Source organism: Echiichthys vipera (genome assembly GCF_963691815.1).
Source record: "Echiichthys vipera genome assembly, chromosome: 7".
NCBI lineage: Eukaryota > Metazoa > Chordata > Actinopteri > Perciformes > Trachinidae > Echiichthys > Echiichthys vipera.
The window spans coordinates 32,527,905-32,599,993 of NC_139832.1; the positions used below are offsets into that span (position 1 = coordinate 32,527,905).

The 72,089-nt window shown below is 35.8% G+C and overlaps 2 protein-coding genes across 3 annotated transcripts in view; both read right to left on the bottom strand.

Annotated features, from left to right (window-relative positions):
* Window positions 1–20,176: 20,176 nt before the first annotated feature.
* Window positions 20,177–58,646, bottom strand: kiaa0513 (KIAA0513). Of its 2 annotated transcripts, none has more exons than XM_083915983.1 (12): window positions 58,585–58,646; window positions 40,460–41,049; window positions 38,924–39,023; window positions 38,534–38,607; window positions 37,900–37,970; window positions 35,125–35,332; window positions 34,985–35,025; window positions 34,256–34,328; window positions 31,609–31,686; window positions 24,010–24,090; window positions 23,416–23,510; window positions 20,177–22,395 (listed from the first exon to the last, which is right to left on the bottom strand). In XM_083915983.1, the coding sequence occupies exons 2-12, from the start codon at window positions 40,861–40,863 to the stop codon at window positions 22,346–22,348; spliced, it is 1,275 nt and encodes a 424-aa protein (XP_083772109.1). In that variant the 5' UTR covers window positions 40,864–41,049; window positions 58,585–58,646; the 3' UTR covers window positions 20,177–22,345. The 2 variants fall into 2 exon arrangements, with proteins under 2 accessions (XP_083772109.1, XP_083772110.1); XM_083915984.1 differs by lacking the exon at window positions 58,585–58,646 and adding an exon at window positions 58,094–58,162.
* Window positions 58,647–62,812: 4,166 nt separating this feature from the next.
* Window positions 62,813–72,089, bottom strand: part of ces3 (carboxylesterase 3) — a gene marked incomplete at its 3' end in the record, with an annotated part of 24,283 nt that continues 15,006 nt past the window's right edge. The window contains exons 8-13 of the mRNA XM_083916966.1: window positions 72,072–72,089; window positions 71,838–71,918; window positions 65,154–65,295; window positions 64,735–64,884; window positions 64,411–64,483; window positions 62,813–62,996 (exon numbers count right to left, since the gene is read on the bottom strand). The exon at window positions 72,072–72,089 is cut by the window's right edge and continues 123 nt beyond it. Coding sequence (XP_083773092.1) covers window positions 62,813–62,996; window positions 64,411–64,483; window positions 64,735–64,884; window positions 65,154–65,295; window positions 71,838–71,918; window positions 72,072–72,089 — 648 coding nt within the window. The remainder of the gene's footprint in view (window positions 62,997–64,410; window positions 64,484–64,734; window positions 64,885–65,153; window positions 65,296–71,837; window positions 71,919–72,071) is intronic.

The following is a 72,089-nucleotide window of genomic DNA, read 5'->3' on the forward strand; positions in this document are numbered from 1 at the left end:
ACTATTACATTAGTAAAACTTTATTTTTCTGAACTGTTATATTAGTAAATCATCATTTACTGAACTGTTGTATTAGTAAATCATAGTAAATCATCATTTACTGAACTGTTATATTAGTAAATCGTCATTTTACTAAACTGTTATATTAGTAAATCATAATTTTAACTGTTATATTAGTAAATCATCATTTTACTGAACTTTTATATTAGTAAATCACTTTACTGAACTGTTATATTAGTAAATCATCATTTTACTGAACTGTTATATTAGTAAATCATCATTTTAACTGTTATATTAGTAAATCATCATTTTACTGAACTGTTATATTAGTAAATCATCATTTTACTGAAGTGTTATATTAGTAAATCATCATTTTAACTGTTATATTAGTAAATCATCATTTTACTGAACTGTTATATTACTAAATCATCATTTTAACTGTTATATTAGTAAATCATCATTTTAACTGTTATATTAGTAAATCATCATTTACTGAACTGTTATATTAGTAAATCATCATTTTAACTGTTATATTAGTAAATTATCATTTTAACTGTTATATTAGTAAATCATCATTTTAACTGTTATATTAGCAAATCATCATTTACTGAACTGTTATATTAGTAAATCATCATTTTAACTGTTATATTAGTAAATCACCATTTTAACTGTTATATTCGTAAATCATCATTTTAACTGTTATATTAGTAAATCATCATTTGAACTGTTATATTAGTAAATCATCATTTACTGAACTGTTATATTAGTAAATCGTCATTTTACTAAACTTTTATATTAGTAAATCATAATTTTAACTGTTATATTAGTAAATCATCATTTTACTGAACTGTTATTTTAGTAAAACTTTATATTACTGAACTGTTATATTAGTAAATCATCATTTTACTGAACTTTTATATTAGTAAATCACTTTACTGAACTGTTATATTAGTAAATCATCATTTTACTGAACTGTTATATTAGTAAATCATCATTTTAACTGTTATATTAGTAAATCATCATTTTACGGAACTGTTATATTAGTAAATCATCATTTTAACTGTTATATTAGTAAATCATCATTTTAACTGTTATATTAGTAAATCATCATTTACTGAACTGTTATATTAGTAAATCATCATTTTACTGAACTGTTATATTAGTAAATCATCATTTTAACTGTTATATTAGTAAATCATCATTTTAACTGTTATATTAGCAAATCATCATTTACTGAACTGTTATATTAGTAAATCACCATTTTAACTGTTATATTAGTAAATCATCATTTTAACTGTTATATTAGTAAATCATCATTTACTGAACTGTTATATTAGTAAATCATCATTTTACTGAACTGTTATATTAGTAAATCATCATTTTAACTGTTATATTAGTAAATCATCATTTTAACTGTTATATTAGTAAATCATCATTTACTGAACTGTTATATTAGTAAATCATCATTTTAAATGTTATATTAGTAAATTATCATTTTAACTGTTATATTAGTAAATCATCATTTTAACTGTTATATTAGCAAATCATCATTTACTGAACTGTTATATTAGTAAATCACCATTTTAACTGTTATATTAGTAAATCATCATTTCAACTGTTATATTCGTAAATCATCATTTTAACTGTTATATTAGTGAATTATCATTTGAACTGTTATATTATTAAATCATCATTTACTGAACTGTTATATTAGTAAATCATCATTTTACTGAACTGTTATATTAATAAATCATCATTTTACTGAACTGTTGTGTTAGTAAATCATCATTTTACTTAACTGTTATATTAGTAAATCATCTTTTTAACTGTTATATTAGTAAATCATCATTTTACTAAACTGTTATATTAGTAAATCATCATTTTAACTGTTATATTAGTAAATCATCATTTTACTGAACTGTTATATTAGTAAATCATCATTTTAACTGTTATATTATTAAATCATCATTTTACTGAACTGTTATATTAATAAATCATCTTTTTAACTGTTATATTAGTAAATCATCATTTTACTAAACTGTTATATTAGTAAATCATCATTTTACTAAACTGTTGTATTAGTAAATCATCATTTTAACTGTAATATTAATAAATCATCATTTTAACTGTTATGTTATTAAATCATCATTTTAACTGTTATATTAGTAAATCATCATTTACTGAACGGTTATATTAGTAAATCATCATTTTACTAAACTGTTATATTAGTAAATCATCATTTTACTGAACTGTTATATTAGTAAATCATCATTTACTGAACTGTTATATTAATAAATCATCATTTTACTGAACTGTTATATTAGTAAATCATCATTTTAACTATTACATTAGTAAAACTTTATTTTTCTGAACTGTTATATTAGTAAATCATCATTTACTGAACTGTTGTATTAGTAAATCATAGTAAATCATCATTTACTGAACTGTTATATTAGTAAATCGTCATTTTACTAAACTGTTATATTAGTAAATCATAATTTTAACTGTTATATTAGTAAATCATCATTTTACTGAACTTTTATATTAGTAAATCACTTTACTGAACTGTTATATTAGTAAATCATCATTTTACTGAACTGTTATATTAGTAAATCATCATTTTAACTGTTATATTAGTAAATCATCATTTTACTGAACTGTTATATTAGTAAATCATCATTTTACTGAAGTGTTATATTAGTAAATCATCATTTTAACTGTTATATTAGTAAATCATCATTTTACTGAACTGTTATATTACTAAATCATCATTTTAACTGTTATATTAGTAAATCATCATTTTAACTGTTATATTAGTAAATCATCATTTACTGAACTGTTATATTAGTAAATCATCATTTTAACTGTTATATTAGTAAATTATCATTTTAACTGTTATATTAGTAAATCATCATTTTAACTGTTATATTAGCAAATCATCATTTACTGAACTGTTATATTAGTAAATCATCATTTTAACTGTTATATTAGTAAATCACCATTTTAACTGTTATATTCGTAAATCATCATTTTAACTGTTATATTAGTAAATCATCATTTGAACTGTTATATTAGTAAATAATCATTTTACTGAACTGTTATATTAGTAAATCATCATTTTAACTGTTATATTAGTAAATCATCATTTTACTGAACTGTTATATTAGTAAATCATCATTTTACTGAACTGTTATATTAGTAAATCATCATTTTAACTGTTATATTAGTGAATCATCATTTTACTGAACAGTTGTGTTAGTAAATCATCATTTTACTTAACTGTTATATTAGTAAATCATCTTTTTAACTGTTATATTAGTAAATCATCATTTTAACTGTTATATTAATAAATCATCATTTTAACTGTTATATTAGTAAATCATCATTTTACTAAACTGTTATATTAGTAAATCATCATTTTAACTGTTATATTAGTAAATCATCATTTTAACTGTTATATTAGTAAATCATCATTTTACTGAACTGTTATATTAGTAAATCATCATTTTAACTGTTATATTAGTAAATCATCATTTTACTGAACTGTTATATTAGTAAATCATCATTTTACTGAACTGTTATATTAGTAAATCATCATTTTAACTGTTATATTAGTGAATCATCATTTTACTGAACAGTTGTGTTAGTAAATCATCATTTTACTTAACTGTTATATTAGTAAATCATCTTTTTAACTGTTATATTAGTAAATCATCATTTTAACTGTTATATTAATAAATCATCATTTTAACTGTTATATTAGTAAATCATCATTTTACTAAACTGTTATATTAGTAAATCATCATTTTAACTGTTATATTACTAAATCATCATTTTAACTGTTATATTAGTGAATCATCAATTTACTGAACTGTTATATTAGTAAATCATCATTTTAACTGTTATATTATTAAATCATCATTTTACTGAACTGTTATATTAATAAATCATCTTTTTAACTGTTATATTAGTAAATCATCATTTTACTAAACTGTTATATTAGTAAATCATCATTTTACTAAACTGTTACATTAGTAAATCATCATTTTAACTGTAATATTAATAAATCATCATTTTAACTGTTATATTAATAAATCATCATTTTAACTGTTATGTTATTAAATCATCATTTTAACTGTTATATTATTAAATCATCATTTTAACTGTTGTATTAGTAAATCATCATTTTACTAAACTGTTATATTAGTAAATCATGATTTTACTAAACTGTTACATTAGTAAATCATCATTTTAACTGTAATATTAATAAATCATGATTTTACTGAACTGTTATATTAATAAATCATCATTTTAACTGTTATATTAATAAATCATCATTTTAACTGTTATATTAATAAATCATCATTTTAACTGTTGTATTAATAAATCATCATTATACTGAACTTTTATATTAATAAATCATGATTTTACTGAACTGTTATATTAATAAATCATCATTTTAACTGTTATATTAGTAAATCATCATTTTAACTATTACATTAGTAAAACCTTATTTTTCTGAACTGTTATATTAGTAAATCATCATTTACTGAACTGTTGTATTAGTAAATCATCATTTTAACTGTTATATTAGTAAATTATCATTTTAACTGTTATATTAGTAAATCATCATTTTAACTGTTATATTAGCAAATCATCATTTACTGAACTGTTATATTAGTAAATCATCATTTTAACTGTTATATTAGTAAATCACCATTTTAACTGTTATATTCGTAAATCATCATTTTAACTGTTATATTAGTAAATCATCATTTGAACTGTTATATTAGTAAATAATCATTTTACTGAACTGTTATATTAGTAAATCATCATTTTAACTGTTATATTAGTAAATCATCATTTTACTGAACTGTTATATTAGTAAATCATCATTTTACTGAACTGTTATATTAGTAAATCATCATTTTAACTGTTATATTAGTGAATCATCATTTTACTGAACAGTTGTGTTAGTAAATCATCATTTTACTTAACTGTTATATTAGTAAATCATCTTTTTAACTGTTATATTAGTAAATCATCATTTTAACTGTTATATTAATAAATCATCATTTTAACTGTTATATTAGTAAATCATCATTTTACTAAACTGTTATATTAGTAAATCATCATTTTAACTGTTATATTAGTAAATCATCATTTTAACTGTTATATTAGTAAATCATCATTTTACTGAACTGTTATATTAGTAAATCATCATTTTAACTGTTATATTAGTAAATCATCATTTTACTGAACTGTTATATTAGTAAATCATCATTTTACTGAACTGTTATATTAGTAAATCATCATTTTAACTGTTATATTAGTGAATCATCATTTTACTGAACAGTTGTGTTAGTAAATCATCATTTTACTTAACTGTTATATTAGTAAATCATCTTTTTAACTGTTATATTAGTAAATCATCATTTTAACTGTTATATTAATAAATCATCATTTTAACTGTTATATTAGTAAATCATCATTTTACTAAACTGTTATATTAGTAAATCATCATTTTAACTGTTATATTAGTAAATCATCATTTTAACTGTTATATTAGTAAATCATCAATTTACTGAACTGCTATATTAGTAAATCATCATTTTAACTGTTATATTATTAAATCATCATTTTACTGAACTGTTATATTAATAAATCATCTTTTTAACTGTTATATTAGTAAATCATCATTTTACTAAACTGTTACATTAGTAAATCATCATTTTAACTGTAATATTAATAAATCATCATTTTAACTGTTATATTAATAAATCATCATTTTAACTGTTATGTTATTAAATCATCATTTTAACTGTTATATTATTAAATCATCATTTTAACTGTTATATTAATAAATCATCATTTTAACTGTTATGTTATTAAATCATCATTTTAACTGTTATATTATTAAATCATCATTTTAACTGTTGTATTAATAAATCATCATTATACTGAACTTTTATATTAATAAATCATGATTTTACTGAACTGTTATATTAGTAAATCATCATTTTAACTGTTATATTAGCAAATCATCATTTACTGAACTGTTATATTAGTAAATCACCATTTTAACTGTTATATTCGTAAATCATCATTTTAACTGTTATATTAGTGAATTATCATTTGAACTGTTATATTAGTAAATAATCATTTTACTGAACTGTTATATTAGTAAATCATCATTTTAACTGTTATATTAGTAAATCATCATTTACTGAACTATTATATTAGTAAATCATCATTTTACTGAACTGTTATATTAATAAATCATCATTTTACTGAACTGTTATATTAGTAAATCATCATTTTAACTGTTATATTAGTGAATCATCATTTTACTGAACAGTTGTGTTAGTAAATCATCATTTTACTTAACTGTTATATTAGTAAATCATCTTTTTAACTGTTATATTAGTAAATCATCATTTTAACTGTTATATTAATAAATCATCATTTTAACTGTTATATTAGTAAATCATCATTTTACTAAACTGTTATATTAGTAAATCATCATTTTAACTGTTATATTACTAAATCATCATTTTAACTGTTATATTAGTGAATCATCAATTTACTGAACTGTTATATTAGTAAATCATCATTTTAACTGTTATATTATTAAATCATCATTTTACTGAACTGTTATATTAATAAATCATCTTTTTAACTGTTATATTAGTAAATCATCATTTTACTAAACTGTTATATTAGTAAATCATCATTTTACTAAACTGTTACATTAGTAAATCATCATTTTAACTGTAATATTAATAAATCATCATTTTAACTGTTATATTAATAAATCATCATTTTAACTGTTATGTTATTAAATCATCATTTTAACTGTTATATTATTAAATCATCATTTTAACTGTTGTATTAGTAAATCATCATTTTACTAAACTGTTATATTAGTAAATCATGATTTTACTAAACTGTTACATTAGTAAATCATCATTTTAACTGTAATATTAATAAATCATGATTTTACTGAACTGTTATATTAATAAATCATCATTTTAACTGTTATATTAATAAATCATCATTTTAACTGTTATATTAATAAATCATCATTTTAACTGTTGTATTAATAAATCATCATTATACTGAACTTTTATATTAATAAATCATGATTTTACTGAACTGTTATATTAATAAATCATCATTTTAACTGTTATATTAGTAAATCATCATTTTAACTATTACATTAGTAAAACCTTATTTTTCTGAACTGTTATATTAGTAAATCATCATTTACTGAACTGTTGTATTAGTAAATCATAGTAAATCATCATTTACTGAACTGTTATATTAGTAAATCGTCATTTTACTAAACTTTTATATTAGTAAATCATAATTTTAACTGTTATATTAGTAAATCATCATTTTACTGAACTGTTATTTTAGTAAAACTTTATATTACTGAACTGTTATATTAGTAAATCATCATTTTACTGAACTTTTATATTAGTAAATCACTTTACTGAACTGTTATATTAGTAAATCATCATTTTAACTGTTATATTAGTAAATCATCATTTTACGGAACTGTTATATTAGTAAATCATCATTTTAACTGTTATATTAGTAAATCATCATTTTAACTGTTATATTAGTAAATCATCATTTACTGAACTGTTATATTAGTAAATCATCATTTTACTGAACTGTTATATTAGTAAATCATCATTTTAAATGTTATATTAGTAAATTATCATTTTAACTGTTATATTAGTAAATCATCATTTTAACAGTTATATTAGCAAATCATCATTTACTGAACTGTTATATTAGTAAATCACCATTTTAACTGTTATATTAGTAAATCATCATTTCAACTGTTATATTCGTAAATCATCATTTTAACTGTTATATTAGTGAATTATCATTTGAACTGTTATATTATTAAATCATCATTTACTGAACTGTTATATTAGTAAATCATCATTTTAACTGTTATATTAGTAAATCATCATTTTAACTGTTATATTATTAAATCATCATTTACTGAACTGTTATATTAGTAAATCATCATTTTACTGAACTGTTATATTAATAAATCATCATTTTACTGAACTGTTGTGTTAGTAAATCATCATTTTACTTAACTGTTATATTAGTAAATCATCTTTTTAACTGTTATATTAGTAAATCATCATTTTAACTGTTATATTAATAAATCATCATTTTAACTGTTATATTAGTAAATCATCATTTTACTAAACTGTTATATTAGTAAATCATCATTTTAACTGTTATATTAGTAAATCATCATTTTACTGAACTGTTATATTAGTAAATCATCATTTTAACTGTTATATTATTAAATCATCATTTTACTGAACTGTTATATTAATAAATCATCTTTTTAACTGTTATATTAGTAAATCATCATTTTACTAAACTGTTATATTAGTAAATCATCATTTTACTAAACTGTTATATTAGTAAATCATCATTTTAACTGTAATATTAATAAATCATCATTTTAACTGTTATGTTATTAAATCATCATTTTAACTGTTATATTAGTAAATCATCATTTACTGAACTGTTATATTAGTAAATCATCATTTTAACTGTTATATTAGTAAATCATCATTTTAACTGTTATATTAGTAAATCATCATTTTACTGAACTGTTATATTAGTAAATCATCATTTTAACTGTTATATTATTAAATCATCATTTTACTGAACTGTTATATTAATAAATCATCTTTTTAACTGTTATATTAGTAAATCATCATTTTACTAAACTGTTATATTAGTAAATCATCATTTTACTAAACTGTTATATTAGTAAATCATCATTTTAACTGTGATATTAATAAATCATCATTTTAACTGTTATGTTATTAAATCATCATTTTAACTGTTATATTAGTAAATCATCATTTACTGAACTGTTATATTAGTAAATCATCATTTTACTAAACTGTTATATTAGTAAATCATCATTTTACTGAACTGTTATATTAGTAAATCATCATTTACTGAACTGTTATATTAATAAATCATCATTTTACTGAACTGTTATATTAGTAAATCATCATTTTAACTGTTATATTAGCAAATCATCATTTACTGAACTGTTATATTAGTAAATCATCATTTTAACTGTTATATTAGTAAATCACCATTTTAACTGTTATATTCGTAAATCATCATTTTAACTGTTATATTAGTAAATCATCATTTGAACTGTTATATTAGTAAATCATCATTTACTGAACTGTTATATTAGTAAATCGTCATTTTACTAAACTTTTATATTAGTAAATCATAATTTTAACTGTTATATTAGTAAATCATCATTTTACTGAACTGTTATTTTAGTAAAACTTTATATTACTGAACTGTTATATTAGTAAATCATCATTTTACTGAACTTTTATATTAGTAAATCACTTTACTGAACTGTTATATTAGTAAATCATCATTTTACTGAACTGTTATATTAGTAAATCATCATTTTAACTGTTATATTAGTAAATCATCATTTTACGGAACTGTTATATTAGTAAATCATCATTTTAACTGTTATATTAGTAAATCATCATTTTAACTGTTATATTAGTAAATCATCATTTACTGAACTGTTATATTAGTAAATCATCATTTTACTGAACTGTTATATTAGTAAATCATCATTTTAACTGTTATATTAGTAAATCATCATTTTACTGAACTGTTATATTAGTAAATCATCATTTTACTGAACTGTTATATTAGTAAATCATCATTTTACTGAACTGTTATATTAGTAAATCATCATTTTAACTGTTATATTAGTAAATCATCTTTTTAACTGTTATATTAGTAAATCATCATTTTAACTGTTATATTAATAAATCATCATTTTAACTGTTATATTAGTAAATCATCATTTTACTAAACTGTTATATTAGTAAATCATCATTTTAACTGTTATATTAGTAAATCATCATTTTACTGAACTGTTATATTAGTAAATCATCATTTTAACTGTTATATTATTAAATCATCATTTTACTGAACTGTTATATTAATAAATCATCTTTTTAACTGTTATATTAGTAAATCATCATTTTACTAAACTGTTATATTAGTAAATCATCATTTTACTAAACTGTTATATTAGTAAATCATCATTTTAACTGTAATATTAATAAATCATCATTTTAACTGTTATGTTATTAAATCATCATTTTAACTGTTATATTAGTAAATCATCATTTTAACTGTTATATTAGTAAATCATCATTTTAACTGTTATATTAGTAAATCATCATTTTACTGAACTGTTATATTAGTAAATCATCATTTTAACTGTTATATTATTAAATCATCATTTTACTGAACTGTTATATTAATAAATCATCTTTTTAACTGTTATATTAGTAAATCATCATTTTACTAAACTGTTATATTAGTAAATCATCATTTTACTAAACTGTTATATTAGTAAATCATCATTTTAACTGTAATATTAATAAATCATCATTTTAACTGTTATGTTATTAAATCATCATTTTAACTGTTATATTAGTAAATCATCATTTACTGAACTGTTATATTAGTAAATCATCATTTTAACTGTTATATTAGTAAATTATCATTTTAACTGTTATATTAGTAAATCATCATTTTAACTGTTATATTAGCAAATCATCATTTACTGAACTGTTATATTAGTAAATCATCATTTTAACTGTTATATTAGTAAATCACCATTTTAACTGTTATATTCGTAAATCATCATTTTAACTGTTATATTAGTAAATCATCATTTTAACTGTTATATTAGTAAATCATCATTTTACTGAACTGTTATATTAGTAAATCATCATTTTAACTGTTATATTATTAATTCATCATTTTACTGAACTGTTATATTAATAAATCATCTTTTTAACTGTTATATTAGTAAATCATCATTTTACTAAACTGTTATATTAGTAAATCATCATTTTACTAAACTGTTATATTAGTAAATCATCATTTTAACTGTAATATTAATAAATCATCATTTTAACTGTTATGTTATTAAATCATCATTTTAACTGTTATATTAGTAAATCATCATTTAACTGTTATATTAGTAAATCATCATTTTAACTGTTATATTAGTAAATCATCATTTTACTGAACTGTTATATTAGTAAATCATCATTTTAACTGTTATATTATTAAATCATCATTTTACTGAACTGTTATATTAATAAATCATCTTTTTAACTGTTATATTAGTAAATCATCATTTTACTAAACTGTTATATTAGTAAATCATCATTTTACTAAACTGTTATATTAGTAAATCATCATTTTAACTGTAATATTAATAAATCATCATTTTAACTGTTATGTTATTAAATCATCATTTTAACTGTTATATTAGTAAATCATCATTTACTGAACTGTTATATTAGTAAATCATCATTTTAACTGTTATATTAGTAAATTATCATTTTAACTGTTATATTAGTAAATCATCATTTTAACTGTTATATTAGCAAATCATCATTTACTGAACTGTTATATTAGTAAATCATCATTTTAACTGTTATATTAGTAAATCACCATTTTAACTGTTATATTCGTAAATCATCATTTTAACTGTTATATTAGTAAATCATCATTTGAACTGTTATATTAGTAAATAATCATTTTACTGAACTGTTATATTAGTAAATCATCATTTTAACTGTTATATTAGTAAATCATCATTTTACTGAACTGTTATATTAGTAAATCATCATTTTACTGAACTGTTATATTAGTAAATCATCATTTTACTGAACTGTTATATTAGTAAATCATCATTTTAACTGTTATATTAGTAAATCATCTTTTTAACTGTTATATTAGTAAATCATCATTTTAACTGTTATATTAATAAATCATCATTTTAACTGTTATATTAGTAAATCATCATTTTACTAAACTGTTATATTAGTAAATCATCATTTTAACTGTTATATTAGTAAATCATCATTTTAACTGTTATATTAGTAAATCATCAATTTACTGAACTGTTATATTAGTAAATCATCATTTTAACTGTTATATTATTAAATCATCATTTACTGAACTGTTATATTAGTAAATCATCATTTTACTGAACTGTTATATTAATAAATCATCATTTTACTGAACTGTTGTGTTAGTAAATCATCATTTTACTTAACTGTTATATTAGTAAATCATCTTTTTAACTGTTATATTAGTAAATCATCATTTTAACTGTTATATTAATAAATCATCATTTTAACTGTTATATTAGTAAATCATCATTTTACTAAACTGTTATATTAGTAAATCATCATTTTAACTGTTATATTAGTAAATCATCATTTTACTGAACTGTTATATTAGTAAATCATCATTTTAACTGTTATATTATTAAATCATCATTTTACTGAACTGTTATATTAATAAATCATCTTTTTAACTGTTATATTAGTAAATCATCATTTTACTAAACTGTTATATTAGTAAATCATCATTTTACTAAACTGTTATATTAGTAAATCATCATTTTAACTGTAATATTAATAAATCATCATTTTAACTGTTATGTTATTAAATCATCATTTTAACTGTTATATTAGTAAATCATCATTTTAACTGTTATATTAGTAAATCATCATTTTAACTGTTATATTAGTAAATCATCATTTTACTGAACTGTTATATTAGTAAATCATCATTTTAACTGTTATATTATTAAATCATCATTTTACTGAACTGTTATATTAATAAATCATCTTTTTAACTGTTATATTAGTAAATCATCATTTTACTAAACTGTTATATTAGTAAATCATCATTTTACTAAACTGTTATATTAGTAAATCATCATTTTAACTGTAATATTAATAAATCATCATTTTAACTGTTATGTTATTAAATCATCATTTTAACTGTTATATTAGTAAATCATCATTTACTGAACTGTTATATTAGTAAATCATCATTTTACTAAACTGTTATATTAGTAAATCATCATTTTACTGAACTGTTATATTAGTAAATCATCATTTACTGAACTGTTATATTAATAAATCATCATTTTACTGAACTGTTATATTAGTAAATCATCATTTTAACTATGACATTAGTAAAACTTTATTTTTCTGAACTGTTATATTAGTAAATCATCATTTACTGAACTGTTGTATTAGTAAATCATAGTAAATCATCATTTACTGAACTGTTATATTAGTAAATCGTCATTTTACTAAACTGTTATATTAGTAAATCATAATTTTAACTGTTATATTAGTAAATCATCATTTTACTGAACTTTTATATTAGTAAATCACTTTACTGAACTGTTATATTACTAAATCATCATTTTACTGAACTGTTATATTAGTAAATCATCATTTTAACTGTTATATTAGTAAATCATCATTTTACTGAACTGTTATATTAGTAAATCATCATTTTACTGAAGTGTTATATTAGTAAATCATCATTTTAACTGTTATATTAGTAAATCATCATTTTAACTGTTATATTAGTAAATCATCATTTACTGAACTGTTATATTAGTAAATCATCATTTTAACTGTTATATTAGTAAATTATCATTTTAACTGTTATATTAGTAAATCATCATTTTAACTGTTATATTAGCAAATCATCATTTACTGAACTGTTATATTAGTAAATCATCATTTTAACTGTTATATTAGTAAATCACCATTTTAACTGTTATATTCGTAAATCATCATTTTAACTGTTATATTAGTAAATCATCATTTGAACTGTTATATTAGTAAATAATCATTTTACTGAACTGTTATATTAGTAAATCATCATTTTAACTGTTATATTAGTAAATCATCATTTTACTGAACTGTTATATTAGTAAATCATCATTTTACTGAACTGTTATATTAGTAAATCATCATTTTACTGAACTGTTATATTAGTAAATCATCATTTTAACTGTTATATTAGTAAATCATCTTTTTAACTGTTATATTAGTAAATCATCATTTTAACTGTTATATTAATAAATCATCATTTTAACTGTTATATTAGTAAATCATCATTTTACTAAACTGTTATATTAGTAAATCATCATTTTAACTGTTATATTAGTAAATCATCATTTTAACTGTTATATTAGTAAATCATCAATTTACTGAACTGTTATATTAGTAAATCATCATTTTAACTGTTATATTATTAAATCATCATTTTACTGAACTGTTATATTAATAAATCATCTTTTTAACTGTTATATTAGTAAATCATCATTTTACTAAACTGTTACATTAGTAAATCATCATTTTAACTGTAATATTAATAAATCATCATTTTAACTGTTATATTAATAAATCATCATTTTAACTGTTATATTAATAAATCATCATTTTAACTGTTGAATTAATAAATCATCATTATACTGAACTTTTATATTAATAAATCATGATTTTACTGAACTGTTATATTAATAAATCATCATTTTAACTGTTATATTAGTAAATCATCATTTTAACTATTACATTAGTAAAACCTTATTTTTCTGAACTGTTATATTAGTAAATCATCATTTACTGAACTGTTGTATTAGTAAATCATAGTAAATCATCATTTACTGAACTGTTATATTAGTAAATCGTCATTTTACTAAACTTTTATATTAGTAAATCATAATTTTAACTGTTATATTAGTAAATCATCATTTTACTGAACTGTTATTTTAGTAAAACTTTATATTACTGAACTGTTATATTAGTAAATCATCATTTTACTGAACTTTTATATTAGTAAATCACTTTACTGAACTGTTATATTAGTAAATCATCATTTTAACTGTTATATTAGTAAATCATCATTTTACGGAACTGTTATATTAGTAAATCATCATTTTAACTGTTATATTAGTAAATCATCATTTTAACTGTTATATTAGTAAATCATCATTTACTGAACTGTTATATTAGAAAATCATCATTTTACTGAACTGTTATATTAGTAAATCATCATTTTAAATGTTATATTAGTAAATTATCATTTTAACTGTTATATTAGTAAATCATCATTTTAACTGTTATATTAGCAAATCATCATTTACTGAACTGTTATATTAGTAAATCACCATTTTAACTGTTATATTAGTAAATCATCATTTCAACTGTTATATTCGTAAATCATCATTTTAACTGTTATATTAGTGAATTATCATTTGAACTGTTATATTATTAAATCATCATTTACTGAACTGTTATATTAGTAAATCATCATTTTAACTGTTATATTAGTAAATCATCATTTTAACTGTTATATTATTAAATCATCATTTACTGAACTGTTATATTAGTAAATCATCATTTTACTGAACTGTTATATTAATAAATCATCATTTTACTGAACTGTTGTGTTAGTAAATCATCATTTTACTTAACTGTTATATTAGTAAATCATCTTTTTAACTGTTATATTAGTAAATCATCATTTTAACTGTTATATTAATAAATCATCATTTTAACTGTTATATTAGTAAATCATCATTTTACTAAACTGTTATATTAGTAAATCATCATTTTAACTGTTATATTAGTAAATCATCATTTTACTGAACTGTTATATTAGTAAATCATCATTTTAACTGTTATATTATTAAATCATCATTTTACTGAACTGTTATATTAATAAATCATCTTTTTAACTGTTATATTAGTAAATCATCATTTTACTAAACTGTTATATTAGTAAATCATCATTTTACTAAACTGTTATATTAGTAAATCATCATTTTAACTGTAATATTAATAAATCATCATTTTAACTGTTATGTTATTAAATCATCATTTTAACTGTTATATTAGTAAATCATCATTTTAACTGTTATATTAGTAAATCATCATTTTAACTGTTATATTAGTAAATCATCATTTTACTGAACTGTTATATTAGTAAATCATCATTTTAACTGTTATATTATTAAATCATCATTTTACTGAACTGTTATATTAATAAATCATCTTTTTAACTGTTATATTAGTAAATCATCATTTTACTAAACTGTTATATTAGTAAATCATCATTTTACTAAACTGTTATATTAGTAAATCATCATTTTAACTGTAATATTAATAAATCATCATTTTAACTGTTATGTTATTAAATCATCATTTTAACTGTTATATTAGTAAATCATCATTTACTGAACTGTTATATTAGTAAATCATCATTTTAACTGTTATATTAGTAAATTATCATTTTAACTGTTATATTAGTAAATCATCATTTTAACTGTTATATTAGCAAATCATCATTTACTGAACTGTTATATTAGTAAATCATCATTTTAACTGTTATATTAGTAAATCACCATTTTAACTGTTATATTCGTAAATCATCATTTTAACTGTTATATTAGTAAATCATCATTTGAACTGTTATATTAGTAAATAATCATTTTACTGAACTGTTATATTAGTAAATCATCATTTTAACTGTTATATTAGTAAATCATCATTTTACTGAACTGTTATATTAGTAAATCATCATTTTACTGAACTGTTATATTAGTAAATCATCATTTTACTGAACTGTTATATTAGTAAATCATCATTTTAACTGTTATATTAGTAAATCATCTTTTTAACTGTTATATTAGTAAATCATCATTTTAACTGTTATATTAATAAATCATCATTTTAACTGTTATATTAGTAAATCATCATTTTACTAAACTGTTATATTAGTAAATCATCATTTTAACTGTTATATTAGTAAATCATCATTTTAACTGTTATATTAGTAAATCATCAATTTACTGAACTGTTATATTAGTAAATCATCATTTTAACTGTTATATTATTAAATCATCATTTACTGAACTGTTATATTAGTAAATCATCATTTTACTGAACTGTTATATTAATAAATCATCATTTTACTGAACTGTTGTGTTAGTAAATCATCATTTTACTTAACTGTTATATTAGTAAATCATCTTTTTAACTGTTATATTAGTAAATCATCATTTTAACTGTTATATTAATAAATCATCATTTTAACTGTTATATTAGTAAATCATCATTTTACTAAACTGTTATATTAGTAAATCATCATTTTAACTGTTATATTAGTAAATCATCATTTTACTGAACTGTTATATTAGTAAATCATCATTTTAACTGTTATATTATTAAATCATCATTTTACTGAACTGTTATATTAATAAATCATCTTTTTAACTGTTATATTAGTAAATCATCATTTTACTAAACTGTTATATTAGTAAATCATCATTTTACTAAACTGTTATATTAGTAAATCATCATTTTAACTGTAATATTAATAAATCATCATTTTAACTGTTATGTTATTAAATCATCATTTTAACTGTTATATTAGTAAATCATCATTTTAACTGTTATATTAGTAAATCATCATTTTAACTGTTATATTAGTAAATCATCATTTTACTGAACTGTTATATTAGTAAATCATCATTTTAACTGTTATATTATTAAATCATCATTTTACTGAACTGTTATATTAATAAATCATCTTTTTAACTGTTATATTAGTAAATCATCATTTTACTAAACTGTTATATTAGTAAATCATCATTTTACTAAACTGTTATATTAGTAAATCATCATTTTAACTGTAATATTAATAAATCATCATTTTAACTGTTATGTTATTAAATCATCATTTTAACTGTTATATTAGTAAATCATCATTTACTGAACTGTTATATTAGTAAATCATCATTTTACTAAACTGTTATATTAGTAAATCATCATTTTACTGAACTGTTATATTAGTAAATCATCATTTACTGAACTGTTATATTAATAAATCATCATTTTACTGAACTGTTATATTAGTAAATCATCATTTTAACTATGACATTAGTAAAACTTTATTTTTCTGAACTGTTATATTAGTAAATCATCATTTACTGAACTGTTGTATTAGTAAATCATAGTAAATCATCATTTACTGAACTGTTATATTAGTAAATCGTCATTTTACTAAACTGTTATATTAGTAAATCATAATTTTAACTGTTATATTAGTAAATCATCATTTTACTGAACTTTTATATTAGTAAATCACTTTACTGAACTGTTATATTACTAAATCATCATTTTACTGAACTGTTATATTAGTAAATCATCATTTTAACTGTTATATTAGTAAATCATCATTTTACTGAACTGTTATATTAGTAAATCATCATTTTACTGAAGTGTTATATTAGTAAATCATCATTTTAACTGTTATATTAGTAAATCATCATTTTAACTGTTATATTAGTAAATCATCATTTACTGAACTGTTATATTAGTAAATCATCATTTTAACTGTTATATTAGTAAATTATCATTTTAACTGTTATATTAGTAAATCATCATTTTAACTGTTATATTAGCAAATCATCATTTACTGAACTGTTATATTAGTAAATCATCATTTTAACTGTTATATTAGTAAATCACCATTTTAACTGTTATATTCGTAAATCATCATTTTAACTGTTATATTAGTAAATCATCATTTGAACTGTTATATTAGTAAATAATCATTTTACTGAACTGTTATATTAGTAAATCATCATTTTAACTGTTATATTAGTAAATCATCATTTTACTGAACTGTTATATTAGTAAATCATCATTTTACTGAACTGTTATATTAGTAAATCATCATTTTACTGAACTGTTATATTAGTAAATCATCATTTTAACTGTTATATTAGTAAATCATCTTTTTAACTGTTATATTAGTAAATCATCATTTTAACTGTTATATTAATAAATCATCATTTTAACTGTTATATTAGTAAATCATCATTTTACTAAACTGTTATATTAGTAAATCATCATTTTAACTGTTATATTAGTAAATCATCATTTTAACTGTTATATTAGTAAATCATCAATTTACTGAACTGTTATATTAGTAAATCATCATTTTAACTGTTATATTATTAAATCATCATTTTACTGAACTGTTATATTAATAAATCATCTTTTTAACTGTTATATTAGTAAATCATCATTTTACTAAACTGTTACATTAGTAAATCATCATTTTAACTGTAATATTAATAAATCATCATTTTAACTGTTATATTAATAAATCATCATTTTAACTGTTATGTTATTAAATCATCATTTTAACTGTTATATTATTAAATCATCATTTTAACTGTTATATTAATAAATCATCATTTTAACTGTTATATTATTAAATCATCATTTTAACTGTTGTATTAATAAATCATCATTATACTGAACTTTTATATTAATAAATCATGATTTTACTGAACTGTTATATTAATAAATCATCATTTTAACTGTTATATTAATAAATCATCATTTTAACTGTTATATTAATAAATCATCATTTTAACTGTTATATTAGTAAATCATCATTTACTGAACTGTTTTATTAGTAAATCATCATTTTTATGGTCTTTAATGTGAAGTCTCCTCAGCCCCAGTTTTTCTCTCCATCTTCCTTTTCTCCCAGTGTAGGGGACTACTTTATGCATGATTCATTAATATGGATGAGTATGAAAATATGAAGCTGTAACCAAGTTGTGTAAACTAATTTTTCTACATTGCCAGTTATGCTGGTAAACAGATAAAAAAAAACTCAGTTCTAAGAGCACAATAAACAACACAATTATCTGTTCCACCATTTCTCCTTTCCTTAATTTTGTCCTTCAACTGTCTGTTCTTCTACAACACACTTGTAAGTTTTGTTTATTGTACTGCTTCTACTTTGAAAATTTCTGGTACGATGCTATCACTGAATGCTATGCTAAAACTCATCAGCAACTGGGGACAGATAACTTTGGAGACCACATTCACACCGACACAAGCTAATTTAAATACAATACCATCCAAACTGAATGTACGCGGGCTACTACTTTAATGACAAATTTCACTTGATACTTGAGGCAGAGTCAATACAGGTCAAATGGTCTTTCCATCCAGACTTAAAAAGTCAAACTACCATCAACATTTAACAACAGATATGCTCAAGAGAGAGCCATGCACAACAAATATAAAAAGGCATCAATGTCATATCAGAAGACATATATATATACAGTATATATATATATATATATATATATATATATATATATATATATATATATATATATATATATATATATATATTAGAGGGTGGAGATCAAATGTAGTGCAAATGGATCATGCTGAGCTAACAAGTAAAATATATAGGTCAATACTTCAGCTCAGGCAGAAGGGTAGGCTATACAAAATGGTTGAAGGTCACAGCAGGAAAAAACACAATGTCTAAGAACATGTTCAATGGACTTAGAGCACATGCAAAGGGACACCTGAGAGAATCAAGAGAGTCGATAAGAACAGTGTAAAGCAGACAGAGGTTTGCAAGGCTTCTCTATGATTTGTCTTGTGTATGATTCTACTGCACGTAGATCAAAACATGTCACTCTGCTATGAAGATTAACATTTACATTGGAAATGATTGCACAACACTAATGCAAATACTTTAAATGAGCACGTCAAACAGAGGTGGGATGTATAGGGGCACTTCAGGGTCACAACTACAGTTGGACATTTATGTTTCTCATGGACCCAGTGCACAAGTACATCTATTGTTTAAAGGCATACAAGTCACAAACAGCAGCACATGATCAATTCTTACAACATACAGAGAAATATGTACAGTATTTACAAAATTACTTCATCAACAAAATAGATTAGCATTATCCATCTGAAATGGGATTCAATCCGTCAGAAAGTGCATCATCCTTCAAATGTGGGTATCCATATTCATTCCATAGTTCAAAACACACTTTGATATATTTTATTAGTATTTGAATGATGAGACAATGCTACCCCGCTGTGGTAGGTTGAAGTAATACAATTAGGAAATGTCACAACACAGATCAGTCACTCCTTTTACATTTGCTCGATGTGGTTTACACATGCTCTATAGATGTACTGATACAGAGCAGGATAGAGAAGAATGTGGGGCAGATAGCAATACAATGAATTTGATTTGCTTTTATTACTTTTGATCTGTCAGGGAATGATTACTGGTGATCATTGCAGGCTCTGCATTAGGCTTACTGTTTGGTTTGGCAATCAAGGATAGCATCAGAAGATAACATTAACTTTCATGGAAGGCACTTTGGATAGAGTAGTCTCTAATGTTCTCAAGGATATAATCAAGTTTATAATTAAAAAAAGCAAACAATTTATGTCACTAGACTGTGTACCAGAGTAATTGTGGCAGAAATGGGATAGAAATGGTATTATAATTTTTCTGAGTGAGTATTCAGAAGGAAGACTTTGCTGCTTTTTCTTTTTTTTGATACCACGCCCTAAGATTAGCATATAGACTGGAAGCGGGGGAAAACAGTTAGCCTGTCTGAGGCCTGAGGTCAAATGTCGCCTACGGGCACCTCTGAAGCTCACTAGGCTACTCAATACGAGGTACCCATTGGTCGGACCAGTCTAGCGGTTAACCCTTTTCCAGGCTTTATCCTAAGCTAACTGTCTCCTTGCTGTAGGTTCATAGTTAGCATATAGACATACGATTGGCAACATTGTCTCTGCAAGAAAGTGAATACAGTAGGTGTATTTCTTAAAAGAGAAGGCATGGAGGAATATTGTTTCTGCCATTCTGCATGCCACCGATAAGCTGGTCTTACTGCATGTCACTGCACATATACGTATGTTAAAGCTGTAGCCTTTAATTGCTAACTAGAATACTACAGTGTTTAAGGAAGTACAGACAGGTATTTAACTTAAGTGGGCTTGTTATTGAAAAGCGAAAGCACATTAAAACACTATGAGTTATTATTGGTGTTTGGACCCTAGAGACATGAATGCAAAATGTAATGAGACAGGATGATACTTAGAAGACTGCAATGTTTCACCAGATGCTGTTAGATGTGTTACACTAACATTTAATAAATGTGGTTACCAGGGAAACACAGAATACACAGCGTCAAGAATATATAACTTACACATCGTGTGTATAAAGTATTAATCCAGAGTATCTGGCAGAGGCTAAGAGGCTGTTTAGGTTTTATACTGGCTGGTTTCACTTTATGCTTCTATAGTATTTATCAAGCAGGTCACAGACAGAAGATGTTAAAGTACGCACCAGCTGATGATATTGTATTATTGCTGATACAGGACAGAGCACAGGAGCCTTTCTACAACTATGGCACAGTTCAGTACAGTAGGTTATGTTGTTTTTCAGCGGTGTACCACACAAATGCATCGACAGTCATAACGGAGAGTTGGTCACTGTGACAATGATGTGTGTGCTGTCAGTCTGTTCTGTGGATACGTCCTCAAACTCACTCTGCCGCCATTTTCTCTATGTGGTCACTCAGCAACTTGTACTGTTCTGCAAAGGGGAAACACGTACGCACACACACACACACGCGCACACACACAGACACACACATTTTTTTTTTGCATAACAGGATTAATATTTTCACTGTGTATCTGAAATACAATCTGTGTCTGGATGCAGTGGGATCCACTCTCAATATAAATTAGGTAGATGAAGCACAGTGCACCTCAAGTCAAGGGATGTAATGTGAAAGACTCCGTTCCATTCTCAAACTCCACTCTACATCTCAAAGACTTAAAGTGAAGTTACAGTGTAAAATCATCCCATGGTCTTTTTTGGCAAATACACTCATTAAATAAGCCATCAAGACAGTTTCATGTTACAACTATTAACGGAGAAATCCAGTTAAGTCGCTCACAGCTCGGGGCAGTACGGTGAAGGCATTCAAACGTCTTTTTTAACCACTAATACTGTTCAAAATGACAGCAAACCTCTGCAGCAGCATGAGAAGAGTCCCTACACAGCAAACAAAGCACCAATGGGCTCCTTCCTTTGGGATTGACTTTGGTAATCCACTTGAATGGACTTTACTATGAGAGGAGCAGGTACAGGGGTCAGTAGGTAAGTCTTTAAGGGCGCACTCACACTGTCCTTCCGCACCGCGACCCGGGCTTTAGGGTACTAGTCCCCCCTCCCTCTCCCCCCGCGCCCCAGCCCCGTTTGTACTCACACTGCCTGGGCCTCGGCCAATACTTCTTGCTGTCCATACGCCATCACGCCGTAACACGTCACACGCATTGATGCGTGTGTGTGGCTTTGTTTACAAATCTTTCCACAGACCTCTGAGTTTTTGTGCGTCTTGTCGACTGTTTTCGAATATTTTCATCCGACCAAATCTGCAGTAAACACTCCACCTCCGCATCACACCAACGTGAACCTTTCACCGCCATTGTTGTTGTTGTTAAATGTGGAGATGAGGTCCCAGAGGCTCACCTGCAGTTACATCTTACCGCCAAAACAGCCGCTAGAAACAGATTTGGAAACTTATTGTGTATTCCTTTAATGCTTTACCTTCATTCAGGTTTCCAATGACTGCCTGCTTCTTTAGGAAGTCATTGCAGAGCTTCTTACTCAGCCCAAATGCCAGCATGTTATGAGTGAATGTCCTGAAATTACACACAGTACCAAACTCATATCAATACAAATGGAAACTATCGCAAACACAAGTTATGTTCTGTATCTATCACCAAAAAAATCTGAATAAGTAATAAGCAAAAGAAACAGTGTATTTCTGAGTAATTAGTATATAAAATGACTTACTTATTGACTTTTCTATTCTGCTTTATGACCAATCTATTAATTTATGATTTATATAAAAGGACAGATATCACATAAAGTTCCTGCAATGCCTACTTTCTCCCCAAAATGTTGTAGAGGCTCCCGCAAGGAAATTGAATTTCCAGTGCTTACAAAAACACGAGGGAGGTATACTTCTACAACTTTCTCCCCAGAATGTTGTAATATTTTATTGAGTCATATATTATTGCTACTATTGGTAGCAGTAACTTGTTTTACCACTAGGAGGCCTCCCAAAGCAACCTGGTGAAACTCCTTTCAGTGCTTTATTTCATTAGTTCATAGAGAACACTGTGGCAGCGTCCTCACCCCAGCTGGCCGAAGGCAATGTTCTCATCCATTTTGGAGCTGTCGTCCCTCTCCTCCTGGGTCATATGACTCCACTTCTCCCTGCAGCACAGACACAGTCAGAGTCATGTCTTTATTTGACCTTCGGCTTCTTTACACAAACAGGACAAGGGTGGGTTTAAAAAAATATCAGCTGTCAATGTTGTGCTGACTTTACGCAGCAACACCACAGACAGCACTGGTATCACATAAATTTTCAAACTGTTGGACAATGGGATCTTTCACCTTTTAGTAGTCTGTGAGCTTTAGAGGTTAAGGAAAAAGCTCTATTATCCACCTAAAATAAGTCATGACATCCATCCCTGTAACTGCTCATTTAGTGATGGGATGCAGAAACCGAGGTTCCAGTACACAAAAAAAACACATCAAACAAAACGAAACAAATTAACCATCCACCAGCAAAAGAATGAAACAACAAATGATTTATCTCAAGGGATCATCATTTGCACTGTGTTTTACTGTAAAATAAAAGTATAGAGCGGGGCATGTTATTCTGATGCACTGGTAACCTGTCCAGTAACCTGGAAAATGTTTCCGTGTGTGCTTCACCTTGTTAAAAAGAACGGGGTGAAGAGAGGATGTTGCTGGATTCTATACTACTTTCTATTTTTGTCTTTGCTGACGTCACTGAAGTATTTTTCTTTGCCATCATTTGCCTGAACATAAACACTACTGCAGTTCATAATGACAGTAATAAAGAGGATCACTTATTACTTAAAGGTTGAATATGGAGAAAGAGCAGAACACCGCCATCTAGTGTCGCAAGATCATAGTCACAACAACAAAAAATAACTCCAGCAGTGGGGTTGCCAGGTTGGTCAGACCCGGCCCAGTAGCCTACAGGAGACCAGAGTCTGTTTGAGCCTGTTTGAACCCATCCCCTCCAGCAAATCACACCATAAACAAGGATTAGAGGAGTTTGACTGACAGCTAGCGTTAGCCGTTCCAGCTAAGTAAAGATGAAAGTGATGTTAGCGATCAAGGAGAACCGTAGCCATTTGGGCGTGCGTTTTAATGGCGTTTCTCTCCTTTCTCTCAGTCCATGGAGTGAATGCTCGGCCTATATTGACTCTGGTTTTTGCCCGTCTCCGCTCACTCAGCTGCTGGGACGAATAACGCCCCCTTCACTGAGGCTCCGAAGCAGCTGCAGGATTGGAAAATCCATTTCACCCAGTGCCAGCCTACAGTAGCTGCACCCAACAACAGACAGCCCTGGCAACCAGCAAGGGCCAACACTATTGGCTGCTACCATGGAAACACAACGGGACAGAAAGTCATTGTCAACCCCGTTACATTTAAAAAAAATTATTAATTCAGACAAAATATATTTTTTTATGGAAAAGCAATACTTTGATTCTGTACCCCTCAAAATGCCCCGTGGGTGTATTTTTTCTGAAAAATACAGCTTTTAATAAAAATTCTACATATTCAACCTTTAATCGAGTGGATATACTATAAAACCAACTCCCCAAATAGATCATTCAGTGATGAAATCTTGCAATTTGCTCTGTTTATCTCACTTTTATTTTTATCCCTTCTACATTCTCTGTTCTAATGTTATAGTTTGAATGTTTCCCGGAATGCTCTGAAAACCCCCATATGTGAATGTGGTCATAGAAGCTGCACTCATCAATATTTTAATATATTGGGTAAGGTATTGGCAGGAATGAATAAGATCACATTTCCAAACTTCAGCATCAGCAATTGGCATGTTAAATTGTTTTAAGGTGGATATTTCTATTTATGGCATGTGCATCATATCCCTGCAATCAATCCACAATGGAAACATGAAAGCGTGCAGAGGTAGTAAAAAAGAGACAGGAGGGGAACATGCAGATGGAGGGAGGGAGAAGATATCACATGCAAGGAGGTGAATGCTCAAAAGATGCAGTGAGCTGTGAAGACGCAGAGAACACCTTTACACTGCAGTAGATCTGCTGCTCCAGATATAAACACCATCTCAGACATAATACAAGGTCTCTGTACACAATCAGGATATTTACTGCGGCCAGTCCAAAATAATTTAAACAGCAGCATGATGCAATAACAAGGTCAAGCACATCACCTATTAAAGTGAAATTCTGGCGTAAAATCATCCCAGGGTCTTCTTCCGTAAATACAGTCATCAAATAAGCCATCGAGACCATTTTTTTTGTGTATGAACAATTAACGTAGGTATCCTGGATGTGGCTAACACTGATTAGCTCGATTAGTTAGCTGATCAGCTATATGTCGTTTTTAACCACTAATACTGCTCAAAATAAAACCAAACCTCTGCAGCAGCATGAGAAAGGTCCCTACACAGAAAACAAAGCACCAACAATGTAGTTAGTGAACCCAGAGTTTATTAAAAGAGTGTTTTAAAGACTTACCTACTGGCCCCTGTACCAGCTCCTCTCATAGTAAAGTCCATTCAAGTGGTTTACCAAAGTCAATCCAAAAGTAAGGAGCTCATTGATGATTTATTCCAGCAAAACACGTAAACTTTGTGGTTTGTGTCAGTTTGGTGAAATATAAGTTAATAATAGATGTAAAGGATTTGAAAAGTCCCAGAATTTAAATTTCCCCACAGCACCGAAATGTCACGTGAGGGGTTGGGGGCGTGTGTTGAAGGGGCTACAGGTAGAGGTAGCATCAGACATAGCATCAGTCTCAGTGTGCTGGAATTTTTTGGTGAGCCTTTGGGAACCGAAGAAGAATGTTTATGCTGCCAAGAGAGTGACATTTTTCACCATGATGGAAGCATTAAATACTGCAACAGCTGTGTGACTGCTATGGAGGATTCCCCATCCCTCATCAACCAAACCATACTGGACACTTTTTATCATGTCCCCAGAAAAAACTGGAAGAGACAATGGATTTCTAAATAAATCATCAATGGACTTGCATTTGGTAATGGACTTGAACGTTCTTTACTATGAGAGGAGCTGATACAGGGGCCAGTTGGTAAGTCTTTAAAACACTCTTTTAATAAACTCTGGGTTCACTAACTACAACATTTTAATGCGTTCACCTTAATGCCCCGCGCTTATCCGTGTTAGCCACTTTCCAGGATTTCTCAGTCAATAGTTCAAACACGAAAAAAATATGGTCTCGATGGCTTATTTGTGTATTTGCCGAAAAAGACCCTGGGATGATTTAACGCCGGAATTTCCCTTTAATAGACAACTAAAACAGAGCAAGTGGAGTTGACTAGAGCCATGCTGTAGCATGCAGTGGGAATGCAGCGTTAGACAACCACAACATTGCCAACAGAAGCTAAAGAAAGAAAGTTCAAAGCACAGAAATATCATGATAGAAACCTGTAAAGAACTCATATAAAGCTAAACAACAAAATAAGGCATACTCTTAAAAAAAACAACCATTATTCAAACACAGTAATCATACACAGTAATCCTATTAGAAATAAAGCAAAACACTTCTGATTTATAATGGATGTGGAAATTATTGCCCTGCCGTGATCCGGCAGATTAAATTTTTAATCGATACACACACTCAACTCCTGTTCTCCAGTCTGAGGATTTACCAATAGAGACTATCCTAACACTGTTCAGTAGGTTGCGTATGACAAACTGCAAATTAGACCCAGAGTGGCACCTAAACCTTGAGTGTCAGCCTTCAGCACAGGGCTAAACAGGGCTTAAAACACTGGGCTGCTCTCACACCCCCTCTTCACCACTGTTTCTGTCATCCATCACATCTCTTTATAACTCACTCAGCTTTTTATGATCTTCACAAACATTCTACATGCTCCTTCTGTTTTACACTGGTTCTCAGTCACAACCATCAGAGCTGATGAGGAGGATGTGTCTTGCAGTCATATTAGAGGTCATCCATCTTTGCAACTATGGAGTTTGGAGTATGCCACTACACTAATCACACAGCAGACTTGTACCATGTTTTATCATAATCAATTAGTCAAAAGTCAGGTTCTAAAGTTTCCATAAAAAACACAATTAAAAGAGCTCATTAGGACTTCTGTGTTCTTATTCTGTCTTTACATGATTAGTTAATGGTTTTCTCTTTATTATAGTCTCGCAATTCATTGATTAACTGCTTTTTAATCATGCTGCTTCCATTTATGGCTTGAATTTAAACAATATTTTCTTTAATTTAAAGGTAACCAGTAAAGTTTTCTTGTAAACAAACAGTTATGTTTACATTCACTTTTTAACACAATGAAAAAGATTTTTTGAATATTTAGTGTCTATAGAAAGCCATGATACCCATTCGGAAAAGTCACTTTTTTTGTTTTACAGCCTGAAATGATAATATATTAAAAAAAAAAAAAAAAAGTGTTGGTCCCTATAGAATAACCATTCTCAGGTATGACCAAACACCTTCCAGATTACACACCAAGTTAATTTGCCTCCACCTGACATCAACTGTGTTCCTTTTGATTTGACTTCAGAATAAAATCAGCTGTTCCTTCGATTTTCCTTCAGAATAAAATCAGCTGTTCCTTTGATTTGACTTCAGAATAAAATCAGCTGTTCCTTTGATTTAACTTCAGAATAAAATCAGCTGTTCCTTTGATTACTTCAGAATAAAATCAGCTGTTCCTTTGATTTGACTTCAGAATAAAATCAGCTGTTCCTTCAATTTGACTTCAGAATAAACTCAGCTGTTCCTTCGACTTGACTTCAGAGTAAAATGAGCTGTTCCTTTGATTTGACTTCAGAATAAAATCAGCTGTTCCTTCGATTTGACTTCAGAATAAAATCAGCTGTTACTTCAATTTGACTTCAGAATAAAATCAGCTGTTACTTCGATTTGACTTCAGAATAAAATCAGCTGTTCCTTTGATTTGACTTCAGAATAAAATCAGCTGTTCCTTGAGGATTCCACTCCTAGTAGTGGAATGTGCATGGTAACACAAAGAATTCACCATGGTTGAAAAGATGCTTTCAAAAGAGCTCCAGGATAAAGTTGTGGATAGGAACAAGTTAGGGGAAGAATCTAAAAAGTTTCAAAGCATTTACCTATCCCTCTGAGGACCGTTCAGAGTATTGTCCAGAAGTGTAAGGCATATGGCACCACCCAGACCTGGCCTAGATCGGGCCGCCGCTCCAAACTGGATGACCAAGCCAGGAAAAGATTGATCAGGGAAGCTACCAAGAGGCCCATGGTGACCTTGAAGGACTTAAAGTCTTAATGACAGAGGTTGGTCGATCTGTGCATGTGACAACAATTTCACAAGTTCTACATGTTTGGCAGGGTGGAGAGAAAGAAGCCTCTTCTGAAATAATGTGTGTGTGTATGTGTGTGTGTGTGAACCCTACAGAATATCCGTGGATGGACTTGAAGAGTGCAGTCCATCAGCGCTCACCACAGAATCTGACTGAACTCCAGTAGTTCTGCAGGAAGAATGGGGAAATAATTCCCAGTCTAGGTGCAAAAAGCTGGTAGAGACAGATCCAAACAGACTGATGGCTGTAATTAAAGCTGATGGCTGTAATTAAAGAAAAAGGAGCCTCCACAAAGGATTACATCTGGGGACTCATCACTTTCCAACAATGCTGTTCTAGTTTTTCAGTTTTTAATAATTTTCAGAAATGTTGAAAAACATATTTTACTGGAACGTTGTAAGGAAAAATGTGTAAATCACACTGTAAAAATATATTTTTTTAATGTATTATCATTTCAGGCTGTAAAACAAAAGAGTGACTATTTCAAAAGGGTAACATGGCTTTCTATAGGGACTGTAGAGACCTGCACTGTTTCTCCATGTTTCCTTTGAGTCTCTGTGGCATGCAGGCTAATTCAGGCTAACTGGGCTACAAACTATTTTATTTTTGGTTCGGCCCGGTCTCGCTGTATCGTAGCTGTTATTACCGCTACTCATCACCGATCATATTTACCACCATAATTATTATCATATTCTATCACCTTAGCTGTGCTTCTTTCTACTATTCTGCTTTATTAACTGCTATAACATATGAGTCATATTCACATTACTATAGATATTATTATAGTTACTGTTACTTTGTGGTTGCTTGCATCTTTGGGACTGTCTCTCTGTCTGTCTGTCCCTCTCTTTCTCTCTCCTTTTTTTCCTCTCCAACCGGTGCAGACAGATGTCCGTCCTCCAGAGCTGGGTCTGTCTGACGTTCCTGCCTGTTATAGGGTAGCTTTCACAGAGTGTGGTCTATACCTACTCTGTAAAGTGTCCTGAGATAACTTTTGTTATGATTTGGAACTATGAATTAAATTGTATTGTATTGAATTGAATTGAACTGTGTCTTAAAACTAGAAAAAATATTCCTCTTTACTTCATAGACACACCACAAACCATCACATCAGCCTGCTGGCTAGTTAGCCCTCAGGGTCAAAGGTACCTGTACTTGTTTTGGCTAGGTGTATCAATTTTAAGTACAGCTTTTCATGTTCAGACTATGACCAAACATGGAAGAGCTATATACACAAAATATTCACTTCATTAAATTTCATACAGGACAATGCACATAAATCAACATGCCAGTGTTAGCCTGCTGGCTCATTTTCAATTGTAGTCCTTTGTTGAGATGTTTTGAAACCAGAGCAACAGGAAACAGCCAATACTAAAAATAACCAATACCTAATATTCACCTGACCAAATCTCTACCATGTAAGAAAATTCTGTTTTTGTTATCACCAAACAGAAACACACAATAGCTCTTTTAGCTATCTCAGCCCTTCACATTCATTAACTTTGCCATTAACAACCACTCTACCCTTGCTCTTCCTGCCGCTTGTATTAATTCATTTGACTAGTTGTTGGGCAGTGGACAAATAAAAGGACAGACCTCTCGTCTTTCTCTTCGTCCTGCGTCCCCCTGCCCGGCAGAAAGGCACAAGGAGACAAAGGGTTAAAGTCAACATGCAGAAAGAGGGAGAATAATTAGGGCTGGGCCATATGGTTAAAATCTTCTATCCTGATATAGGTTATGTCATATCTGGATAACGATACATATCACGATTAAGCATTAAGTGGACAATTTGATGACAAAACCAAACCCAAAATTTTCCCAAAGGCATTTCAGTTCATGAACTTGTTATTGTCAATTTAGATAACTAAAAGTATATCACAAAACCTCGATGTGATTTTTTTCACCATATCCTTTCCATTGAAAGTGAAAGACAGTCATGTATCATACTGAAGTATCGCCCAGCCCTAAAGAACAACAGTTAGTAGACAGGAAGAGAAGAGAAGAGAAGAGAAGAGAAGAGATGAGAAGAGAAGAGAAGAGAAGAGAAGAGAAGAGAAGGAAAGGAAAGAGAAGCAAAGCGAAGAGAAGAGAAGAGAAGAGAAGAGAAGAGAAGAGAAGAGAAGAGAAGAGAGAAGGTGTGGGCCATCAGGACATTATCAGCAGTAGTGGTTTATGTTGAAGCACTTGGACAATTGTCTTTAGAAACAGCTCAGGATCTCCGACCTTTATTTCATTTCATCGGACAGATACAGTGACACACACAGGAGCACACATAGAACAACAACCCACTTGTGTTTTAAAATATAATACTTTTTTCAATTTCAATGAATATATATTTTATATGTATGTCTAGTTTCCCATCCAGACTCACCTTGTGGTCGGTGATCTTTTCTTCCTCTCACAATGGACGGCATCAAAAAAAGCTGCATTCCAAAACCTTAATGTATGCCTGGTAGAGAGAACAGATGACATTATAGCCGAGGTTTCCTGCCTGACCTACTTCACTACACAACTACTTGAGATGACGTGGCTGCAAATGACAGCTGGTGATTGCAAAGAATGAAATCATATAATAATCAGCCTGGTTAAAGCTGCAACGTCTCATTTCTTGAGGCAAAACATGAAAGCACATGGTTACTAAGCTGTGATATGATTCAGGCCCTGGCACACCAAGCTGACAGTAAGCAAGCAGGTAACCCTCAGGAAACGCTCCCTTAATTCTCTTAAGGTTATATATTTAGCAATGTTTAGAGAACAAGGTTACCCTCAGGTTATGTTCCCTGAGGGTTCTCTGAAGGTTATATAAAAAAACCTTTAGGGAGCGTTCCTGGACTGTCTCTAAAGGCTTCACTCTCTAATTTATTGTACAATCACATTGCAGACTGCAGTGCTGATGTCATCATCCAAATCTCAACTGTCAAAAGTCCAAATGTATGTTTATTTTTTCGAGTGTGACAGTATTGAGCCGAAGTGAGGGACGACCGGGGAGACATGCAGGAAAGTAACCGTCCATCAGTATTTATGTTAATGCTGACAAATTGCTGCTTCTTTCAGGTGTCTTCCCACAGACCCTGAAAACTGCTGTTACCAAGCATCTCTTAAAAAAGAACAATTAAGACACTTTACTTATGAACAATTATAGACCAATATCAAACCTCCTATTCCTCAGCAAAATCATTGCAAAAGCTGTTTTTAAGCAGCTGAACAACTTCATGTTAATGAACAGCTGTTTTGATGTCTTCCAGTCAGGTTTTAAACCACACCACAGCACAGAGACGGCTCTTGTTAAGGTCTTCAATGTTCCATTTAAACACAGACAACGGCAAAATTTCAGTCTTAGTATTATTGGATCTCAGTGCTGCATTTGACAAAGTCGATCAAAACATATTACTAGGCCGTCTGGAAAACTGGGTAGGACTTTCTGGCACAGCATTAAAATGGTTTGAATCCTACTTGAAGGACAGGGACTACTTTGTGTCTATAGGTAAATACACATCTGAGCGGGAAAAAATTACATGTGGAGTTCCCCAAGGCTCCATTCTGGGGCCTCTTCTGTTTAATATCTACATGCTGCCACTGGCTCAGATCATGAAAAACAACAACATATGTTACCACAGCTATGCAGATGACACACACATCTACATAACTATATCACCAAGCGACTATAGTCCAATACAAGCACTGAGCAGATGCATCATGCAAATCAACGATTGGATGGAGCAGAATTTTCTCCAATTAAACAAAGAAAAAACTGAAATGATTGTTTTTGGAGCCAAGGAAGAACGATATATGTATATATATATATATATATATATATATATATATATATATATATATATATATACATATATATATACATATATATATATACATACATATATACACACATATATATACATACATATATACACACACATATATATATATATATATATATATATATATATATATACATACATATACATATATATCCATACATATACATATATACATACATATACACACACACACATATATATATATATATATATATATATATATATATATATACATACATATACATATATATCCATACATATACATATATACATACATACATATACATATGTATATATATACACGTATATATATATATATGTATACATACACATATATATATATATATATATGTATGTATACATATATACATTGGTCTTAGCATATCTGTTACAGAGATTTTTCTTGTCTTTTTTTTCAGAATCTTGCATTTGTACTTTTGAAAAATACTAGATCTTTTACCCCAAAAGCCCCCTAAAAACAAATAAATAATGGGGGAAAAAATCGACTCATGTCCACACTATGGCTTTAAAATGTGATGAGAGATAGAGTAGGCACTAATTACTTTTAAGGGGATCACAAGCCAATGACCACTGCTCTAGTTGAAGGGGTAGTACACCGAAAAGCAATTATTCCCAATGGTAACACAGAGTTACGGGAAAAAAACATGTCAACAGGTCAAAACGGATCAAAATATCCATAGAAACTTCTAAAAACCACTCATGTAGCATAATCCACTTCTCTGCTTTTGATCTGTACACTATGAATGTTATAAACAATATTTGCTAATTACGGTCCAGTTAATAACTAAATACAATGCTTACAGCTATGAGGAGGTGGTGACAGCCACTACAGTGGTATAGCAGTTATAACCGATATATTTATATTAACAAAGGTCAACACAACATTGTATGCGAAAGGATTCACATGCAGTGATAAACCCTCAAAGAAGTATTAACTGATTCTGCAGATCTGCTGTTTAGCGACTTTTTTTGGCTCATTGTTTTGGTTTTCTGGCTGCCAACTTCACTGCTCTAGTTTACTGACACCACTCAAATATGGGCAAACTCACTGGTGAACACAGTGGAGCATTTGGCGACTTTCATAATTGTCGTTTCCAGCACAAGAATATGCTGGACAACATATTGAGCTAATACACGGTAATGCTCAGTACCCCTGTCTTCAGAGTTTCCTCGGCTTACCAGATGGGTTGCTGCTTCAGGTGGGTGTACAGGTACACCTTCTCTTCTTTCTTTTCATCTGGAGCCTCAGACACTGGGATGGAAGAGAACACGACGGGCACTGGTCCAGCTTAATTTTGTTTATTGTTATGTATTTTAATTTTGACATTTAATGTATTTTCCCAGAGTCATACAGGTATATTGTTCTACATACTGTATTTATTTTTACATTTTCCTCATATTTATTATTCCTACTTATATTTGACTGTATATGTTCATCTAATTACACTGCCATTTTAGAGATTTGTATGAAGTAGCACAAACAGTAGCATTTTGATGTTATCCTGATATTTAGCCTAATCACATAATTATTGTTTTTCTGATGAGGCGAGTGTGGATCTTGGTTTTGGCTATATTATTCAATGTTGTTCTATGTAATTATGTATATTGATATGGTTCCTGATGATGTTAAGTGCCTCGCTAAGGCATATGCACACAGGCTCTGCCACTGATTGACTGAAAGTTCATTGTCTCTGACAGGTCTCGCCTGAGGAGGGATTTTCTATATATGTTTGGGATGCTCCCCCTTTTTATCCTCTGTTATCTGATGAAAGTCTAAAGAAAACGTTGTTCTGTTAAATTCTATTAAAACGGACAGTGTTCAGGAATCTTCTCTCCTCTTAAATCACAGTAGAAAACCGAACACAGAAGTGGAGCACTGTAATAACTGCAGATGTTGGTGCACCATACCTGGAGATTTGGGCTTCGTCTCAACTGCGCTTTCCCCATCCCTAAAAAAGAGAGTGAGGTAAAGAAAAACAGAAAGGAAAGGAAATTGTAGATGACTGTGTTAGTGAAAATAATTTAAAGAAGGAGATGTGTTTGCTCACTCAGACTTTAGAGTCACTGAGCTCCTCAGTTTGCTCTCTAGGCCTCCAAAGAAGCCTTTGACGTCTGTCTTAGATGTGTTTTTGAGGAGGCGCTCAGCGGCATCCTTCTTCACAGACAGCCAGGAGTTAGCCTTGTTGAAATACGAATCCAGACCAGCTGCAGGACCACCACGATCCAACAGCTCTGAAGGAGACGGTTGGGACTTCCCTGAACAAGAGAAGAGAGTCAAAATGATAACATCTATGCGTATATGGCATGCATATTTCAAAGCCCTACAAGACAAATGTGTTTAAACATCAATTTGTTGTGGTCTGAGGCATTACAGACTGGACAGGCTGATAAACTACACAGAGTACAAATTGTACAGTTTACAGACATCTCCTTTCAACATTTACCAACTGCTGCATGGTGTTGAGACTTTGAAGCAAGGTTAATTTTACAGGTGGTCACATTATGAGACACCATAAGACACAGAAAAAATGTGCCTGTCTGAAATCTGTTGAAACAATCAGCTTCATCTTAGCCAGCTGCAACATAGTGAACTGGAAATGAAACCAAAACTAGGGTTGGGCAATTGGATGAATTATCATCTATTGACGTTGCCAAACACATTGATGGTTGTTTTTAGGACAATTTTTTGGGGCAATGCTTATTTTATTCAGCTAATTTAGTCTGGAAATAACGAGCTGCTGCTTAGAGTTAACAAGGTAATAATGCTCTGGTCTTAGTTTGGTAAAAGAGAGAACCATGAATTCAAAATGTGCACAGTTGTATTTTTCTGTTTAATAAGGAAAATAAGTGTGGGAATGTACAAATGTAAGCAGGCTACATCGTTACAGCTTGTGAGTGTATTTTGTTTATTAATTCTCACGAGAAGCGAGACATGAGCATTGTGTCATCATGACAGGAAACATTTACTGAACCAAAATAGTTTTGATTTATCAGAAGAAATCCAGAGTGTTTACGTATCGATTTTATTGATTTCATTTCCCTGCCCACCGTAATGAATGAATCTGCCTATGGTGACATAGATCTCACACTGTGTGCTGATCAATCCACATAGAAATGGCTTAAAACAGCTGGATATTTATGTTCCAATGGAGTTGGGAACATAAATAAAAACAGAATACAATGATTTGCAAATCCTTTTCAACCTATATTCAATTGAATACACTACAAAGACAAGATATTTAATGTTCAAACTGATAATATTCATTGTTTTTTTGTAAATATTCACTCATTTTGAATTTGATGCCTGAAACACGTTCCTAAAAATCTGGGACAGGGGAAACAAAAGACTGGAAAAGTTGAGGAATGCTCCAAATTCCACAGGTGAACAGATTAACTGGAAACAGGTGGAACATGATTGGGTAGAAAAGGAGCATCTCTGAAAGGCTCAGTCATTTACAAGCAAGGATGGGGCGAGGTTCACCACTCTGTGAACACCTGTGTGAGCAAATAGTCCAACAGTTTAAGAATAGTTACAGTTTGAGAACGTTTCTCAGCATACAACTGCAAAGAATTGATGGATTTCATCATCTACAGTCCATAATATCATCAAAAGATTCAGAGAATCTGGAGAAATCTCTGCACGTAAGTGACAAGAATGAAGACCAATATTGAATGACTGTGACCTTTGATCCTTCAGACGGTACTGCATTCAAAACTGAGATCTTTCTGTAAAGGATGTTACCACGTGGGCTCAGGAACACTTCAGAAAACCATTGTCAGTTAACACAGTTCATCACTACATTTACAACAAGCAAGAATGGGAAAGAAATTCCACCTCCAAAGCTTCAACAATTAGTGTCCTCAGTTCCCAAACACTTACTGAGTGTTGTTAAAAGGAAAGGTGGTGTAACACAGTGGTAAACCCGCCCCTGTCCCAGATTTCTAGGAACGTGTTTCAGACATCATATTCAAAATGAGTGAATATTTGAAAAAAACAAAGAAAACAATAAAGTTTATCAGTTTGAACATTAAATATCTTGTCTTTGTAGTGAATTCACTTGAATATAAGTTGAAAAGGATTTGCAAATTATTGTATTCTGTTTTTATTTACGTTTTACACAACGTCCCAACTTCATGTGAATTGGGGTTCTAGATTGTGCTTCAGTTGAGGGCACAAAAATAGACTCAAAGTGTAAAATGAGAAAACTCAGTTGCTGGGCTGACGCCTGCCGGTAAGAAAATTTAACATATCGCCCAACACTAAACAATAATAAGTTCATCAGCATCAGATGGATCATTTAGTGTTTTGTAGTCTTGCATGACAAAGAACTGTAAACATGCCCAGTTACTTCTCCTTTACTTCAGGTTTGCAAGGAGACATTTTGTAGCCATACACCACCGTGCAAAGTTGACTATAGGGCAGACTTACTTTTTAGTGTAAAATATATATACAGCAGACCTGACTGCAGACAGATGTTGACGCAATGTACTGCCACTAAGCACTCAAAGCTTCCTGCTTATACAAACACTACTCTCATGTTCCTCCACAAAGTCATTGCATATGTACAGTATTTGTGGTGTTGCTGCAAGAGAAGCCACAGGGCCAGCATTTGGTGGTTACACTCTGAATTAGCACATAGGAGTGATATTTACCTAAACATGTTCTCCTTTGCTGTGTAAATCTTTTCTTTTGCAACTAAGAGCTCTGATTGCCCTTTAAATGCGTCCAATGGAAGCCTCAAAACTATGCTGTGTATATGTTAAAATGGCAGCAACTCTTTGGAAAGGAAAGTCACTGAGAGAGATATTGGATTAGATCTTACCACTGTAATAGTATGTGAAGCACATAGTCATGAGGTTTTTGGCTGGGCTGTAGTCATCCATCTGGTAACATCTGTAAACACACCCTTGTTTTAGAGATGATCCTGTCATGACCTCACTGCAACACTTGATGTCATTTTCACAGAAAGGTTGAGTAGGTGATATATTTTAGTTATTGTGAACAAATCCCATGAAAAGAGACAACCCACAATGAGTTGATCCTACTAATACGTGCTGTTTGTGTATCCAAAACCTGGTGCATCTTCTTCCCCTGTGCCATAAAGCACCATTGTTATTAAAAACACGAGTGAGCCACACTGTTACACAAACGTATTCCTTCATTACCATGAACACACACACGGTAGTTATTTTAACTCAATCTCATACACACCCTTCTGCTTCCAAAAATACAATCTAGAGCACCAAATGTGGATTAAACCGCTATTGAAAATAGTTACATAACATTTACTACTTCCTCCTGTTAAAGTAATGTTTGGTGTTAGAAGATTTATTGTCTTTTCATGTGGAAGGCTGACAATGACAACTATATAAATGATCACCAGCCTTATCCTTTACAGTCAAGTAAGCATAGATGATGACAGTATGCTGGTCTCATTAAAATCAAACTCAACTCACTCAAACAGCACAACGGCAAAAGACTGCACCAGTCTGTAGAAAGTGGCTTCGCCCACACATTTAGAGTGGCAGCGCTGTGAACACAGTATGACAAAGAGTTAGAATCTTGTTGCTTAGTATAAAGACAAGATCTCACCAACCATCTGCTAAGTTAAACAAATTAAACACTTTATAAATAAAAAGACTTATTGTCCAAAATATGTCAGTAAGATTTCTTGCATTAATGTAGGCATTTTTTTATTCAATGTGTGACTAAATGTATGTATGTAGGGATCCAACAAAAACCTGTAATTATTTGACCAATTTATTTGGAATATTGCAGTTATTTTTTCCTAAAAGGTCAGGTATGACGTCTGGCTAGTTAGAATTTCATCATTTCCCCATTCTCACCTGTGCACTGATGTATTTGGCAAACCACTCCCTGCCTTTGCCATTCTCTCCACTGCACAGCTCTCCGAAACGAGCCTTCTCTTCCTGGTCAAAGTCCCCCCTGTAAAATCATGGGCCCAACACTCATTACAGCACTCATTTACAGACCCTGTTAAAAGACAAGTTGTTTCACAGCTGTTTTATTACCAGGCGCCACAGCAACATTGGTATTGTGTTCAATTTGTGAGTTTGTGTGTAAATGTCAATGAAAAATGTGGTCCTGGAGACACCTTCTATAGCAGGAAGTACTACAGAAGAAGTTTTAAGTATTTTGCCAGGTGTTCTGTCTGTCTGTCTGTCTGTCTGTCTGTCTGTCAACATGATAGTGTCACAACTGTACAAGATGCAATTATAAAATTTAACAGGCTTGTAGTTGAGATCAAAATGTTGTTTGAAGAGGTTTGGTCCAAACAAGGATGCCAAAAATAGGTGGGTAGAAAGAATAGAAGAGGCTTTTGCCCCTACCACTTAATAAATACTGAAAAAGTGGACTGGGATTGTGTCCACATGGCTCTCACAGACCGCTCCCCAATATGTGAAATACTAACATGCATGGGCGTCTGTTGTTGTTCTTGCAATCGTTTTAAGTCTGGTTAAATCCCTGGTTAAATCAATACCGCAATGTTTCTTTCTACTCTGAAAAAAAGGAATCATTGACACAGAAAACCGGTAATTCAACAGCGAATGGACAGAAATATTCGTTAATAACCGTCATTGTGAGGACTGTGTGTTTACTATGCAACAAGTGTAAAGTAACAGTAACTTAAAGTCCCAGTCGGCAACTTTTGTTTGATCATATTCACTGAAATAGACACTATGCTCCAATAGAACAACATGAATCATCCGGTTTTAGGAAAAAGCGCACCTCTACTTGCACCTAGAGCCTGTTTGTTTGTTTCGCCCGTATCCTTCTGTCCACTCAGCAAAGAGCTGACTCTCAGGCACAGTTCGTGCACACACCACAGATCCCCCCCTTCCCCTTGCGAATGTTACAATATCACAGGCACACACCTCAAGCTTAGCATGTGCTAAATTATAGCAGGGGACTTCGGTTTGACTGAGATAGAGAAGACACGGGTTGAGTCTCGCTCCCGCAACTTTTGATAATTTCACATTTCAAGTTCCTGAAAGTCACTACCAATAGTAATATTCGTCTTTTTAGACGAATTCACCATCAAAATATGTCAATGTAAGCAACCAGACCGACTGTTACAATAAAATTCACCCTCCTCAGTGTTGTCATAAAGATACGACCTAAACATACAGTAAACAAGTGTAAACAAGTCTTAAATAAGTTTAATTAGGCTGGGAAAACAGCCTTTTTAACATGGGGGTCAATGAGAAACTGATCTATTGCGCAAACTGCAGTTTTTGGGATAGTTTTCATTTTATTGGGGGTTAAAGTTTATGAATAATTATAATTTTAATTGGTGTAATTCTTCTTCCTAGTACATTCACATACATTCATATATTTAAAAAAAAAAAGTTCTTCCTTACTTTCCATGAAAGACCTTTTCCACATAAGCCTTCATGAAATGCCTCCTCTCCACCGTCTCAGTGTCAGTGTCCTCTCCACTGTACGTGGACGAAGATGACGACCTCCTCAGCTCCCATATATGAGAGGGCTGGTCCATGTCGTTCTCACTGTCTGCTGACTCTGTAGCATCGCTGTAATTGTCTCCTTGCTCTTGTCGGTGGTGGTGCTGGTGGTGGTGAGAGCTGGGCTTGGTTGGTGCCATGGGCTCTGGCAGTAAGGGCTGCTGGTGAATATCTATGGAAGGCGCCTGCTCTGGGGAGAAAATGTCTGTATGACCTTGGTGTTGGCCTCCATCTATACTGAGAGTTGTGGCCTGTGATGGTAGGTCAAAGTCTATTAGGTTGTCCACTGCTACTCCCTCCATGTTGGAAATAATTCTCTTCCTTTTGGCAATGCAACAGTGTGTTTAGAAAGAGCTACTCTGTGCTCTGCAGGAGCATGAGGGTGGTCACAGATGTGGGTGCTAGTTGGAGGTTTCAACTGTTGTTATTGGGGTTTGGATTTTGCAGACCCTCCCACCCCCTGAGGGTGCCGACATCAAGTCTGTCATCTGTGAACAGAGAAAGGAGAGAATTGGCATTGTGTTTATCTTTTACGTTTAGTTAAAAATGGAAGAGGCAACCTAATAGACCCAAATGGCAGTGAAAGGTAAGACTACAGGCATCAGATGTACAGATTTTTTCGAGCGTACATAGTATATAACTTGGTTTCTTATTGAATTGGCCTGTGCATTTTCATTGTTGCTGACGGAACAGACATAATTAAGATTGTATTCTGATGCTAAACATAAGCCACTGGTGCTTACACCGCTATCCAAATTATTATATACATATACACATATAAATACAAACTGGATTTATTTGTCATAAACATTGATTTTTTTTTGTTTTTTGATTAAACTCATGGATGGTATTGTGTCTCAGAGCTCTTTCGATCATTGATATCAATCTCAGACACCTGTGATAATTTGTTTGCCAGGTGAAGCCAATCAAAGAAAAACTACTTAAGAAGGACGTTCCACATTATTAAGCAGGCCCCAGGTTTCAAGCAATATGGGAAAGAAAAAGGATCTCTGCTGCTAAAAAGCGTCGAAAAGTGCAATACCTTGGAAAAGGTATGAAAACATTAGATATGTCATGTACACTTAAGCATCATCAATGTACTGTAACAAGATTTGTGGCTGATTCCAGGCACAGATGGGTTTGTGCAGATAATGGCATAATGAGGGAGGTTTCTACCAGAAAAGAAATTGCTGCTAAAATGCCATAAAAACACATCAAACAGGTATTTGAAGCCACTGTTGCCTCTGGAGTCCCACAAACCCCAAGGTGTAGGATCCTCCAGAGATTTGCAGTTGTGCATAAACTTGCTATCCAGCCACCCCTAAACAATGCTCACAAGTATAGACGGTTGCAGTGGGCTAAGAAATACATCATAACTAAGTTTCAAACAGTCTTGTTTACTGATCAGTGCTGTGCAACCCTGGATGGTCCAGATGGATGGACTAGTGGATGGTTGGTGGATGGCCACCATGTCCCAACAAGGCTGCGATATCAGCAAGGAGGTGGCAGAGTCATGTCCTGGGCCGGAATCATGAGGAGAGAGCTAATTGGCCCCTTTACAGTCCATGAAGGTGTGAAAATGACCTTGGCAAAGTATGTAGAGTTTATGACAGACCACTTTTTTCTGTGGTATAAAGACGAACTGTTCCTTCTGTAGCAAAATCATCATCATCATACCTGACAATGCACCATCTAATGCTGCAAAGAATACCTCTGTGTCATTGGTTGCTATGGACATAAAAGGAGAGAAACTCATGGTGAGGCCCCCATCATCCCCTGACCTCAACCCAACTGAGAACCATTGGAGCATCCTCAGGCAAAAGATATATGAGGGTGGAAGGCAGTTCAAATCAAAGCAGCAGCTCTGGGAGGCTATTCTGATATCCTGCAAATAAATTCAAGCAGAAACCCTCCAAAAACCCACAAGTTCAATGGATGCAAGAATTGTGAAGGTGATATCAAAGAAGGGGTCCTATGTTAACATGTAACTTGGCCTGTTCTGGATTTCAGTAAATATGACCTCCTAATGCTGCAAATACAACAAATTACCATTTTTCGTTCTTTACAATCTATTAAATGTTTTGAAACTATATTGTGCATAACAGTGCATTTTGAGTTTTTTCTGTTATCACTGAAAAATTAGAATTATACTCTAATGGTTGATTGATTGGTCATTTTCATCGACTAATTAGGAAAATCTGAGAAAATTACATCTGCATAATACATTGGAAACCGGTGTATGGTTACATTTCAGAAACAGTTGTTTTTATCGACTGGTGTGTGCTGCCTGCGTATGCATAAAGTTTATTGGTTTGATGCTCAGTGTAATGCTTGTAAAATCACTGTCAACCACCTTGCTGGGCTTATTGCTTTATTATACAGCAGGTAATACAATACTTTCATCCTACCTAGATCCTAACAGCAGCAGTTAAGTGCCATTTAAGACATGTATTTAAGAGCCTCTCTGTTAGAAGAAATACTTCAGTAGGTTTAATATGGCTTCCAATCAAAATACACCCCCAGGTACCACCTCAGTCAGGGACCTACAAAGGCATCTCTGAGAGGATAAATAACACTCCACAGTTAGGGTAAATTTTGCTAAGGGAAAAACTGGCATGTCCATTTTCAAAGGGGTCCCTTGACCTCTGGCTTCAAGATATCAGAATGAAAATGGGTTCAATGAGTACCCACGATCCTCCCCTTTCAAGACACAGACCGTACAGACTGCACGGGTGGCATGAAGTATGTGCGTTTGTGATCACGTAGGTAGTACTTTGAAGTAATTGGATTGAAAGGTATTGTTAAATGTATTTGTTGGTGAGACGTTGATGCTTCACACACATCTTCAGTATCAAAGTAATGATGGCCACTCGTTTTTCTTTACTTAGCTGCTTTTTTCTTGCCATAATACAAACAGTCTATTCAGTGGGACTATCAGCTGTGTATCCACCTGACTTCTGCACAACACAACTGAGGGTCCCAACCCCATTTATAAGGCAAGAAATCCCACTTATTGAACCTGACAGGGCACACCTGTGAAGTGGAAACCATTTCAGGTGACGACCTCTTGAAGCTCATCAAGAGAATGCAGAGTGTGTGAAGCAGTGATCAGAGCTAAAGGTGGCTACTTTGAAGAAACTAGAATATAAGGCGTATTTTCAGTTGTTTTACAATTTTTTGTTAAGTACACATTTCCACATGTGTTAATTCATAGTTTTGATGCCTTCAGTGTGAATCGACAATGTCAATAGTTATGAAAAGAAAAGGAAACTAATTGAATGAGAAGGTGTGTCCAAACTTTTGGTCTGTACTGTACATATACACATATATATACACATATATATATATATATATATATATATATATATATATATATATATATCAAATTTACAATAGTAATATATACAGATCAAAAGTACTGCAATAACGTGCAAAGTACCGTAAAAATGTGTAAAGAACAGATTGTTTATGGTTGAGTTTATTACAGAGAGGGGGTGACAGACTCTCCTAGGGATGCGTTGTATAGTAGTTTGTAGTTATGTGGTTTAATGACCACAGGCAGGAAAGATTTCCTGTGGGGCTCTGTGGTGCATCTGGGTGCAAGGAGTCTTCTGCTAAAGGTGCTCCTCTGCTGGGCCAGTGTGTTGTAGAGAGGGTGGGAGACACTGTCCAGGATAGACCGGAGCCTGGACAGCATCCTCCTCTCTGCCACGGTCATCAGGGTGTCCAGCTCCTCCCCCACAACATCACCGGCCCTCCTGATCACTTTGTTCAGTCTGTTGGTGTCTCCGACCTTCAGACCACTTCCACAGCATGTGACAGCGAAGAAGATCGCACTGGCCACAACAGACTCATAAAACATCCTCAGCATCGTCCGGCAGATGTTAAAGGACCTCAGCCTACTCAGGAAGAAGTGTCAACTTTAGCCCTTTTTGTAGACAGCCTCTGCATTTATAGTTCGGTTCAACTTTTTGTTAAAGTTCACCCCACATACTTCTCAACAGTGTTCACAGGGACCCCCTGGATGGAGACAGGCATCACAGGTGTTTTCACCCTCCTCAGATCCACTACGAACTCCTTTGTTTTAGTCATGTTGAGCTGCAGGTGATTCTGCTCACTCCAAGAGACAAAGTTGCCCACAACAGTCCTGTATCCACTTTCATCCCCCTTTCCAATGCAGCCAACTATTGCAGAGTCATCAGAAAACTTCTGAAGGTGGCAGGACTCAGTGCAATAGTTGAAGTCTGAGGTGAAGAGGGTGAAGAGAAAGGGAGAGAGGACGGTCCCCTGTGGGGCCCCAGTGTTGCTGACCAACCTGTCAGACAAACAGTTCTGTAGGCTTACATACTGTGGTCTGCCCATCAGGTAATCCACAATCCAGGACACAATGGGGGCCTCCACCTGCACCGCAGACATCTTCTCACCCAGTAGAGCTGGAAGGATGGTGTTGAATACACTCGAGAAGTCAAAGAACATTACTCTCACAGTGCTCGCAGGCTTGTCCAGATGACTGTAGACTTTGTTCAGCAGGTAGGTGATGCAGTCCTCAACTGCCAGGCAGGGCTGGTAAGCACACTGTAGTGGATCAGAGAAGGGCCTGACCATAGGCCTTAGCTGCTCCAGGACGAGTCTCGCCATGGTCTTCATGATGTGGGACATCAGGGCCACCAGTCTGTAGTACTGAGGGCCACCTTGATGCGGCGTCTTCGGCACAGGCAGAAGGCAGGACGTCTTCCACAGCACAGGGACCCCTCTGGAGGTGCAAGCAAGACTTGACTCAGTACTCCACACAGCTGGGGGGCCCAGGCTTTAAGCACCCAGGGAAATACGCCATTGGGGCCTGCAGCTTTGCCATGGTGGAGTCTTGTCAGCTGTGGCTCAGTGGCTCTTCTCACCAGGTCAGGCGTGAAGGACACTGAACATGTTGGGGAGGGCTGAGGTCATCAGGCTGTGGAGGACATGATGTAGAGTGGGGGGGGGGGGGGCTAGGTAGGTGTGAATCGAGGTGGTCAAGGGGTCTGTAAGGAGGAGGAGTAGGGGGAGGTAAAGTGGCAGTAGTTGAGGGGCCGCCAGAAGCAGAGTCGTGTGGGGGATGGGCCGCAGTGTCAAACCTATTCAAAAATAAGTTAAATTGGCCTGTTTCACACAGTCCTCCAACCCTGTGCTACCAGTCTTCTGTAACCCAGTGATGGTTCACATACCACTCCACACATCCCTCATGTTGTTTTCGCTGGAGTTTATTCTCCAGCTTTCACCTGTAATTGTCTTTAGCCTCCCTGATTTTAAGTTTGAGTACCCCTCTCACTCTGCTCACCTCATCATGGATGCCACCTCTGAACGCTCTCTTTTTTTCATTCAGGAATCAGCACAGTTTCAACATCAGTTTCACCAGTTCAGTATCTGACCAATTGTCTCCCCTTCTGTTCCTGAGTAATGAAACGTTATGATGTCACAGTGAAGCGTTTGGATAGAAAATATCATCACTTAATCAATCATTCATCTTATCAGTTCAAGTGGCCATTTGCGCCACATTTGAAGAAAATCCCTCCAGGGATTCCTGACAAGAATGGGACAGACAAAACCCCGATGACATAATGCCTCCAGAGGTATAACAGCCTTAAGGGCTTTATGCTACGTTAAATTATCTTAGTTTCGTTACTTGTATCTGAATTTGAAAAAAATAAAATAGAAATTAAGAAAATATACTCTTTACTTAGTGTGTGGGTAATGTGAGGTTTCCTGTTGTTGCAGATCAGTCCAGACATTCCGCTCTTAAGAATCCTTGCTGAGCAGAACAGGTTTTGGGGTCTGACATGAAGAAAAAACTTCTTCATAGAATAGATTTTTGTGTCCTCTCAAGCTCCGTCAGATTGGAAAGAAAGCGCCTGTGAACTGCCATCTTCAGGTCTCTCCACAGATGTTCTATGGGGCTTAAGTCTGGGGTTTGGCAGGGAAACTTAAGGACAGTCAGAGACTTGTCCTGAAGCCACTCCAGCATTGTCTTGGCCCCCTCTCTCTCCGATTTCCTGTCAACCTCCAGCTGTTCTATCTAAATAAAGGCATGAAAGGCCAGAACAATTATCTTTAATAAAAACAAATGCCATTTTTCAACACCAAACAGTAGCCACTCTACCATAAAGGCCTGATTGATGGAGCATTGCTGAGATGATCATCCTTCTGGCAGGTTCTCCTATGGTTGATGGTAGAATGGATGGTCCAGATGTATTGGCGAAAGCATGACCCGCCCTACTCTGCCTGATATACCCTGATATTTTTAACTTAACCTAAAACAATCTCGCTCCTCATGCCTAAACCTAACCAACCAATCAACAAGAGACAGGTGATGCCTTTGCCTGTACTTCCAGAGCATCTATGCTAGCATCAACCATCTCCTATCTCTGCAGAGACTGCTGCAGCTCTCTTAGAGTGACAGTTGGTTTCTTGTTCACCTCCCTGACCAAGAATCTTCTGGCCCGGTTACTTGGTTTGATTGGACAGCCAATGCTAGGAAGAGTCTTTGTAGTTCCAACCTTATTACATTTCACAATGATTGTAAAATGTGCTCCTGGGAATACTCAAAGCTTTACTCTACAGAGAGTTCCTTGGACTTCATGAATTGTTTTTTGTCCTGATGTGCAGTGTGAATTGTGGGAACTTACATACACAGATGTGTCTTTTTTTCCCACATTTTTTTAATTGAAAGAAGAAAAAGTACAACAGTTGTACAGTGTGTCAATGCATCTGCCTTAAGGTGAAGAAACTGGGTCAAAAAAAACAAAAAAAAAACATAAATCCCACTATCTACAACAACCCATGTCAGACATGGTCATAATAACCAACTAAATAATGAATGACCTATAACATAAGTAGATAAATAAGGTACAATGAAACCAAAAAGAGTGAAATCTATAGCTAATAGAAAAAATAAATAAGGTAATTCAGGAAGAAGAAAAGGAAAAATCAAAAATAAAAAGGGGGGGGGGGGGGGGTTCTGCTTCCAAGCACTAGGAAGTGTCCTCAGCATCATCAGGACTAACAGTAAGACTATTGATAATAAGAGCCAGCAGTGGGTCTCAAGTTTTGTGGAATGCTGTCAAAGATCCCCCCTGGGAAAACCTTGACTTCTCTAACCTTAGACATTGTAAAATTTCACATATCCCAATACAAAGCTACAAAGCTGTGTAGAAAATATGCAATTCCAAACTGAAATCCACATGTGGACGAGCTTCCAATACTTGACACGAAGGCCGATTAATATGAATTCACATAATAGTGTGAGCGAGCACAGAAAAAGGATGAAAAAACAGGAATTCAAAAAAACATCAGAAAAGTCTGTGTCAGTATCATCAGTCCGTAAAGAAGTATAGACTATTAACTATTATTGCTGCAGTCTAAAAATAAACGCCAGCCAGTCCAGGGCTGGTTAAAGCACAGCTATACAGTTAGCAACACATCAACTCACAGTTATTCAGATAACATGACAGTGGCTCGTCTGTGATGAAATCATCAGCCTACCGCGGTCATCAAGTCTCTTCCGTGTGGGAGAAAATTATGAAGGCTATCGCGTCAGTGACCGAAAAGAGCCTCTTCCTCCCTCCGTCCTTCATCACGGTGACAAGCCTGGCAGGGAACAGCAGCGCGGTTCTGAAGCCCAGGTTATAAAGTTCCGACATCACCTCTTGGTACATCTGGCACTGCTCCACCACATCCGGTGCGTACTCCTTGTAGATGGCAATGGGGGAGCCTCTGTACAGCAGCTTTCCTCTCTTGGCGCGGTCTTCACATATGATTTTCTCCTTCACCTGGTATCTGTCGGCCTGATAATGACTGGCTGTGGTCTCTGCCCTGGCTTCAGCGTCTCGGATAGCGCGCGGTGAGCCCTGTCACATTACGGAGGTGATTCCAGGCAGCCTTTGCCAAAAACCTTCATGAGCAGCTCCGCAAAGAGGGCTGTCGGCTGCGGCCCCTCCACTGTTTCAGGTAGGCCAATCACTCGGGGATTATTGCTCCGACTCAGGGTCGCTGACTTTAGCCAGCAGTTTAGCTCTTGCTCTCTGTTAGCATGGCACAGGAGGCCTCCAGTGATAGCAGACGCTCGTCTTGATTAGCATTAACCTCAAGCGAGCCTATCTTCTGAGCGTGGTTGGACACTGTGGCGCGGACGTGGTCCAGCGTTGCTTTGAGCGTTGAAATGGAGGCTTTAAGATCGACAAAGAGGGCTATGTGGTGCTCTGCCCAGAGGTTAGCAATAGCCACCATGCTAATCTCGCCACCTGCCTCAGGGAGGGATAACCTTCACCCCCTGGTCTTTTACAGTCTGTCTGGTCGCATACGCGGATATATTCAGGTGTTGTATCCGTCTTACAAGACAATATCACTATTTGTCGTGACTTTCGGGGTCTTGAAATGTGAAATTATCAAAAGTTGTGGGAGCGAGACTCAGAACGTGTCTACTCTAGGGCTGCAACTAACGACTATTTTAATAGTCGACTACTCACCGACTATTGAAACGATTAGTCGACTAATCGGATAATTATTAATTTTTTCTTAAATTTAGCATGAGGTTGCTTTAACTATGTGGCAAATGATAATAAACACAAGAAAGGTGGGTACTTCAATGAAAAATGCATCTTTTATTCAACTTTGCTGCTGATAGGCCATAAATCCATGAATAAATAAACCTCTGTCCAAGGACAGGCAAATGTGTTTTATAAAAAATAATTAATAAATTAAAATCAAGTAAACATTTCTTTCCTGTAAACCAAGGGAACATTAGCAGCAGTAAAACAATAAATAAAAAAAATATAAAGTGCATTTTGTGAAGTGCATTCAGTTGTAAAATAACTTTACAATTCTCAACAGTCTGAAATCTAATGGTTTTAACAACTGACATTTGTAGATACACAGCTGAAAAAGCATTCAGAGTTGTCCAAATTCAAGTTGAAAACATGGACTGTGTGATACAATCTGGACACAAACCTGTCATGGTGGACAGACCAGGTTTAAAATCAACATGAGGCTCAGGCTATGTCGTTCAGTTTATTCATACTAAGAAAAGTCAGCATATCCACATGGTCTCGTGTGAGGCTTGCTCTCTTCTGGGAGCAGATATTTCCTGCTGTTGAGAAGATTCGCTCTGCCGGAGTGGATGTTGCAGGAATGCACAGAAGAGATCTTGCTAGGTTTGACAGTGTGGGAAAACGCCCCTCATTTTCTCTCCACCAGCTGAGAGGGTCATTGTTTTTGGCTATTGGTGCCTCTGTGAAAAACATCTGAACTTCCCTCCTCGCCATTTGGATTGTTTTGTCCTCCAGGGTTTCCTCCTCTTCCTCACTCAGACTGTCAGTGTCAGACTGAAGCATGTTATCCAGCGCTGACTTTCCCCCTGGGACATGACCCCTCCTCTTCTGCTGTAGCTCAGGGTCATCATGTATCCCAGTCTTGGCCTTTGCTTATTTTATGGCGAGAACTTCAACTGTACTTTGCACCCTTGTGCCATCTTCAGGTGAGATAAACTTCATCTTGGGTCGATGGCAGCTGCAAGAACAACTGGGTTGTCTCTCTCTGCAGACGCAGTGTTAAGATTCTCCCATCTCTCACTTATTCCTTTTCCTGCAATGGCTCGAAAGGCTTTTCCTGAGCTCGTCTCAAACTGGGTTTGGTGTATGGACCGTTGCAGCCCTTTGACCAGCTGTGGAAGACATGAAGCAGTAGCATACTCCTGTCCACTGAGGAAAACGGTCGCACATTCAAAAGGCCCCAACCTTTGCACCAGCTCTTCAAGTAGCACCCACTGCTCTGGTTTCAGGTCAAAGTAGTGCTTGCCTCTTGGTGTTACCTCAGGGTCAGAGAGAGTTGCAGTGACTGGCCAGCGCTGCTCCAGGAGTCTCTCCACCATGTAATAAGTACTATTCCATCGCGTACCGACATCCTGGATCAGCTTGTGCTCTGCGGTGTTCATTTGCTGCTGCTTCTTCTTTAGTTTTGAATTTGCCAGCTCACTTCTCCTAAAGTGCTCCACTAAGTTTCTTGCAGCAGCAGTAGCTTTGTTGATGCTGGGCTCTTTGAGGGCACTGTTGACGATAAGTTGGAGGGTGTGGCCAGCGTGTGTGTGTGTTTTAAACAATTACCTTCAGAAACGTTTTACTGTATTTCTGCTCCATCAAGTGGGTGAAATGGGTTCTGGATGGCAGGACGTATTCTGGGTTGAACTGGGCAATCATCTGTTGAAACCCGGCACCCTCAACCATGGAGAGCGGCCTCATATCATAGATGAGCATCTGCAACACTGACTCAGTGAGGGAAGTCGCCTGTTGCGGGGTGCATGTCTGCTTCTTTTGCAGAAAGGGGTCCAAGGTGGCTCTCCTCTTCGGACTGCATGCATTTAATTTAAAAAACGTTCGTCAGGCACAGTCAGGCATAATGTTAAAGCTCTCTTTTAAAGCGAAAATACGCTTATAAAATGTACAATGTACATCAAAACTTGAATCTTACCGAGAAGACTCGGACTCCGTTTCGTTCAACTGCCCGACGTGCTTTCTCTTTAAATGTTCGTGCATCACCGAGGTGCTGCCATGATACGCAAGGTCTGCTTTGCAAACCTTGCAAGTAATCTTTTTATCCGCCGTATCCAGGCTAAAATGCTCCCAAACTTTGGAAGTTTTCGTGCGCGCAGCTGCTGTGTTGGACGCCGCCATTTCTGTGTGCGTTACCGCCCGTCAGAGACGCTATTGCGCATGTGCGACTCGGCAGAGATTGTAATGAAGTGAGATGCCTCACTCTGTTTGAAAAACACGTCTAGCGACGATTGTCGACAATGGAATTCATTGTCGACAATTTCTATTATCGATTTTTGTCGACGACGTCAACAAATCGTTGCAGCCCTAGTCTACTCCATCTCAGCCAAACCAGAAGTCACACAGGTGTGTCTTTTTAAACTTTGTCTGTTCAGTTCAATTTGCCACAGGTGGACTCAATTCAGGGACAGCAGAGGTAAATTAGCTGCTAGTTAACTCTGATGCAATTACTTTTACTTGTAATCTAATTAAAGCAAACAGTGGAGTGCCACAGAAAAGGAATATACTGAATAATGTACTGTACTGTAAATGAGGGATTTCAGTTTTTGATTTTAATACTTTGCATTCACACTTTGTCCTATTTGTCCTGTTATTGAGTGCAGATAGATGGGTAAAATAGCAATTTTATCAATTTAAGATACATCTACAACACAATAAAGTGTGCAAAAATTGATGGGGTCTGAATACTTTCTAAAGACATTCTATATCATTCCCATTGCAGCTTTAAACCTATAAGTTGTCTGCTTATTTTTATGAAATCTCAAATCACAGTTGAAGCTAACTAGCCTAGTTCCTTTTTAGTTCCAGTTAACCATGATCTCATGCAGATAACAGGAAGTGGAAATCTTTGAAAACCACAAAGACAGGAAACTCAAAGCTCAAACTCATCTGATATGTTTAAACAATTTTGCACAATCGGTAACTGTCTGCTACCTGCTATGTCCATCTTTTGTGTCATTCAAACTGCGCACGCACGCACGCACACACACACACACACACACACACACACACACACACACACACACACACACACACACACACACACACACACACACACACACACACACACACACACACACACACACACACACACACACACACACACACACACACACACACACACACACACACACACACACACACACACACACACACACACACACACACACACACACACACACACACACACACACACACACACACACACACACACACACAGACACAGACCACACACCCCTGCCCAAACACAGAGCACAGAAAGCACTGCTTCTATCATGATGGAGGATACTGAAAAGATACTGTAAAGCTTGAGGGATTTGGTGGAGAGGAGCTCTGCTTGTTGCTATCAGCTGTGCTGTTTCTCGTCTTCAGTGTATGCTGCACTTGGCATGATTCACACATGGAAGCCAGAGCTGTTATGCAACGTGCCCCTGAGCCTCACCCACCCCCAGGAAATGTTATTCAGCACATTTGTCTGCAAAAATATCAGTTTTGAGTCACCCTCAATACACTGGTGTTTCACATTTCATCCATCTCTGTAACTCTGGCTTTATGAACAATATGTGGCAAATGCAAAGCAATAAATCAGCTTTTCCTCCATGTCAGATACAGTATTATAGAATTACAATCCAGCATGGGGAAAAGGTGCTTTACAAGTCTCCTTCTCAGGCCACTAGTTATCAAAAGTGTTCAAGCATTCCTGAATCAACCTCAGCCTGATGGAGGTGGGAATTTATACCCAACTTGGGACTTCCCTGACCCACAATCCTTTGGCTTCCTTGTAATTTGAGAAGGTAGGTTGTTTAGTCTCCTGGTATGGTTCAGTCACAAAAACAAAAGCAGAGTGCATTCTTTGTCTTGCCCGGTCCTCTGGCTCCTTTACATGTAAAGTAAATGTAAAGGAGTACATGCAAAGTTTTTGTAAGTTTGTCCCTGTGAGGACCCTTTTCTTTTGCCTCATTCTAAATATCTCTGCTCGGCCCTGGTTGTAAGTTTGTCCCTGTAAAGACCCTTTTCTTTAGTCTTATTCTAAATATCTCTGCTCGGCCCTGGTTGTAAGTTTGTCCCTGTAAAGACCCTTTTCTTTGTCTTATTCTAAATATCTCTGCTCGGCCCTGGTTGTAAGTTTGTCCCTGTGAGGACCCTTTTCTTTGTCTTATTCTAAATATCTCTGCTCGGCCCTGGTTGTAAGTTTGTCCCTGTGAGGACCCTTTTCTTTTGTCTTATTCTAAATATCTCTGCTCGGCCCTCGTTGTAAGTTTGTCCCTGTAAAGACCCTTTTCTTTGTCTTATTCTAAATATCTCTGCTCGGCCCTGGTTGTAAGTTTGTCCCTGTGAGGACCCTTTTCTTTGTCTTATTCTAAATATCTCTGCTCGGCCCTGGTTGTAAGTTTGTCCCTGTGAGGACCCTTTTCTTTAGTCTTATTCTAAATATCTCTGCTCGGCCCTGGTTGTAAGTTTGTCCCTGTGAGGACCCTTTTCTTTAGTCTTATTCTAAATATCTCTGCTCGGCCCTGGTTGTAAGTTTGTCCCTGTGAGGACCCTTTTCTTTTGCCTTATTCTAAATATCTCTGCTCGGACCTGGTTGTAAGTTTGTCCCTTTGAGAACCCTTTTCTTTGTCTTATTCTAAATATCTCTGCTCGGCCCTGGTTGTAAGTTTGTCCCTGTGAGGACCCTTTTCATTTGTCTTATTTTAAATATCTCTGCTCGTTGTAAGTTTGTCCCTGTGAGGACCCTTTTCTTTAGTCTTATTCTAAATATCTCTGCTCGGCCCTGGTTGTAAGTTTGTCCCTGTGAGGACCCTTTTCTTTTGCCTTATTCTAAATATCTCTGCTCGGACCTGGTTGTAAGTTTGTCCCTGTGAGAACCCTTTTCTTTGTCTTATTCTAAATATCTCTGCTCGGCCCTGGTTGTAAGTTTGTCCCTGTGAGGACCCTTTTCTTTTGTCTTATTCTAAATATCTCTTCTTGGCCCTCGTTGTACGTTTGTCCCTGTGAGGACCCTTTTGTTTTGTCTTATTCTAAATATCTCTGCTCGGCCCTGGTTGTAAGTTTGTCCCTGTGAGGACTCTTTTCTTTTGCCTTATTCTAAATATCTCTGCTCAGCCCTGGTTGTAAGTTTGTCCCTGTGAGAACCCTTTTCTTTGTCTTATTCTAAATATCTCTGCTCAGCCCTGGTTGTAAGTTTGTCCCTGTGAGGACCCTTTTCTTTTATCTTATTCTAAAGATCTCTGCTTGGCCCTCGTTGTAAGTTTGTCCCTGTGAGGACCCTTTTCTTTTGTCTTATTCTAAATATCTCTGCTCGGCCCTGGTTGTAAGTTTGTCCCTGTGAGAACGCTTTTCTTTTGCCTTATTCTAAATATCTCTGCTCGGCCCTGGTTCTAAGGGCGCAGTCACACTGTCCATCCGTACCGTACCCAAGCACGTTTCACGGCTAAAGTCTAGTTTGTTTGACCAGTGTGAGTGCAACTGTACCGCACCTCCGTACTGTAGCACTCTCTGGTGCAGTGTTGCCCTGGCACTCCAATATGGCGGACGGGGTCCCACATTGTCACGTGTCTGCTCACCACAGGTATAGCATAAATAACATAACATAACATAAATGATGGCTGAGTTCCATTTAGCTTCTTCAATTTCAGGGTCCCGGTGTTGTTCATGCTGGCTCACCATCACACTGTCATAGCTTTCTGGGATACTTGAAAAGTCAGAACATTGTCGTTAATTGTTATTAGTGGCATATGTGCTTTTCCTACTAGGACGGGTCAAAACGTCTGCTGTGAGAAAGGCCTAATGTTGAGCTCTGGGAACATAGGGGCATCACTTCGACAATGTCCAAGGCAAGTAACCTGAGCTACGTACGTCTGGGTGACGTTTACAGAATTAGCCACATTAGCCCACATTAGCTCCACCAGCCGGGAGCTAGGCTAACAGAACACGTTATTAGATAAACGGGAGTGGGAGTCAGTTTTGAGATTTTTTCCAGGACCGGGAGGAAATGGGACTCTTTTTTAAAATTTTGAAACGGGAACAAGATTTTTTAGCGGGCAGAGACAGGGAACTCGTACAAGTTATCGTTTTTCGTTCTCTGAAAATAATCAGGTGATCTGTTTCTCCCTTCTGCAGGCCAGCTGAGATCCCTGGTTACACTGTTCTCCTGAGATCAGGATCCATAAAATGTATGGTGAACACAAAAACTGTTGACCCTCCAGTGAGGTTGGGACAAACCCAAAATCTTAAACTCAGGTGTGATTTCCAAGGCCTAGCAGGGTTTTGCTAACCTCTCACCTGATGAATTTCGTTCCTCCTTGCTTCCCTCATCCATCTGGTATCGCTCAACTGTGAAGCAATTTCAGGAGGCTGGGGCTTATCAAAAATCCTTGCATATGATTGGATAAACCACTTGTCCGTCATCTTTATTGACGTGCTACTTCAACCACTCACATAGAAACCAACCTGTGACGTTGATGAGAGCGATGCAGGGAAAAGCCAAACAGAACAGCCGACATGGTTTCCACCACCAAAAGCCTTCAGAGCCTTAGGTCACATCTATAAAACCCCGCCCAGCGGTCCTGATTTGCCTGACCAGTTTTTGCGGCCCCTGAAATCCCTTTCCTATGGAGCGAATCCAGATGGTTGAGTGGAGCTGGTGGGTAGGGTTTCGCTGCCCTTTCATGGCTTTCAGGCTTCTTACAAACACAGTGCCCAAGTGTGATAGCTGAACTGCACGACCTCACATCACATGCTACAATAGATATGTGACAAACAGAAGTGGCTGATGAAAGATAAGTTAGGTGTAGAATCTCAGCAGAGGCCAGTCAATGGAACAGTTGAGAGGACTCTTCACCACAGGCAACACTCCCAACCCAACACACTAAATCTATTTCCTGAGGACACGCTGGAGATGGAAAAACAGAAGCACTTTACCCCATCATCATGTCAGTAAACATGAAAGCAATGCATCTACTCCATCACAGCTACCGTGAAAACATCAAAATGGTTTAGCTGTTTTTGAGTGCTAAACATGAAACTACCAGGGTATGGTTTTAATTCACTTTCCACTGAAGCATACTCAATAACATCCAAGAGAGGTCAAAGAAGACACTTTCAAACTGTTCAATACAAATGCCATTACCATGCATGTCAAATATCCTTTAATTTTAAGAGTCTAGACAAAAGGCCTGTGCAATCGCTTACCAGAAAATATTTCTCCATCTTTAAAGACCTTAGTGGAAGATGGTGCAACAACATGCTCAAAAAAGCCACAAACACTACAGAGCCAGGGTGAAAAAATGCTATACTATGAAACCAAGGAGGAAGTTCTCCTCCATGTGCACTTCCAGATAACACCAAACACAAGCTATATCTGACAAACCAAATAACCTGAACCCCAGTAATGTTCTGTCAGGTTGGCCTTTCCTTAAAAGATCTCTAGGCCAACAGTGTCAAGACAGTGTAGTCTAAGTGTAGTATGGAGATTTGTAATCCATCATGGCTTCAGGCTACATGCTTTTCTACATCTTTTTACAGATCTTTCTACTGTGTGTGCAGCTAGCTCTAGTTATTATGCACTCATCTTGTCCTGTATTGTCCATAGGGCTCTTATCTCTGCTCCTGCTTGTGTACATGCTATCAGCGGGGGTCGTAGCCAATTCAGGGGTCTGTCCAGGGACTATCAAGGTTCCAGGCGGAAAAAGGGGCAATTATTGATGGCGTGAGGAGTTGATGTAGTAATTGTTTTAATCCAGTTTCTTGTTCTGTTATTTTATTATTATAAGTTTTCAGGGAGGAGGAAACCGGAGAACAAGCAAACTCCACACAGAAAGGCCCAAGCCGGGATGCGAACCTGGAACCTTTTCGCTGTGAGGCGACAGTGCTAACCACCACACCACCGTGTAACCAATTATTATTAGTTTATAATGGTACTTTGCTTATAATAATAAATAAAAATGTGTTGTAATTTATGTGGAATAATTATTAATAGGATAAAATCAGGTGCATAACTTCAGGCATGGAGTGATATTAGTCATCAAAGACGACAGATATTAGCCAACACATAGAGATGTCCACCCAATCCTGAACAAAATGGTCTGGAACATGAAGACCACAAGCTCCAGCACCACCCTTCTGGTAGAGACCAGTGTTAGTGTGTACGTGTGCGTGTGCGTGTGTGTGTGTGTGTGAGCATGTGTGCTTGTGCATATATATATATATCACTGAAGTCACTCTGGACCAGTTCTCCTCTGTCCACACAACATGCTCATCAGCAAAGGCAAGTCTAGCCTTTTGATTCTTTCTGCTGATGAGAGGTTTGGTCACTGCAGAGTGGGCTTTCACTCCAAAAACTCTTAAATGTTCAGCACTGAACTGGAGAGCAACTCCAGCTGCAGTGTTGAACTGATTCCCCACTGAGAGTCTTCTCATAATCCTGTCCTCTGGTGCACTTGTTTTACGTGGACGACCGGCCTTTTTGAGGGACTTAAATGAATCTGTGTCCTTGTAAAGTTTGAATCTTCTTGAAATCACAGACTGTGAACGCCCAACCTCTCTCTGATGGCTGAGAGGGTCATCCCTTTGGCCTTCATCTGGACAACCTGCTGTCTCAGGGTTTCAGTCTCCTTAGAGCAGCTGCCATCTTACAACGTAACCAGGAGAGCTGCAGATGAACAGGGTGTGTCCAACAATGAAGTCAACTGTCACCAGGTACAGATTAACACCAATAACTGGGAGGATCTGAAAGGGTTCTCTCATTTAGATCACTGTTTTTTTCACTAAATAAAGGTTTTTGTTGAAGTGCCTTGGTTATTTAAAAAAAAAAAACATGCTAGTACAGCAGAGGTATAGACACAGAGGATATTCTATCAAATTAGGAAAAAAAAAACAACAGTATTTCAGAATAAATCAAGTATTCATACATGTTCTCTAATTTTAATCTCCAGTGTATATCAATAAGCACCACCTCCTTATATTGCAGCCTCGCTGAATAAGGTTCGGTTTCATCTGTCTCATCCGTCGTGGGTTCACAAAGATGTGAAAAGTTCAAAGGTGAAAGAAACAGGTGCACAGTGCAGACCACGACTGCTGACCAGTGAGTTCCCTTGGACCGGGAGGACGGACAGCTCAGAGAGGAAGCAGTGCTGAATAAACAGCAGAGCGCTGACGTTTCCTGGAACGCTAAGCCAGTGAACAGGGATACCCCACGTCAGTCACGGAGGTGTACCCGCAAGTGAAGCAGCCAAGCACGTATCCAAACAGCTCCAGTTCAACGTCAGAGGCCAAAATCAAACGAGAAGAGGAGAATCCCCTATCCGCTGTGACCCCAGTACCATTCACATAAACAGACACGCTATGCAAAAAATGGCGTCAACGAGTCGTAAAAGAATACACGTGCAATGTGTACAGTGATATGTAATGCGACGGCAACGTAAGGAAAGTAACAGCTGTACGTACATGAGGTGTCCCGTGGTGGCAGGAGAAGAGAGCTGCTCCTCACTACTGTTGTTGTTGCGTCGTAGACTGTGGCTTTCAGGAAGAAGAGCGCCTGCGCAGAGATAGGCGAACACGACGCGGGGGAACCTACTGACGTCGACAAGCAGCACAGCCAATGAGCCGTGGCGCCGTTCATGCAGCATGAGTATCACCGGATATGTCCCGACCCGGACGACACGTTTGGCCTCTACCGTATACATTTATTATCCCCAATACATTAGAATGACATTATCAAATCATGCACAGTATTTACCCAACTGATACATCTGTTTCAAGGTGGACTACACATGTGAATTGATGGAAGAAGAGTAAGATGGAAGAAGAAACTATTATGCCTTTATTATGGGAGGGACATTGTAACTTCGGAATTCTGGAAAAAAGAGAACTTTTTTTTTTACATTCAGTCCAATCATTTCATTAAAGTGGAAGCAAAAGAAGTCATTACCTGCTATGAAAACAAAAAACAATACAGTGGATTGTCAACTTACTAATTCTACAAGGAAATGTCATATCCATAAAACTAAATTATCCAAATCTCGGACAAACTTTAACCCCTTCAAACATGAATTTCAAAATTATTTTGAGTCTATCGAAATTATTAATAATAAGAGATGTATTTATACCGCTAAAAAATATTACAAAATCTTTTTTAGGAAAATGTAATAATATTTGTATAATATATTCATTTCTTTGTATGCATCTGTTTCTGCTTTATTTATTTCTTAAATGTTCTGCCTTTTTATTTGATTGTGTATTTAAGTAGTCTTTTTCCCAAGTTCACTTATGTTATGTCGTTATAATTTAAGATTGTAGATCAGCCTTTTTCTCACAATAAAAGTATGATGGCTACATTTGGACCTAGAGTAACAGCTAATTGTATTTTGAGATCGGTTCATTAACTTTTAATCATTATTATTATTATGAATGCCCTCCACTCACAAAATTTCATGCACTCCTTGGATAGCATATTTGTCATAAAATATTTAATATTTGGAAAAGGAGAATTATGAATTCAACATTATATAAGGCTATTATTAGAGAGGAAGTAAGGTTAGATGAGTTAGCAGTTTCCTAAATGAAGGCCTAATGTAGGCTACACTGTTTATCTGTCGGGAAACCAAATATAAGATAGCCTTTACTGTCATTGCACAAGGTACAATGAAACTGAGGGCGCCCCCACAGACCCACCGTGCACCACCAGATAAAAGAAGACAATGTTAATGTAAAAACAGTGCCAATGACATTTTTAAATAAGGACATGAGAAATAAAAAGGATGACAACAGAAAAGCAAAAACTGTAAATTCAAAGGTGCAGTTGTGTTAAGGTACTTTGAGGTAGGAGGAGGTAGACTGTGTTGTTTCTTCAGGGCTGTTTGAGTAGGGGTGTGTGTGCGTGTGTGTGCGTGTGTCTGTGTGTGTGTGTGTGTGGGCGGGGGTTATGGGAGACTCTCCGTGTGTGTGTGTGTGTGTGGGGGGGGGGGGGGGTTATGGGAGACTTTCCGTGTGTGTATTAGTTAGTTTGTTTTTCAGATTAAACTAAATGACTAAAGAGGAGGGAGTTAGCTAATGTCAGTAAACTAAAGTCAAAAGTTCAGATTAAACTAAATGACTAAAGAGGAGAGAGTAAGCTAACGTTAGTAAAGTAAAGTCAAAAGTTCAGATTAAAATAAATGAATAAAGAGGAGAGAGTTAGCTAATGTTAGTAAAGTAAATTCAAAAGTTCAGATTAAATTAAATGACTAAAGAGGAGGGAGTTAGCTAACGTTAGCAAAGTAAAGTCAAAAGTTCAGATTAAACTAAATGACTAAAGAGGAGGAGGTTAGCTAACGTTAGTAAAGTCAAAAGTTCTCTCTTTCCTTTTTGTTTGTTTTTTGTTGTAGTATTATGAATAACTTTTACATCAGTCAGTAAGGCGAGTGTAGATAGAGCAGGATGCTGGATTGTTGACACAGCATATTTATGTTGAAAATAAGATACAAATAGTGTACTTATATCTGGACTGTACGTTTGTTTAAACATTTCATATTTTCTCAGTATGCATCCTTAATTTTAAATAAATAATAAAAACTAAATTTCTTCAAGCCAAAATATAAAATTTAACATTAGTGACTTTAGCTTTTTCATTACTGTGCTGTGCTGGAAAGTGCAGTAGTGACATGTAGTTATCCTTGATGATGTGTGTGTGTTTGTGTTCTCTCTCATCAGGTTAGTTGTCACAGAGAGTAGTGTTTCTCAAAGCACTGTTTCTGTTGTGTTTTTAACCAGAGTGTGCATTTGTTGTGACCCATCTGATGTGTAAGCTGAGTCTCATCGTGCTGTGGCGTTGTCAGTTTCAGTCTGACAAATGGCTCATAAAATAGCTAAAAACAATGGGGTTCTTTTGCATTTGTCAAGGCAAATAATTGAAATATTATAAATGTATAATATTATAAGAAAAGAGTATTCCATAATCCTTCCATAATTCCTTAATCCGACTAACACGCCCTCTTTTGTAGAGGCAGAGCTGGAGGCTGATGGGGAATCATTGTCAGTATCCCTGGCGGAAGTCACTGAGGTAGTCAAACAACTCCACAGAAGCAAAGTCCCAGGGATTGATGAGATTTGTCCAGAAATGCTGAACGCTTTGGGTTTGGAGGGGCTGTCTTGGTTGACACGTCTCTTCAACAATGCATGGAAGTCTAGGACAGTGCCAAGGGAGTGGCAGACAGGGGTCGTGGTTCCCCTATTTAAAAAGTGGGACCAGAGGGTGTGTGCCAATTACAGGGGTATCACACGGGATGGGATGAGGATCAGCACCTCTAAATCTAGGGCCATGGCTCTCAGTAGGAAACCGGTGGATTGCTTACTCCAGGTAGGGAATGAGTCCTTACCCCTAGTGAAGGAGTTCAAGTACCTTGAGATCATGTTCACGAGTGAGGGGACGATGGAGCGTGGGTTTGGTCGGAGAATCAGAGCAGCGGGGGCGGTGTTGCAGTCGCTCTACCGCACCGTTGTGAAAGGAGAGCTGAGCCGGAAGGCAAAGCTCTCGATCTACCTGTCAATCTTCGTTCCTACCCTCACCTATGGTCATGAAAGCTGGGTCATGACTGAAAGAACGAGGTCGTGGGTACAAGTGGCCGAAATGGGTTTTCTCAGGAGGGTGGCTGGAGTCTCCCTTAGAAAGAGGGGGAGTCGTTCAGCCATCCGTGAGGAACTCGGAGTAGAACTGCTGCCCCGGCGAACCGACCCCAGTTAAGCGGTTGCAGATGAGATGAGATGAGATGAGATGAGTATTCCATGTTGCAAATCTTATAACTATAGCCAGTGCGGAGCCACATAGTATAGCCCTCCCTCTGCAATCCCTGAGCAGCCAGTGCCCTGGGTGTTGGCCGAAGAAGGTATAGTACTTAGCCACGGCTTAACGTTTCAAACAAGTTTTCTCCACTCAGTGACACACCCGCTGTCACTGAGTGGAGAAAACTTGTTTGAAGGAAACAACACTGGTTTTTGGCAGCGCCATTCTGAGAAACGTGGACTTAGCGACATAAGGAACCGTAGTAAAATGCGTCACAGGGACCAGAGCGCACGACATTAAGTCCTATGTGAAATTGCTGGCTCAGGATAAACCTTAATATGGTAAGATTGTTCTTCACGTTTGCAATAATGACACCTGGTTACGACAACTGGAGGTCACTAAAGGTAATGTGGAGTCAGTTTGTACATAATGTGCAAAGCCTATGTTAGTGATGACCTGTAGAGGGTAGCACAGTGGCGTGATGGTTAGCACTCTCGCCTCACAGCAAGAGGGCTCCTGGTTCGCATCCCGGCTAGGGCCCTTCTGTGTGGAGTTGGCGTGTTCTCAGCGTGGGTTCTCCGGCTTCCTCCCAAAGTCCAAAGCAACACACACACATACACACACACTCACTCAAATCACCTGAAACTGCATTTACAAACCATTCCACCAGGGTGTTTTAACAAGACATACAATTTCTTTCTTTGCTTTCTTTAATTAAAGCTTTTTTACAGAGCATGGCAAAACGTGTGACTAAAAGTGTTACTTCCAGTAAATAAATTCTAAAATAGAGATAAAGGGGTCCAGGCAATAATCAACATTAAAGTATATATAGAGAGTTTTGGTGAGAAGGCATTTTTTATCTATGCAAACTTTCAACCTTGGGATCAACACAAACAATGTGACGGCTTACAGACATCACTCTCCAGGTTTGGCTGCAGCTGCTAACTGTTCCAGCTTCTGAGGGAGCGTGACAGTAGCGAAGTGGACCCTGTCCTTCCTCAGTTTCTGTCTCACTGTCTGAGTCAGGCCCAGCTCCATGTACTCCTGCTTCAGCCTGTCATACTGAGGCCAAATGACAAGCCCGGGACCATTGGGAGAGCTGAGGAGATATTCAAACATGCCAGCACCGATATTAGGGCAGACCATGCAGCAAAGAAATTCTCTATGTGTTTACAGCATTGTTTCATATGTTCATCTCGTTTGACACTTCATACCTTGTAATGTAAAGCATATATTCATACTGACTCAACCTCCTGCAATATTCGCAGCTGTAACGACACAGTTAAACTGTGTTCATTATGCTGCTGTACACAGCATGTTTTCAAAGCCTGACCTTGTCACAGGTCATTGTACAGGGAAGTATCGACTTTCAATGAAGCAGCCCTGTCTATTCAGTCTGCCACTTTTCATTTGATTAGACTTCATTTAAAACTGCATTAAAGGTTGAATATGTAGAATCTTTATTAAAAGCTATATTCTTAAAAAATAATACACACACGGGGCATTTTGAAATAATACACCAACGGGGTGTTTTGAGGGGTACAGTATGAAAGTATTGTTTTTCCATAAAAAAATATATTTAGTCTGAATTAATATTTAAAATATTTTTTGACAGGTTTGACAATGACTTTCTGTCCCGTTGTGTTTCCATGGTAGCAGCCAATAGCGTTGGGCATTGCTGGTTGCCAGGGTTTTCTGTTGTTAGGTGCAGCTACTGTAGGCTGTCACTGGGTGAAATGGAGTTTGCCAATCCTGCAGCTGCTTCGGAGCCTCAGTGAAGGGGAAGTTATTTGTCCCAGCAGCTGAGTGAGCGGAGATGGGCAAAAAACAAATTCAATATAGGCCAAGCATTCACTCCATGGACTGAGAGAAAGGAGAGAAACGCCATTCAAACACACGCCCAAATGGCTACGGTTCTCCTTGATCGCTAACATCACTTTCATCTTTACTTAGCTGGAACGGCTAACGCTAGCTGTCAGTCAAACTCCTCTAATCCTTGTTTATGGTGTGATTTGCTGGAGGGGACGGGTTCAAACAGGCTCAAACAGACTCCGGTCTCCTGTAGGCTACTGGGCCGGGTCTGACCAACCTGGCAACCCGACTGCTGAAATTATTTTTTGTTGTTGCAATTACGATCTTGAGACACTAGATGGTGGTGTTCTGCTCTTTCTCCATATTCAACCTTTAATTGAAAACACAAGCTGTAAACACAACACTGACATATCAATTTATACAGTTGAACAGTTAAATGTTTATTCAAACATTCAGAAGATGCAAAGCAACATGAGCAGTTATTTAGAAAGAGAGTCTGTACTAAACATTAAAGTTAGGTCCATAAAACAAAAGAATAAGCTTGAGGATGCTAAAAAGCTCTGCTGAGCTGAAGGCATCTGCAGAGTCAGTCCAATGATTCTCTGTGGGATCGTCCTGAACTTCTTCTTTTGTCCGTTGCTTATATGAAAATATTGACGAGTGCAGCTTCAACGGTACTGTTGTTCTCAGTGCTTACTCACCCAGTGCGGGAGAAATTGCTCCAGTATGCCATCATGGTCCTACAAAGTCCTTCATCCTCCTTGGTAATGTTGCCTGGAGACAGGGCAGGAGGAGGTTGATCACAAACTCAAATACTGATACCCATTAACCGTAATCTGATGTGACTCCAGTGCTTTTATGTTGCTGACTTCATTCATTCAGTCCCAGAAGTTGGACATGAAGTGGCCATGCCTGATATTCACATTATTTAGCCCTTTCAGGCTTATAATAAGAAAAGATAGAAGAAGGAAAGTCCATGTATATGTATATACTGTATTATGTGTAGAATATTACATATAACCTACCTATGATTTGTATATGTCCATTCCAGAAACATCCACCAAACATGAAGCCGACGTCATCTGCATGATCTGCCTTCACAAAGCAGGGTCTTTTGTCTTTGTGTATCTCAGCACTGTATGCAAACTCATACATGTAAACGGGAACACCTGCATCTAAACACACCGAGGGCATCAAAGACAAGAGGTGAGTGTTTGGGCTGGGATCAAACTCAGAGATCAAGCTCAATCAGCTAATCCAGTGTTGCTTTCCAGATTGAAATGAGATTAAAGGAGCATCAAATGATCTATAGTCTCTACCAGCAAATTGCCCCAACAATGACAGAATGGTTCTGTACAGGCCTCCGATCAATTAGGCTTCAGTGTGTGACACAAAGGATTAGTTTCCTTCTAGAGACAGAACTGTCAATATGCTTTCTTCTGACCTGAGTGGTGTCCAGCCACACTAACCACAGGCAGTGTCATCAGCAGGTCTCCCATGATTTCAGTGAATGCGTCTCTGATCTCCTCTGGTGTTTTGGCGTTTTTCATGTATTCATCAGCAATGAGGCTGTTGGCAGAGGAGGCCTGGAACAGGAAGTTAGGTTGGACCATCACTATTCCCTCTGTGCAGTTTTTCTACTGTGTTTTCTCATTGTCAAGAAGGATGAGCTCTATCAGGAGAGGTTCAGCCCCTTAACTGTTTAGTGTCAATACTGTTCACATTTGATGTGGTGAATATGAGAATGTGTTTGCCTGACGAAAGCAACCCTGTTGTTTAAAACTGGAGCTTGAACCATTTATTGTTGTCAGTACAATTTGATATTATAATAATAGATTAGACTTCCACCACAATGTATACCCTACACGTTGTGTCTAAGCATGACATTTTAATCTTATTCCACTGTTACTGTTTTTTTTAATCTTATACATAGATAATTGCTGTGGTAAATATGGATCACATGAACATGGAGGAAAATGTGTGGACTGATCGGTTAATGATTTTCTAGATTTAATTTTTTTTTAAATAATTTATATCGAAACTAAAGAAATTATAATTTCAACAAAACATATAGACAGTCATCCAACAACTAAAAAAGACTCATTAGTGTCCAAATATTGTATGTTTTGAACCTCCTCAGGTTTCAAGGTGTTGTTAACATCATGTAGCGGTAACAATGCTTACAAAACAGCCACAGTGACCCCTTACAAGTCTTTGCTCACTTCTACCCCTGCACTCAAAAGTGTATTATCTTATTGTTCCCTCACCTGGATGATGAAATTAGAGCTTCACTGCGCACAATGATGTGCGTGCAGAACTTGAGTTTGGATGCCTTTCATGGGCCAGTATGCAGCTTCCACAAGTGTGATGTGGAAGCTTGAAATCATTGGTAAATATACACTGAGAAAGCACTTTGCAATGAAGTCGGAGACAACTTGTGTTTTTAGTTAAAGCTGAAGTAGGCAGGCAGTTAGCTGGAAAATGCAACATCAAATGAAAATACAGTCCTTCTTCTGCAGATTTCCTCTCTCTGTCCCAATCCCCTCCAACTAGATGACCAAGACATACACATGTGCATGCACTTCAAACAAGTTCCTTTTTTAATCATCACAATGTCATGATCAACATCATCACAGAATGGAAGTGAAATGGCCGTGAATGTTTATCTCCTGCATGTGTGACTGTGCCTTTAAGGTCAGAGAATGGGCAGATTGGTTCCTTCAAAGTCCTTCTTCTGCCTCCATCAATGCTCATGGGTCGACTAAATGCGTTCATTCAGACCTGAACATTAAGTCTTTTACTTTTCTATGTCAGCAACATTCAACCACACATTTTTACCTGTTTATACCCAATGTTCAGATCTGTTGGTATTTAATGAATTAGCACATATGTAATAAGATTATGCCCTGTTTGCCCATGTGAACAAACGTTCTATGTTAAAAAATAACTCTTAATACACTTTATGTTTGTCTTGATGTAAGTAATTAACTCAGACATTTTCATGGGGATATCTGAAGGTTATTTTTTTTTCCTATTCTAGTGAGAAAAATAATGAATGGGTGAATCATAGGGTATCAGGGCATCTTTTTGTAATCGAGTATTCTACCGATTATTCCATCGATTAATCAAGTAATCTGATAAACAGAATTATGATAATTTGCGTAAAAATGTAAATGTAAATGTGGTAACCTAACAGGTGTGTGTGTGTGTGTTTGTGTGTGTAGGTGTTTGTGTGTGTGCGTGAGAGAGAGAGAGAGAGAGAGAGAGAGAGAGATGTGTGAGAGAGATGTGTGTGTGTGTGTGTGTGTGTGTGTGTGTGTGTGTGTGTCTGTTAAAGGACATACACTCGCAATTTACCATGAATAAGTTACTATTTAAACAATTCAGAATGGTGCTTAAAATTCTACCTGACACACGTATTTACTCAAACAGGTTTAAAGATCTCATCTCATTTCATCGTCAACCGCTCGGGTTCAGTAGCTTTAGCAGGGGACCCCAAACTTCCCTTTCCCGGGCCACATTAACCAGCTCTATCCCGAGGCGTTCCCGGGCCAGTGTGGAGATATAATCTCTCCACCTAGTCCTGGGTCATCCCCGAGGCCTCCTCCCAGCTGGACGTGACTGGAAAACCTCCCTAGGAAGGCACCCTTCCTTACCCATCCTTACTAGATGCCTGAACCACCTCAACTGGCTCCTTTCAACGCAAAGGAGCAGCGGCTCTACTCCAAGTTCCTCAGGGATGGCTGAACTTCTCACCCTATCTCTAAGGGAGACTCCAGCCACCCTCCTGAGAAAACCCATTTCGGCCGCTTGTACCCGCAACCTCGTTCTTTCGGTCATGACCCAGCTTTCTTGACCACAGGTGAGGGTAGGAACGAAGATTGACCGGTAGATCGAGAGCTTTGCCTTCCGGCTCAGCTCTCTTTTCGTCACAACGGTGCGGTAGAGTGACTGCAACACCACCCCCGCTGCTCCGATTCTCCAGCCAAACTCACGCTCCATCGTCCCCTCACTCGTGAACATGATCCCGAGGAACTTGAACTCCTTCACTTGGGGTAAGGACCCATTCCCTACCTGGAGTAAGCAATCCACTGGTTTCCTGCTGAGAGCCATGGCCTCAGATTTAGAGGTGCTGATCCTCTTCCCAGCTGTTTCACACTCGGCTGCGAACCGATCCAGTGAGTGCTGAAGATCACTGACCAACGATGCCATCAAGATCACGTCATCTGCAGAAAGCGGAAACGAGATCCTCAGCCCACCGAACTGCAATCCCTCCCCACCACGACTACGCCTCGATATCCTGTCCATGAAAATCACGAACAGGATTGGTGACAAAGGGCACCCCTGGCGGAGGCCAACCCCCACCTGGAACAAATCCGACTTACTGCAGAGGATCTGGACACAGCTCTCGCTTTGGGTGTACAGAGATTGGATGGCCAACAGAAGTGACCCCCTCACCCCATACTCCCGCAGCACCTCCCACAGTATCTCCCGAGGGACCCGGTCTTATGCCTTCTCCAGATCCACAAAGCACATGTAGACTAGATGGGCATACTCCCAGGCCCTCTCCAGGATCCTTGCGAGAGTGAAGAGCTGGTCCGTTGTTCCATGTCCAGGACGGAATCCGCATCGTTCCTCTTCAATCTGAGGTTTGACTATAGGACGAACCCTCCTTTCCAGCACCTTGGAGTAGACTTTACCAGGGAGGCTGAGTAGTGTGATACCCCTGTAATTGGCACACACCCTCTGGTCCCCCTTTTTAAATAGGGGAACCACCAACCCGGTCTGCCACTCCCTTGGCACTATCCAAGACTTCCATGCAATGTTGAAGAGACGTGTCAACCAAGAGAGCCCCTCCAAACCCAAACCTTTCAGCCTTTCCGGACGAATCTCATCAATCCCTGGGGCTTTGCCACTGTGGAGTTGTTTGACTACCTCAGTGACTTCCACCATAGATATTGACAATGATTCCCCATCAACCTCCAGCTCTGCCTCTACAAAAGAGGGCGTGCTAGTCGGATTAAGGAGTTCCTCAAAGTGCTCCTTCCAACGCCCGATTACCTCATCAGCTGAGGTCACCAGCGTCCCGTCCTTACTGTAAACAGCTTGGACGGTTCCCCGTTTCCCCCTCCTGAGGTGTCAGATGGTTTTCCAGAAGCACCTTGGTGCCGCCCGAAAGTCCTTCTCCATGACTTCTCCGAACTCCTCCAACACCCACTGCTTTGCCTCTGACACAGCAGAGGCTGCAGCCCTTCTGGCCTGTCGGTACCTTGCAACTGCCTCCGGAATCTTCTGGGATAACATTTCCTGGAAGGCCTCCTTCTTCAGTCGGACAGCTTCCCTACCCACAGGTGTCCACCACGGTGTTCGAGGGTTACCGCCCCTTGAGGCACCTAAGACCTTGAGGCCACAGCTCACTGCTGCAGCTTCAGCAATAGAAGATTTGAACATTGCCCACTCCAGTTCAATGCCCCTAACCTCCACAGGGATGCCAGAAAAGCTCCGCCGGAGGTGTGAGTTGAAGATCTCTCGGACAGGGGCCTCCTTCAGACATTCCCAGTTCACCCGCACTACACGTTTGGGCACCAATCCTTTGACCCAACTCATCACCAGATGGTGATCAGTTGAAAGCTCTGCCCCTCTCTTCACTCGAGTGTCCAAAACATACAGCCTCAGATCAGATGATACGATCACAAAATCGATTATCGACCTTTGGCTGTTCGGTGCACATGCACAAACAACAGTCAGAGTTTTCCCCCCTACCACCCGCAGGCGTAAGGAGGCAAAGAGGTTTAAAGATAAATAGATACATTTTTAAATTAATTAGAGAAAGATATTATCAGGAAGAGCGAGTCGCTCTCTTCCTGTTTACTGTAACAACAAACAACGAACAAAACTCCACTGACACATTTACTCAAACAAAACTCTAAAGACTGATCAGGGAGGTCACGTTCTGTTTAACATTCATGAAAAACTAAACAGAGGCGTTCACAAGGACAGCTAATGTTACCCTTTCTCTTCCTCTTTATCTGTAACTACAGCAACCGCCCTCTTTAAACCGGAACAGCGGCGCTCGATGAAGTGGTGTTAACAACGGGCTGCTTTCAGCTCAGACGCTGAATCATCGATGTTGTGCTGTTGTAGTAGAACAGTTCTAGTTTGCAGTGGACACATTGCACCTTTTTGGTGCAAAAAACGGTCCGTGTGAAACAATGATCCCTGTACTGAACAGGCCGCAGAACATACGAGACAGGAACTAGACTATTCATCGAGGCAGATATTTTGCCTCAATGCATTTTTGTAATCGAGTTACTGAGTAATTGTTTCAGCCCTTATACACAGGGAATATTTGGGTCTTTTTAGAAACTTTCCCCTATTGGGATTCTTCAAGCTTCATTTCCTTACTCAGGACATATTGAGGATAGAAAATCAGTTAAGTTTGCTTCTGTTGCAATTTGTTCAACGTTGACCCCTGGTTTGGTTTAAAATGACTGGACTAAGGTGCCGTTTTCACTCAGTCTGACCCAACTTTCAAATGGATGGCAGATATATACATATATATTTTTTCAAATACAATGGTCTGCTCTATCATGTTCCATTCCAAGGGAGTGGCAGACCACTCTAGCCACTACCGGGGTGGTGGTTCCCCTATTTAAAAAGGGGAGCCAGAGGGTGTGTGCCAATTACAGGGGTATCACACTACTCAGCCTCCCTGGTAAAGTCTACTCCAAGGTGCTGGAAAGGAGGGTTCGTCCTATAGTCGAACCTCAGATTGAAGAGGAACAATGTGGATTCTGTCCTGGACGTGGAACAACGGACCAGCTCTTCATTCTCGCAAGGATCCTGGAGGGGGCCTGGGAATATACTCATCCAGTCTACATGTGTTTTGTGGATCTGGAGAAGGCATATGACCGGGTTCCTCGGGAGATACTGTAGGAGGTGCTGCGGGAGTATGGGGTGAGGGGGTCACTTCTGTGGGCCATCCAATCTCTGTACACCCAAAGCGAGAGCTGTGTCCGGATCCTCGGCAGTAAGTCGGATTCGTTTCCCGTGGGGGTTGGCCTCTGCCAGGGGTGCGCTTTGTCACCAATCATGTTCGTGATTTTCAAGGACAGGATATCAAGGCGTAGTCGTGGTGGGGAGGGGTTGCAGTTCGGTGGGCTGAGGATCTCGTCTCTGCTTTTCGCAGATGATGTAGTCCTGATGGCATCGTCGGTCAGTGACCTTCAGCACTCACTGGATCGGTTCACAGCCGAGTGTGAAACAGCTGGGATGAGGATCAGCACCTCTTAATCTGAGGCCATGGCTCTTAGCAGGAAACCGGTGGATTGCTTACTCCAGGTAGGGAATGAGTCCTTTACCCAAGTGAAGGAGTTCAAGTACCTCGGGATCATGTTCACGAGTGAGGGGACGATGGAGCGTGAGTTTGGCTGGAGAATTGGAGCAGCGGGGGCGGTGTTGCAGTCACTCTACCGCACCGTTGTGACGAAAAGAGAGCTGAGCCGGAAGGCAAAGCTCTCGATCTACCGGTCAATCTTCATTCCTACCCTCACCTGTGGTCATGAAAGCTGGGTCATGACCGAAAGAACGAGGTCGCGGGTACATGCGGCCGAAATGGGTTTTCTCAGGAGGGTGGCTGGAGTCTCCCTTAGAGATAGGGTGAGAAGTTCAGCCATCCCTGAGGAACTCGGAGTAGAGCCGCTCCTCCTTAGCGTTGAAAGGAGCCAGTTGAGGTGGTTTGGCCATCTAGTAAGGATGCCCCCTGGGCGCCTCCCTAGGGAGGTGTTCCAGGCACGTCCAGCTGGGAGGAGGCCTCGGGGAAGACCCAGGACTAGGTGGAGAGATTATATCTCCACACTGGCCTGGGAACGCCTCGGGATCCCCCAGTTAGAGCTGGTTAATGTGGCCCGGTAAAGGGAAGTTTTGGGTCCCCTGCTAAAGCTGCTGTCCCCGCGACCCGACCCCGGATAAGCGGATGAAGATGAGATGAGATGAGATGAGATGTATTACATAAAATGACGATAAAGTAAATTCTGATTCTGATAATAAAAAAAACTCTCCAACTGCAATTAAGATCAACTCATCAGTCAATCAATCATCAACAATCAGCAGCTATGATGGAGCTCACCCCTGTAGGATTGAACATGTTGATCACTGCCAGCACAGCCTCTCTGTTCATACCGTTCTCCCAGCCAGGAGGGGCAAAGCTCTGTGATCGACAGGAGACCAGGCTTCAAAATCACTTCAAGGTCAATCAAACACATCTTTCAAGGTAAAAAACAGCACAGTTAGTTCTGAGGATTGAGGGACACTGCTGCTGTCCCAGACTGGGCAGAGTATGTTGTGTCTGAAAGTGTGTGACCTGAGGCAGGATCCATCC

Coding starts and splice junctions, on each gene's coding strand:
- kiaa0513 (XM_083915983.1), bottom strand. CDS start 40,863: ATGGAGGGAGTAGCAGTGGACAACCTAATAGACTTTGACCTACCATCA. Junction 39,024..40,459: donor GAAAAGGTCTTTCATGGAAA/GTAAGGAAGAAC, acceptor ATGATTTTACAG/GGGGGACTTTGACCAGGAAG. Junction 34,329..34,984: donor GACGAAGCCCAAATCTCCAG/GTATGGTGCACC, acceptor CTTCCATCCCAG/TGTCTGAGGCTCCAGATGAA.